This window comes from Cupressus sempervirens, chromosome 9, assembly GCF_028749045.1.
Source record: "Cupressus sempervirens isolate cs-2001-9-10 chromosome 9, ASM2874904v1, whole genome shotgun sequence".
Taxonomy (NCBI): Eukaryota; Viridiplantae; Streptophyta; class Pinopsida; order Cupressales; family Cupressaceae; genus Cupressus; species Cupressus sempervirens.
In genome coordinates, this window is record NC_143126.1 from 694,078,663 (window position 1) to 694,150,751 (window position 72,089).

The following is a 72,089-nucleotide window of genomic DNA, read 5'->3' on the forward strand; positions in this document are numbered from 1 at the left end:
TAGCACTTGATTTTGGTTTTATTTCTAAGTTGCAATTTGCACATATTTTTGTAAATTATTTTTTATTTTTTAAGTACATACCTTTCATGCTTACTACTAAGAATGAGCAAAGTTTTTTTTTTTTTTTAATGCTTATTACTAAGAATGATCAAAGATTGTTTTTTATTGAATACAACTATTTTTTATTATCATCTTTCAATTCATTTACTATCATTCTTAGATAAATTTTTATTATTTATAAAGTTTTTTTTTCTCATCTGTACTTTAATAATTGAAATCCTTTTTATAATACAAAATATAAGGGAATACAAGTCCTTAATATTTTACATCATCAAGAAAGAAACAATACTTAAATTATACCTACATCTCTCTCTCTCTCTCTCTCTCTCTCTCTCTCTCTCTCTATATATATATATATATATATATATATATATATATATATATCTTGAACCCAACAAAATTACCACTCTTAACTCTATTGTATACCCCTCTATTAATTAACACTTTTAGTTGAAAAATCTTAAATTTTGACATATTAAAATTAAAGACAAACTCCAAATTTTAGACCTATTTTAAAAATAAAACAAGTGCCACATTGTGGCTTGCATTTGTCGAAAATTGTAATAGTTTAAGATTAAAAATTTAATAGTTAGAAAATAGTGAGTTGAGGTAAGTTATAATAGTTTAAGAATAAATATTTAATAGTTTATTATAATTTAATAAAAAACTATCTTCATAAATATTTAAATATTTGAAAACTAACAATTTCTTAAAAAAATTTGATTAAAAAATTATCATATAAGTTAAGTTAATTATTACTCAAACTACATCTATCAAATAATAGTTTCTAATATAAAAATATTTTTGAATTTATAATATGTAACTATTATAGCTAAAAAATTATTTGATAAGTTTTATGAGTTTGTAAAATATTTTTTCATTATTTTAAAAATTAAGATTTGACATATAAACATTAGAAAAAATAAAAAAATCAACTTAATTATAAAAATTAATCACTCTTTACACACAAGTGATTGCAATATAGTATGTGCCTCCACAAATACAACAAGCTATTCTTTTTAACTAAATATAATGATTTGATAACTACTCGCTTTTATTTAAAAGCATTTAAAAAAATCACAAAATTAATATTTAAATTATTTAAAATTAAAATCCTGCATCATCTTGAAAGTTTATAAGCAAAAAATTTCACTTTTTATAATCTTCTTAAATCGCTATACTTAACCAAAGCATGTAACCAAAATGCCCTCGAATAAATGATGCATGGCTTCTGTTGTTTCCTGTTAAATGTTGAACAGCCGTTCATTCTTTTGATATTACGTCATGTTTTTACTTTGAAATTCTTAATCCAATTAAAAATAATAAGCCTTCATAATTTATCTAATGTATACAACAATATAACTACTAAATATTTTTTTAAACAATACCAATGCAGTATTCATCGTCTTCTCAAAGCTTTAGGAAATACATGACCTTATTATTGACCTCCAATATAGGGTTGCCAGTGATAATTAATGACTTCCAAGCCATAAAATGATAAGTTACGACCCAAAGGAAGTCTAACAATACTACCATGAACATGGAAGAAATGCCTACGTTCACCCCTCAACAATACTTCATAGACAAACCATTTGCTGGTTATACGCAGCAAGCATGGCCATTTTACATAAACAAGCATATATTATTATAATGCTAGAGCAGACACATAAATGTTTATTGTAGGTGGGATAATATCATGATCCCCATAATCCATTTAGTTACATAAGCTTGTGGGAGCAAATGAAAGAAGTACTCTTAGATGTCACGGTCTCTAGAACACTCAGGTGACATGTTTGGATATCTAACTCTGTCTCTGCAATAGTTGTAAATTGTATACTTTTCTCGCACCCATCTCAGCCTTCTCCACTGCAATCCATCCAAGTCATCGAATTCCTTCTGATCCCACCATCTCCTTCCCAATGTTGGGCACTGTGAATTTGCTACAGATGCCTCACACCCATCAACATGGAATCCCTTGTATGCTGCCACAAATGGTGCTTTGCTCCAGTCAGTCTTTTCAAGCCCTCCTCTTGTGGCCCAATCATCTGCATTCCAAAGGCTTGAGTAGATCTTCATTGGCTGATTGAATGGATACCTCACTCCTAAGTCCTTGCTGTTCTTGAACACTCTGATTGGAACATCATCCACAAAGAACCTGAAGTCAAAAAGTAGATGTTTTAGAGAATTGAAAATGAGCCATATTTTGAACATTTTGACACAAAGGCAATTGATTTGAGTGGGTAAAGGTGGAATCTTGATCAATCAAGGAACATGAGCTTACACAATCTGATGCATGTTCCAGAGAACAGAGTAAGAATGGTATTCTGTTGTGGGGTCAAACCAGAGGTAAATGCGTTGTTCTCTGTCTCCTTTGCCTCCACTGAACACATTGGTTTGAAGAATGTATGGCTGCCCAGATCTGTTTCCTAAGAACTCAAAGTCTATCTCATCATGCTCCGAGTTCTGAGATGACAGCTGCAACTCGCAAGAATACAAGTAAATTGTCATATTGTGGAGCTACCTTCATTAAGAAAGAAATAAGCTTAGAAAAAGTTAGTTAATTTTGACTATTTAACACTTTAATCTAGACATCAGTCGCTAATATGAGATGTTTATAAGCAAGATTATACATGTGATGTGAAAGAGAAGAAAGAAATGAGAAGAGTAGAATATGGTGTTATAGTTACATAGAAAGCAGTGACAGTGCCAGCAGAGTCACCAGGGACCATCTTTATCTGCATACTGAAGTGCCCAAACAAGTATGTTCCCTTTGATTGGAACCCAGTGCCTGCACCACCTCAAAAAAAAAATATTATACCAGAATTGGGTATCTGAATTCAAACACCAATTTAACACAAATCTGTAAATGATAATGGGCATGGAAATATCAAAGGGCATTACCTGTCCATTTGTCCAGAGAAAGTGTGACTTCCTTTCCGTCATTGATGTACTTTATATGATCAGCAGCCCAAGTAGGGACATAGTTGTTTTGAAATGGCACATCTATTGGCCTATGTGGTGAGGCAGCCATGGCAGCAGGCACCGCCACTGCTAAGAGAAGTAACCACATTTTGAGCAGCATCTTCAGCAGAGCCTCCTCACTCTATCAAGTGAACCTATAAAACAATTATTGCAATTCTTTTGTGAATGTAAAACCAACAAGTGAATGGCTGTTTTGTTTTCTTTCTCTTATTTTTCTAAAGCTTCTATACAAAATGATACTCTTCTGAACTGCATAACACATTCAGTAATATAAGGAAAATAAACAGTTATACAAAACATTGAATGCATAAATGCAATTTTCGTAAATCTAAAATGAGCAAAGAAATGCAATAAAACATAAACAAAGAACACCAAATACAAGAATACAATATTAATTTGGGTTTGAAAAACTTTCTTGAGTCCACACTCAAGCAGGGAATCAGTATATTGTTTAATAGATCCGATATGATCAGTGCATGAATTGTACGCCTATTTATAGTCATATATAACCATAAAAAAAAAAGATTGGTGAACTCTAACAGTCACATGGCGATTCGGCTTCACATTCCCAACGATTTAAATCTTCTCCTGAATTTTTCAATTAACTTGATATAATAAACTACTTGTCCCTAATATCTATTATCATTACTGATATTAGGACAGATTGAATATAACATCCTATTTGCTGAGCAATTCTTTTTGATAATATACTGTGGCTTTAGAACAGCTTTCTATTTGTTCAGAGTCAGGAAAGCTCAGAGGGCTATATATAATATAAGATCCTTAATCTTTCGAGCATTTCAGCCTCATTTGCCTCAAGCACCACATGATTTATTATTCGAACATCAATACATTCGTTCTCCCAAGCCCATCAAATTATCAGTCCTTACACAGTCAGAAAATATTGAATGAGTAGAGAAAAATGATCAACTTAGTGTTCCATTCATAGGTATTAAATCATAGACATGGATACCACCTGCACCAATTTTTTCTTTCTCTAAAGCCTTCATGCTCATAAAAATAAATAAAAAAGAGTTCTTGCACTGATAACATCACTAAATGTTATGAATCCTATTCATTAGTTCCAATGTGGCAACACTTGTTTCATGCTGAACATACCCTTTAACACGAAAACAAGCACTATCCACTTAGGCAGGCCTTGTGACAACAATTGATGAAAACTACAAAAGGAAAAAGGTCAGAGAATTGAATAAGTATTAAGAGTGAGTGGATAGGAACTCATGAAGCTCATAAACATTGGAGAAAGTGAAGAAAAATATCTTCAAATGGAGATAATGAAGGAGGTCAGAAAAACTGTTGGAGAGCAACTAAAATGAGGAAAGACTTGGGAATTCATGAAGAGTGAAAGGGCCCTTTTGTAATAGGTGATGAGGAATAAGACATTAAAAAGAAAAGGTTGGTGACATGCATTAAATACTAAGTATTAAATAAATGCATTAACCTAAGTAAGCTTAAGTAAATAGAATAAATAATTAATAATTAATTATTTACTCTAACACCCCCCCTTAAGTGCAACTTAGGGAAATACCTTAAGCTCACAAAACTAAGATGAATGCAGAATGGGTCCTGGCAATGAGGCCATTTTAGGTACCCAAGTACAATGCAATAAAATGCAACCTCTGTAAGTGGGGAAAGAGAGAAAACCACATGGGAAAAACCATCCCCCAAAAATAGGTAACCTAGTGAAGAACTGAAGAAGTCTCCAACTAGGGAAATTGTCCCTTAAAACAGGAACAAGAAGTGATCATGAAGAAGCATCATCACTGAAGCATGAAGAAGCTGCAAATCTGCCAAACTGCTGATCAGAAGAACCTCTATGGAAGAAGAAGGCATGAACCGAGCATGTCTATATGGTAGATGATCCATCTCACTGAAATGCATAGGTAGCCAACCACTGCAATCGCCTTGTACATAGGATCAACCATTGAATACATAGTTCACACTATCGAACCATCAAACCACGGATGCATTAGAACAACAGCATAACCCCCCCTTAATGCAAATGGGGTGTGATGACAGGCAACTAAGAAGGTGGGCCAAAGTCTCCTACAAACGAACCAAGAACGAGGAGAGATGAAAAGAGGTACAGACACCTATAAAGACATGGTCAAACTGACTCTACATGGGGCTAATGTCGTGGAAGGGACACTCACTTGACAAAGGGAGAATGCCTAAAATAGCAAACAAAGATCCCCCCCATGGTGCTTTATAAAAATAGTGCATGTACAATTGACTCAAAACAACGTTCATGATTCCCGTAATGCAAAAGGGGCACTTTATCTCAGTGCGATAAAAAAAGTGCTTCAAATTGATAGCTACAATGATCAAAACTAAAAACAAGCTGCAACAAAAGAAAGTACAGCAAAAAATAAGAGAATCCATGCCAGGAAAACGATCCTCGGGCCTAAAACACTCAAAATATCCACCATATAGCAAAAATTCCAAAACTATGATAGAAAGAGCAGAGGCCAAAAACTTAGAAAAAGGACTATATTTCTGAAAAGGTGAGAAAACCAACTTTCCAAAAATATAAAGTTTTCAAAAAACGGGCATGGGATGCAAAAGATATGTTTGCTAGAGTCAAAAAAAGAACTTTGGACTTCAACTAAAAAAATAGGCAATAAAAATGCATCAAAACCAAAAAATACCTACACAAATATCTCCATCTCGGAACCATCTTTTTGGCGCTTCTTTTGGATCGGAAAAATACCTCTATATGCAAAAGTTATGGCCAAAAAACCAAAGGTAGCTCCAAAAGAGAACTTGAAGGAGATGTGCAAGCAAGGTTGATGACATCATGCTGATGTCAGCAAACTATGGGAAAAAAATTGATGGCTAGACAATTGTTGTCGCAAAAAAAGAGCACCACATGGCATGTATGGATGATGATGTGGCAGGGACCACGTGGCATTGTGCCACGTGGCGCCCGTGCCACATGTCACGCACAGGATTGGTAGAAAATCTCTGACTGGGCACTGACTTAAATGCTAACGGCGGAAAAAAGCTGATGCAGACGACCCCTCCACGTGTCAGAAACTGGAGGGTGGTAGACCTGGAGAGGAGTATTTGGTCAAGCGGAGGTGGAGACTGTGAACCCTGGGTGGAGGCGGAGCGGCGGGTGCAGCGCAGCGTAAACCAGGGGCTGAGCTGTGGCAGCCATGGAGCAGCGGAAACTGACGGCTGGGACTGTGAGGTGCGGGCAGAGGTTGCTGGCGCCGGTGGAGCTGAACAGAAATATGCAGGAGGGTGGCAGGTTGGAGGTAGAGGAGCTGCGGTCGTCGGAGGAGCTGGAAGGGGGCGGCCCCGCGATGGCTGCTCGGCGGTGCCACGGTGGCGTGCAATTTTTTTTTTTGCAAAAAATCGTCCGTATGACTGTACGGTACCCTGCAACCAAATTTTTTTTTGCCTCTCGGAGCTCTGTCTCCAAAATCAAAAAGCTTTATATGAATCCTGACTACAAACGGCCTTCCAGATCCAATGGTGATGTCCGTTTGGTCCCAAAGTGCTCCGAAAATATGCTGATCCTCTGATTTGAAGAAAAAATGCACAAACAAACTAGGGTTTGTGACTTCAAATCATGGCTTCAAAATTATTCAACCAGGCAGTAGTAGGAAGGCTCTGATACCATTTTGGAGTTGAGGAAAGCCAACTCCGAAGATGCCCAAGATCACCTGCATGCGAGAACCTGTCAAAGAGAAGCCAAAGAGAGGAAGAGCATGGAGCAAGGGAAAAACCCTAAATGGACATGAGAGACCACAAGTATGCAAACACAATGAAAATGTATTTACAATATGCACAATGCTATGTGATGTTATATGATGAAAATACAAAGAGGGAGCCCGTTTATAAAGAGCTCATGGAAGCTCGTAGAACAAGCTGGAAGGTGGTAGAACATAAGGATGACAACCCAACACATATCCACAAAAGGTGGAACATGCTAGAAGGGAACAAACTCCCGTGTTGTCAACAACTAACCACAACATGCATTAAATGCTAAGTATTAAATAAATGCATTAACCTAAGTAAGCTTAAGTAAATAGAATAAATAATTAATAATTAATTATTTACTCTAACAGATAAAAGGTACTTTCCTTGGAATGAAGGTTGGTGATTCTACGTTAAAGATTGAATTATCCACGACTCTATATGAAAGTGGCAATTCAGAATCATGGTTTGGTACAAGGGAAAAGTTAAAAATGGCAGTGACAATGATAATGATGATGAATACTTTCTATATCCCAAGAAATAGATTTGTGATGAGCCTCTACAAGTTGAATTCCTAAAGAATTTCTATGGCAGCAGGAGGCTAGATCCTAGAATGGTTCATCCCTTCTTGCTGCAAATTTTTCTAAAGATCAAAGACGATGACATAAAAGATTATGGGATTCTTTCTCATGATCATGATTCTTTATTTGAAAAAGGTTCAACATATAAAGATAAAGGTCTTTTTGAAAAATGCCTTTCATCTAAATTAATAATGAAGAATAATGGGAATGTCTCGCATTCACCTATCTCCCAGCATAATCATATTTTCATCAATCCTAAGCACGATAGCTTCTTGAAGAGTTTCTATGGTGGATGAAAACTAGATCCAGAAAAGATTCATCCATATTTTCTTTAGACTTTGCAAATGATAGATGAAGAAGATGGTAAAGATAATCATTTTTTCTCTCACAGGCCCAAATCATTTTCAGAAAGAAGTTCAACATGTGATTATAATGAGGACTTTGATCAAAAAAATGATTCATGTGACTCAAGGATGGATAATGGTGGTAAAAAAAGTGTCCCAACACTTGCACCTATTTCTTATCAAAATCATACTTCTATTGATCCCAATTAGGTTGAGTTTTTAAAAAGCTTCTATGAAAATGCACGCTTGGATATTAACAAAGTACATCCTTCTTTACTTCAAACACTACAAGAACCTAAGAAAGAAGACCCATGCAAGAGTTATTTTTCTTGATAGTAGAACATCTCCCAATCCAAATGTTAGAAAGGACATATCTAAATCTTCATTCTTGAAAAAAGACGAGGATTGTATGTCTAATCAAGGAGATGGTCGAGAGATGGTGTCTATAGAAGATGAAGGGTCTAGTAATGTATCGAGGCATCATTAAAAAAATTTCCAAACCTAGAAGAAAGTACTCAATCATCTTGATCCTAATGAGAAAGAAAAAGAAAAATCAAAATCTCAAGAAACTACACAACATATGGTTCAAGATGAGGGAAATGTGGATCAAAGTGAATTTCATATTGCTTTTATTCCTACTTGGTGCCTCAATGTTTCAAATGATGACTTCCTATGTGGAGAAGATCTTCCTGGTCATCCTTCCATGATCATTCAAGGTGATGAATATATTGACAACATTAATACTTCAAATGTTATGACACAATTTGAAACCACTACCATTGACGAAGATAAAAACACTAATGAACCGCAACAAATATCTACTTTCCCTATAGAAATGGAGACCTTTATATTTGATAACATTGATGAACTTATGATTAAAAGATCGGTTGATGAAAAAGCTAAAAACCAGATTCAAGGAGAAGAAGATGAATCATCTAGCCTTCATTCTTTATCATGCATGCAACAAGAGTATCAACCTTTCACATTTCATGAAAGATGTCTTGTAGAAGAATCAATAATTCAAAAAGACATAGATATCATTGAACATATTGAAAATCAAAGCTATATGGATATGGTGACAAGTTTCTTTAATCCAATGGAAGTGCAATTAAAATCCTATGGATCATTCAAAGGTCAAAGAAATCATCTTTTTGAGCCTTCTCATCAAATAGGAAATCCTATGTCAAAGATCTTTTATGAGAAGAATAACCATGATAAAAGAGGTAATGATTTAGTAGGGAATCTTATGAAGGAATTTGATGAAGGAAGCTCTTATGATGTATTTACTCCAAGCTTGTGCTCAAAATCCTTGAATGGTAATTTCCTTTATGAAGAAAATGTTTACTTTAATCCTTTATTCTTAAAGGGAGGCATTTCTACTGATGATTCTCAAGTTAGTATTCAAAGATAAGGTTCAATGTCTATAACTCCACAAGTTGCTTCATGTCATAGATTATATAAAGGCAATCCAATATGAGGATCAATATCTTCTTGTCTTAACCATAAAAAGTCCCTTTAGATAGAGAATTTGATATTGATGGAAGGGAACTTGAATTTAAGACCAACAATGTTGAAGATAGTATCAATGTAATTCAGAAGGGCCTAAAGATTCAAGATGATCTTTTGGAAGAAAAAGAAGAAGAAATGGATCATGGGAAGATTCAATCTAACACAAATGTGCATCTAGGTTGGAATGATTTTATAGAAGATTCAACCACAATCTTGCCAATGAAAGAAAAATAGTACCTAGTGTCAGAAATCGGCTCAAGATTTCATGATGACCAATCTTTAGAAATTCAAGTAGAGGGTTTGCTAAGTACAGCAGAAGATATGAGATGCATTTAGAAACTTGAGAATCTTATACTCAATTCTTCGGAAATGAAGTCATCAATGACATGCTATAGGAAATAGAGTTGATTTTGAAGTCTGAGATTTTTTATGAAGCTTGGTTATTTGGATGTGTTCCTTTCTCTAGAGAGGTGGAGCATGCTAGGAACCTCAGAATTGGAATTCTAGGAGCCATCTTATATTTGATTCCACATGAATCTAAAAATTTCCACATGAATCTGAAAATTTCCACATGTTAGCATGCCATGGTATTTATTTTCCCCAACCAGTGAATGGATTTGTCTGATTATACCTTGAGTCACTAGAGCTAGGGATACCTGCCTTGTACATAGTCTAGTTATGAGTTTTTGTTGTGTCTTTCCCTCCCTTCTATTTGGCTTGTGTTCCCAACTTCGGCCTAGTTAGTCCCTTTTCATGTATTTACCCCCTTTTCGAGTGATTCTATAGCCCTTGTGATAAAGAACTACTTTTTGTTAACTCTGGGTTCATTTAGCATCCTACACAGTCCTTGTCCCTAGATAGAGCTAGTTGTTACCCATATATTTTACTACGAGAGTTAATTAAATTAATTCTGGAGAGACAGAGAGGTTAATTCCAAACTATTCAAAACTACCTCTCTCTATGTACTTTTCTCTCTCCCTGTACTAAAACCTTCTCTCTCCTCATACTAAAACTTTCTCTCTCCCCATACTAAAACCTTCTCTCTCTATGTACTAAAATTTTTCTCTTACCATGTACTCAAACCATCTCTCTCTACATACTAATTTTTTTCTCTATACATACTATAATTTACTCTCTTTCTATCAACATTAACTTTTTGAGAGTTACGATTAGAAAGAGTTTGAGAGTTACAGTTAGAAAGCTAGAGTTGATTAGTTTATGTTGTTCAAGAAAGTTATGAAGGCGTGTGGTGCATTCGTCATCAATAGCTTTCTCTCTACCTTTCAAAGTTTTAATTCATTTATGTTTAAAAAGTCAAATACACCCATCATACAAGGGAGTTGCCCCTCTCAAACGTAGAGGAAGATTGTAATCTGGTAATGATCAATTTCAATCTCTTCAACTATTGGCATAGTTGTCACTGTTCATAGGGTGAACATGGTCAGTTTTAGAAGTAACTATCACAGTGACAGATTTGTTTACCAACAGATTTTTAGCAACTCTACTGGGGATTTGAACAAGGAAGATTATTCAGTCACTTGTAATGAAGCAAGATAGTATTGCCGCATAAGAATGTGTTTCCAGTTCTACAACTGAATCTTGGCTTCCCGGACACACAAGAAGATATTATAAATTATTGGTAATTTCTAAATAATACATTACTTTCAAGAAACTCTCCCTTCAAGGTTAGTGAACTAACTTTCAAAGTGGGCATTATCTTTATTGATTGGAGAGTACATAAACTTTTAAATGTGTAATATATATTTGGTTTTGAAAGAGACCTATTCCTCATGTCGAAATATCTAGCCCATTACTTTGTGTAACTTTTGATAATTTATCTCCAATTTTAAAAAATATATATTCATAATCTATACATGGAATCTCAAAATCAGTAGTTTACATCTTATCAATTTTTTTTAACAATTTAGTTTCTATAGGTGGCTGTTGACTTGATGCCTCATATGGAATCACTCGTTGATCTTGTAAGCATCATCACTCTAGAATAATTATTTTGATTTTGTTATCAATAGTTCTAGCACTTGATTTTGGTTTTATTTCTAAGTTGCAATTTGTACATATTTTTGTAAATTATTTTTTATTTTTTAAGTACATACCTTTCATGCTTACTACTAAGAATGAGCAAAGATTTTTTATTTATTTTTATGCTTATTACTAAGAATGATCAAAGATTGTTTTTTTATTGAGTAGTAAAATTATACAACTATTTTTTATTATCATCTTTCAATTCATTTACTATCATTCTTAGATAAATTTTCATTATTTATAAAGTTTTTTTTTCTCATTTGTACTTTAATAATTGAAATCCTTTTTATAATACAAAATGTAAGGGAATACAAGTCCTTAATATTTTACATCATCAAGAAATAAACAATACTTAAATTAGTGATACACACTATACCTGCATATATTGCTTAGCTCAATATATATATATATATCTTGGACCCAACAAAATTACCACTCTTAACTCTATTGTATACCCCTCTATTAATTAACACTTTTAGTTGAAAAATCTTAAATTTTGACATATTAAAATTAAAGACAAATTCCAAATTTTAGAGCTATTTTAAAAATAAAATAAGTGCCACGTTGTGGCTTGTATTTGTTGAAAATTGTAATAGTTTAAGATTAAAAATTTAATAGTTAGAAAATAGTGAGTTGAGGTAAGTTATAATAGTTTAAGAATAAAAATTTAATAGTTTAATATAATTTAATAAAAAACTATCTTCATACATATTTAAATATTTGAAGACGAACAATTTCTAAAAAAAAATTGTGATTAAAAAAATTATCATATAAGTTAAATTAATTATTACTCAAACTACATCTATCAAATAATAGTTTCTAACATAAAAATATTTTTGAATTTATAATATGTAACTACTATAGCTAAAAAATTTGATAAGTTTTATGAGTTTGTAAAATATTTTTTCATTATTTTAAAAATTAAGATTTGACATATAAACATTAGAAAAAATTAAAAAATCAACTTAATTATAAAAATTAATCTCTTTATACACAAGTGATTGCAATAGTATGTGTCTCCACAAATACAAGAAGCTATTCTTTTTAACTAAATATAATGATTTGATAACTACTCGCTTTTATTTAAAAGCATTTAAAAAAATCACAAAATTAATATTTAAATTATTTAAAATTAAAATCCTGTATCATCTTGAAAGTTTCTAAGCAAAAAATTTCACTTTTTATAATCTTCTTAAATCGCTATACTTAACCAAAGCAAGTAACCAAAATGCCCTCGAATAAATGATGCATGGCTTCTGTTGTTTCCTGTTAAATGTTGAACAGCCGTTCATTCTTTTGATATTACGTCATGTTTTTACTTTGAAATTCTTAATCCAATTAAAAATAATAAGCCTTCATAATTTATCTAATGTATACAACAATATAACTACTAAATATTTTTTTAAACAATACCAATGCAGTATTCATCGTCTTCTCAAAGCTTTAGGAAATACATGACCTTATTATTGACCTCCAATATAGGGTTACCAGTGATAATTAATGACTTCCAAGCCATAAAATGATAAGTTACGACCCAAAGGAAGTCTAACAATACTACCATGAACATGGAAGAAATGCCTACGTTCACCCTTCAACAATACTTCATAGACAAACCATTTGCTGGTTATACGCAGCAAGCATGGCCATTTTACATAAACAAGCATATATTATTATAATGCTAGAGTAGACACATAAATGTTTATTGTAGGTGGGATAATATCATGATCCCCATAATCCATTTAGTTATATAAGCTCGTGGGAGCAAATAAAAGAAGTACTCTTAGATGTCACGGTCTCTAGAACACTCAGGTGACATGTTTGGATATCTAACTCTGTCTCTGCAATAGTTGTAAATTGTATACTTTTCTCTCACCCATCTCAGCCTTCTCCACTGCAATCTATCCAAGTCATCGAATTCCTTCTGATCCCACCATCTCCTTCCCAATGTTGGGCACTGTGAATTTGCTACAGATGCCTCACACCCATCAACATGGAATCCCTTGTATGCTGCCACAAATGGTGCTTTGCTCCAGTCAGTCTTCTCAAGCCCTCCTCTTGTGGCCCAATCATCTGCATTCCAAAGGCTTGAGTAGATCTTCATTGGCTGATTGAATGGATACCTCACTCCCAAGTCCTTGCTGTTCTTGAACACTCTGATTGGAACATCATCCACAAAGAACCTGAATTCAAAAATTAGATGTTTTAGAGAATTGAAAATGAGCCATATTTTGAACATTTTGACACAAGGCCAATTGATTTGAGTGGGTAAAGGTGGAATCTTGATCAATCAAGGAACATGAACTTACACAATCTGATGCATGTTCCAGAGAACAGAGTAAGAATGGTATTCTGTTGTGGGGTCAAACCAGAGGTAAATGCGTTGTTCTCTGTCTCCTTTGCCTCCACTGAACACATTGGTTTGAAGAATGTATGGCTGCCCAGATCTGTTTCCTAAGAACTCAAAGTCTATCTCATCGTGCTCCGAGTTCTGAGATGACAGCTGCAACTCTCAAGAATACAAGTAAATTGTCATATTGTGGAGCTACCTTCATTAAGAAAGAAATAAGCTTAGAAAAAGTTAGTTAATTTTGACTATTTAACACTTTAATCTAGACATCAGTCGCTAATATGAGATGTTTATAAGCAAGATTATACATATGATGTGAAAGAGAAGAAAGAAATGAGAAGAGTAGAATATGGTGTTATAGTTACATAGAAAGCAGTGACAGTGCCAGCAGAGTCACCAGGGACCATCTTTATCTGCATACTGAAGTGCCCAAACAAGTATGTTCCCTTTGATTGGAACCCAGTGCCTGCACCACCTCAAAAAAAAAAATATTATACCAGAATTGGGTATCTGAATTCAAACACCAATTTAACACAAATCTGTAAATGATAATGGGCATGGAAATATCAAAGGGCATTACCTGTCCATTTGTCCAGAGAAAGTGTGACTTCCTTTCCGCCATTGATGTACTTTATATGATCAGCAGCCCAAGTAGGGACATAGTTGTTTTGAAATGGCACATCTATTGGCCTATGTGGTGACGCAGCCATGGCAGCAGGCACCGCCACTGCTAAGAGAAGTAACCACATTTTGAGCAGCATCTTCAGCAGAGCCTCCTCACTCTATCAAGTGAACCTATAAAACAATTATTGTAATTCTTTTGTGAATGTAAAACCAACAAGTGAATGGCTGTTTTGTTTTCTTTCACTTATTTTTCTAAAGCTTCTATACAAAATGATACTCTTCTGAACTGCATAACACATTCAGTAATATAAGGAAAATAAACAGGTATACACTGCTCCTAACATCTAGTATCACCGATGGGTTTTATAGGCTCTCTAACAATGACAGTGAAACAAAACATTGAATGCATAAATGCAATTTTCGTAAATCTAAAATGAGCAAAGAAATGCAATAAAACATAGACAAAGAACACCAAATACAAGAATACAATATTAATTCGGGTTTGAAAAACTTTCTTGAGTCCACACTCAAGCAGGGAATCAGTATATTATTTAATAGATCCGATATGATCAGTGCATGAATTGTACGCCTATTTATAGTCATATATAACCATAAAAAAGAAAAGATTGGTGAACTCTAACAGTCACATGGCGATTCGGCTTCACATTCCCAACAATTTAAATCTTCTCCTGAATTTTTCAATTAACTTGATATAATAAACTACTTGTCCCTAACATCTATTATCATTACTGATATTAGGACAGATTGAATATAACATCCTACTTGCTGAGCAATTCTTTTTGATAATCTACTGTGGCTTTAGAACAGCTTCCTATTTGTTCAGAGTCAGGAAAGCTCAGAGGGCTATATATAATATAAGATCCTTAATCTTTCGAACATTTCAGCCTCATTTGCCTCAAGCACCACATGATTTATCATTCGAACATCACTACATTCGTTCTCCCAAGCCCATCAAATCATCAGTCCTTACACAGTCAGAAAATATTGAATGAGTAGAGAAAAATGATCAACATAGTGTTCCATTCATAGGTATTAAATCATAGACATGGATACCACCTGCACCAATTTTCTCTTTCTCTAAAGCCTTCATGCTCATAAAAAAAGAAAAAAAAAGAGTTCTTGCACTGATAACATCACTAAATGTTATGAATCCTATTCATTAGTTCCAATGTGGCAACACTTGTTTCATGCTGAACATACCCTTTAACACGAAAACAAGCACTATCCACTTAGGCAGGCCTTGTGACAACAATTGATGAAAACTACAAAAGAAAAAAGGTCAGAGAAGTGAATAGGTATTAAGAGTGAGTGGATAGGAACTCAGGAAGCTCATAAATATTGGAGAAAGTGAAGAAAAATACCTTCAAATGGAGATAATGAAGGAGGTCAGAAAAACTGTTGGAGAGCAACTGAAATGAGGAAAGACTTGGGAATTCATGAAGAGTGAAAGGGCCCTTTTGTAATAGATGATGAGGAATAAGACATTAAAAAGAAAAGGTTGGTGACATGGGCAAATCAGCACCAGCTCATGCATTCTTGGAATAGTCTTTTCACTCCTGCTATCCTACAGCTAAAGTCTAATATAAAAGACTATCTTTGTCAATGTAAGAATAAGTCATTGTGATTTGTATTGTTTGTCAAATGTTTCTTTGGCAAACATGAATGATACTGGAATATCTATTTGTCCTTGATAAGTAAATCCCAATTATGTACTGTTTGTTAAGTTAATTTACTGTGTTACAAACATGATGATTGTCCTTTTAGCAAACAGTGGCTTGCATAATTGAGGGAAGGTCGGTGGTAGACAGCCCATCTTGCATGGTCTGCTGTTAAAATTGGTATTTTCTTGTATCAGAAAAATCTTGCCAACCGAAGATTTCTTCTCTTATGATAGCATTACCACACATTGTTTGTTTGTTTTATATAAAGACCCAAAGATATGATTACTATCTAGTTCATTATTTTGATTAAAAAATCACTTAAAAGTTATTTAATGTGCTACGTGCTTATTTATTATTTGGGCCCCAAATTTAGCAACAAATATTATCAAGATACAGGGAAGTCATTGAAGTGGAAAGGTTGCATGGTTATCATCATGCCCCACTTCCCATCTATCCAATTGCTTTTAAATAAATGTGTATTCACATAGTGCTAGTATCTGCATGGAGTGTATTGTGATTGCATTTAATATTTTTCAATTTCAAAATGCTTGTATCTTTTTAACGAACCACAAGTGTGTAGTAAGTTTTAGATCATTCTGATATGTTTTCTTCATTGACAAATGTTCTCTAAAATATTGAACCCTTTTTTTTAATGAAGTTATATTTTTTGCTTTTAGAATTTCATTTTTTTTATTTTAGCTTTTCTTCTATTTATGATATTATATCTAATATTATATATAGGTAAGTTAAATTGTAGTTAAAAATAATAAATAAAATTGTTTAATTTGTGTTTTTATGTCGAAGAAATAATTAATTACATGTATTGAAAATGTCAATTGTAGGAGTTAATATTATTTTAGTTAAGGATGAACTTTGTGTCTTGGATTTATCTTAAGAGAGCTTTTAAATATTTGTAAAGGAAATCACAATAATATTTATTTTACCACAACATTGATGGTGTGAGTTAGACATTATACATGCAATGCTTTGTGGATGCAAATAGGATATGTGACTTGAAGAGTTAAAGACCCACTAGTGATATTTTCTCTTTTTGGAAGTCTAGAAGTTGAATGAGTAAGAGGCAGCCCATGGCTTATTTTTTCACCATCAAGATATATAGCTACTATGCATTTCTTCAATAGATAATATGGCTATAGAAATCTCGTGTATGTATTATTTTATTGTAAAGTGGTTGTACAGTCGGTTGTGATGCAATCATGGCACTACTGTTTTAGCCAAAAAAATCTCATTTATCATGCTCATAGTAGGCATGCTAATTCTTAACACTTTGTGCATGATGGTAGAGAATATAGTAAGCTATTATAAAAATTTGACATTATAGATAATGTTGCAAATCCCTCAAAAAGCTAATGAAGATGGATATGCTATCTTGGTATTGGAAAGGAGAGACTTAATTCTTATATTTTATATACTATCTAGTATTTTCTAAGATGCCATTATAACATATAATATCAACTAGGAGAATGTTAAATTAGTGTGATATTTAATTACAGTCCTAATGTTAATGTTATATGCATTTCCAACAATCTTAGAATGAATACTTGAAGACTCAAGTCGCTAAAATATATAATAATATTATTGCTATTCCTTATTTATAATATTATTTGCAATGATGTAGATGAAGGAGGTGGGGTTTCTAGTGGCAATTATAATGTTATTCTTAGCATATTCTCAATTTTTTGCATGAGAATGAGTAGTGGAGCATTTCAAGTGCATGTTGTTGGATGGTCCTATATGAGTTGGGTAGTGATTTTGGAAGCTACCTTTGGATATGGACCACTACAAAGGAGGTACAAATCAAAGATACCTTTTTAATATATAAAAACCTAGTTTTTCTATTGTCATTCATTAAGAGTGACTTTTTTTATTCTTAGATATTCTCTTCATTTTAGATAAGACACATTTCTCTTCTATTATAGATTGATGATACATTGTTTTCAAAAATCATTTGTAGTTTTCCTCTCAAAATTCTCTATAAATCAAAGGGATGGCATGAACTTTTCATTGTGTTATTTTAGAAGTACATAAGTGCTACTAGAACACTATCACAATAAGGAAGTTAGACTATTGTATATGCATGAACTACTATCTAAGATAATTAATTTATTGAGTTTCACTCTTTGATGGTGATGTTTTCTCTCTCTCTTAAAAAATGGTTCTCTACATGCATCTAGTATTATGTATCAAGCAACATTATAGTTTTGTGATTTTCTTATTGCTAATTAAAAATAATCATGTAATTATTTATGTTTAATCCATTAATGTATATTTAAAACTTAAATTTACATATAAAGTATTTATTGTAAACGTTCTTCACAAATTAAATAGTGATGTAAACCTTTTATAAGCTAAATTAACACAAGATCCTAACTTTAATATGAATTAATACCATTTAATGCAAATAAGAATACAAGGTCCAATTAAGAATTATCCATACTTGCAACCAACCTAACTTCCTCACTAAAAACTATTAAACTTTAATAATAATAAAATAAATTTAACTTGTGTCACAAATTAATATGTTTTGATAATTAAGAAATTTATTACAAATTCTAGGTATTAGAAAAGTTGAATTATTAATTGACCACAATGATCTCACTAAGTGTATCTCTACCTCAACTCTTCTAAAATGTAATTTTTCACATATCTAGTCTATATTGGTATACCCTCATATAATATCAAACTTCTCTAATGTACAAGAAGATCATATGACCCGTAATTATAGAATATGTTGATAAGGATGATTAGACCCCAAATTTAATATTTTTATGTAATATATTGTATTATGAACCGATAAACCACCATGGCATGACATGTAGGCTCATATGGGCTCATATGTAATATCAATTACTATCCCCAATGAACTATAGGTATCTATATTAATCGTAATAGAATTGTATATCAACACTAAAGTCTACCTTAACACCCCCCCTCGCCTCCAAGTCCCCAACCTCTCTCCCACCTAACCTCCCTCCCACTATATTCCTTTCTGTCCCTCTCTCTCTTTGCATTACTCATCCTAAGTTATCTCTATCTCACCTATCTCTTTATCACTCCACTCTACTCCTCTCCTCTCTCCCTCTCCCTTTCAGCTTATCTTCTCATCTCTCTCTCTTTGCATTACTCATCCTAAGTTATCTCTATCTCACCTATCTCTTTATCACTCCACTCTACTCCTCTCCTCTCTCCCTCTCCCTTTCAGCTTATCTTCTCATCTCTCTCTCCCACTCTCTCCCTCTCTCTTCCTATCATTATTTATTTGTATATCCTTCCCTCTCTAATTATCTCTATATGCAAATGAGAAATATAGATAATTAGAGAGTAAACATGTGTGTGTGTGTGTGTGTGTGTGTGTGTGTGTGTGTGTGCACGAGAGAGAGAGCATTATTATGCATTTTGTATGGTTATCATTTTTGTGCACATGATTCCTAACATACATCCTCAACTATTCTCAAAGCAATATATTGTAAGAAATATACATCTTGGGAGACATGACTAGCACGATCCATATTTATTGAAAAGTGGGAAGCTTCCTTTGTAAATAATTTGACAAAATATCGTTGAACTATTAAAATGATAAATTATAATGCTTTTAATTAAAATGTTATTTTAAGAAAATTCTATAACATGTTCCTCTATATAGAACTCATATGTAATCTTAATGATATGTATCTCAATCAGTATTTAAATATAATAAAACACATCACAACTACAAAAATACTCTAATCTAAGATAATATTAAATAATAAATAAAAAGAAGAAAAGATAGTGAAATCAACTTCCTACATTAAACTTTGAGAAAAATCAGTACAAGAACTTTTAAAGACTAAACAATTATAAAAAAATATTGAAACATGTATATACAAAAATATAAACAATGCAAACCATTAAAACCATAACTTCTCTAAAAAGAAAAAGAAAAATTCTATTAAAAAATTGAAAAATATTAATGTCATGACACAATCTAAAGGAGATCCTAATAATACACCAATACACATTTATTTAAAATCAAAATAGATAGATGAGAAGTGGGAGATGATGATAATCATGTAACCTTTCCACTTCAATGTCTTATGGTTCCCTTTATGATATTAAGTTCCCCTAAATTAGGGGCCCAAATAATAAATGAGCACGTTGCAGAGTACCTAACTTAAAAAGTGATTTAAATGTTTGGCTCCCTATATAAAACAAAGTATGTGTGGCTATGATATATCATAAGATAATTATAAAACTTAGTTTGGAACCATGAAAAGACTAATTTGAACAGCTGGTCATGCAAATGGGTTGTCTACCACCGACGTTCACATGTTATGGTAGGTGCTCGGTTTGCAGATGATTTCTTCTCTCAATTATGCATCCTACTGTTTGCTAAATGGCCCATCATCATCTTTTTTAACACTACAAAACAGTAGATAATTGGTACTTAATCCTTCAAAGACAAATGGGAATTCATTGTCATCTTCATGTTTTCCAAAGAACATTTGACACATTTCAAAAGGTGAAGGGAAGGTCAGCATCACAAAGACTTATGCTTGGCCACTAAGTCCAACAATAGGAAAGAGAGTCTTTTAAATTAGACTTTAGCTGTATGTTTGGAGGACTGAAAAGACCGTTTCAAGAATGCATGAGCTGGTGCTGATTTGCCCATTTCACCAACCCTTTCTTTTAGATGTCTTATTCCTCATCACCTATTACAAAAAGGCCTTTCAGCCTTCATGGATTCCCCAAGTCTTTCCTTCTTTCAGTTGCTCTCCAACTGTTTTTCTCACCTCCTTCACTATCTCCATCTGAAGGTCTTTTTCTTCACATTCTCCAATGTTTATGAGCTTCCTGAGTTTCTATATTCACTATCATGACCATTTTTCTTTTGTGGTTTTCATCAATTGTTGTCATAAGTGTGTAGTTGGTTTGCCTTAGTGGATAGGACTTTGTTTTTCAAGGTAGGGTATGTTCAGAATGAGACAAGTGTTAACACATTGGAGTTAATGGATAGAGTTCATAGAGATTACTGATATTATCGGTGCAAAAGTGGTTTTAATGTTTGGGAGCACGAAGGGTTTAGTGAAGGAGAGAAAACTCGTGCAGGTGGCATTGATATCTATGATTTAATACTTATGAATGAAACCCTTAGTTGATCAAAATTCTGTACATGTTCAATATTTTTGGACTGTCCAAGGGCTGATGATTTATGGGCTTGGGAGAGAATGTTTTGGTGTTAGAAGTTTTATTGTGCTTACAAGAGATTGTTTATATATATATCAAGGCTGAAATGTTTGAAAAACTAAGTATCTGATATAGAGCCCTCTGAGCTTTCTTGACTCTAAACAAATAGGAAACCATTCTAAAGCCACTGTAGATTATCAGAAGGAATTGCTGAGCAAGTAGCTGGATGCTTTATTCAATCTGTCTTACTATCAAAAATGTTTATACATGGTAGAGACACGTAGTTTATTATAATAGAGTAATGAAAACTCCAGGAGAGGGACCTCAATTCTACTTATGCATTCAATGTTTTGTTTCTCTAGCATTGTAAGAGCGCTGATAAAATCCATTGATGACCGTAGATATTGGTAGGAGCAGTGAATACCTGTTTATTTTACTTATATTACTGCTGTGTGCTATGAATTTCAGAAGAATATCATTTTATGTTGAAGCTACAGAAAATTTAGTGAAAGAAATTAGTCAGTTTTTCTGTTGTTGGTTTTACATTCACCCTAGCAATGTGACTTTTGTTTTGTAGGTTCATTTAATACAGTAAGAAGATTTTGGTGAAGATGCTGCTCAAAATGTGGCTGCTTCTCTTAGCAGTGGTGGTGCACGCTGCCATGGCTGCCTCGCCACATAGGCCAATAGATGTGCCATTTCAAAACAACTATGTCCCTACTTGGGCTTCTGATCATATAAAGTACATCAATGGTGGAAAGGAAGTAACACTTTCTCTAGACAAATGGACAGGTAATGCCCTTTGATGGTGCCATGCCCATCATCATTTGCACATTTTTGTTATAATGGTGTTTGAATTCAGATGCCCAATTCTTTTACAATATCTTTTCCTGTGAGTTGGTGCAGGTACTGGATTCCAATCAAAGGGCACATACTTGTTTGGGCACTTCAGTATGCAGATAAAGATGGTTCCTGGTGACTCTGCAGGCACTGTCACCGCTTTCTATGTAATTACAACACCATATTCTACCCTTTTCAATTCTCTCATCTATTCAACAACACATATATAACTCCGGCACCACCAACTGATTCTTAGATTAAAAGTGTTAAATAGTTAAAGTTAACTTACTCTTTTTACCTTAATTTTTGGCTTAATGAAGGAAGCTTCCACAATAACTTACTTGTATTCTTGCGACTTTCAGTTGTCATCACAGAACTCAGAGCATGATGAGATAGACTTTGAGTTCCTAGGCAATAGGTCTGGGCAACCATACATTCTACAAACCAATGTGTTCAGTGGAGGCAAAGGAGACAGAGAACAGCGCATTTACCTCTGGTTTGATCCCACAACAGAGTACCATTCTTACTCTGTTCTCTGGAACATGCATCAAATTGTGTAAGTTTATCTTCCTTGATTGATCAAAAATCCAGCTTTATCAACTCATATCAATTGCCCTTGTGTCAAAATGTTCAACTATGGCTCATTTTTCCTTTCCTAAAACACCAACTTTTTAAATTCAGGTTCTTTGTAGATGATGTCCCAATAAGAGTGTTCAAGAACAGCAAGGACTTGGGAGTGAGGTATCCATTCAATCAGCCAATGAAGATCTACTCAAGCCTTTGGAATGCAGATGATTGGGCCACAAGAGGGGGGCTTGAGAAGACTGACTGGAGCAAAGCACCATTTGTGGCAGCATACAAGGGATTCCATGTTGATGGGTGTGAGGCATCTGTAGCAAATTCACAGTGCCCAACATTGGGAAGGAGATGGTGGGATCAGAAGGAATTCGATGACTTGGATGGATTGCAGTGGAGAAGGCTGAGATGGGTGAGAGAAAAGTATACAATTTACAACTATTGCAGAGACAGAGTTAGATATCCAAACATGTCACCTGAGTGTTCTAGAGACCGTGACATCTAAGAGTACTTCTTCATTTGCTCCCACAAGCTTATATAACTAAATGGATTATGGGGATCATGATATTATCCCACCTACAATAAACATTTAGATAGCTACGTGGACTATAGATGTTATGATATTATCCAAGCTACAATAAACATTTATATGTCTACTCTGGTGTTCTAGTATATGCTTATTTATGTAAAATGGCTATCCTTACTGCTGTTGAATACCAGAAAACCGTATAAGAGCTCATTTTAGGTTGAACTGGCTTTCCTGCCTAAAGGAGATCACATGTTAATTCAACATATAGCCAAATGTTTTCATCAAACTCAACTCTACTAGTTTTCAGCTTGTTGATAAGCAGTTTCGTATGTTACGACTTTGTTTCTTTCTCCATTTCAATGTGTTTTTACAAAATTCTTATTGAAGGAATGTAAATTATAATGTGGCTAGTATTTATTCTTGATGAGTAGTTTTTAAGTGTATTGTAGGAAAAAATTCTGAAGTAGTTTTAATTTGTAGTTTAAAATGTATGAGTAGTATATCTGGAATGTAATTTTCATTTTAAAATATTAAATTATATTATTGTATTATATATAGATATTATAATAATATAATTTATATATTTAAATTTGTAATAGTTAGTTGTAGCATGTATATATTAAAATTTAATTAATAAATTATTTTAGAATATATAACTATAATATATTATAATAGTGTTTACAATATAAAATAATATATAATAAAAATTTATAAATAATACATAATAAATGTGGTGATATATGAATTGTAATAGATTTATTTATATCAATATATAGTTTTACTTTTTTATATTAAAGATCGAGAGTTCAAAGAGTCGATACAACAATACAAGGGAGGCTATGCCTCAACCTACCAACCACTAGAAACAACTAGAAAACTACTAAGTCATCAAAATTTTAATAAGTACAAACTTTAAACAAAGAGAAAGAGCATGTAACATAATGCATGATAAAAAAATTCCAAAAAGAACAGGGGAGGAGTCTCCTAATGAAGAAAATCATCAAGATTCTCAATCCAGGTGAGAGCCCTCCATCCAAACCACTTTCTTCTGCTCCATGCTCTAGGTAAACATCTCAAGTCTATCAAAGCTGGAGCCTTTGTTATCTCTGATGTCCTTAATCAGCTTCTCAAGCAACTCATCGAATGCAGTTTGGTTATCCACAATGCTGGCCCATTCAAGACCATCCTTCATCTCATAAATGAACATAGAGGCATGTCCATCTCTAAGAAACCTCAACAACTTCTCCCGTTCCAAATTCATCACGTAACAAACCTGTGAAGCAATTTTGAAACGAGTGAGTTTTCTAAGAAAACTAGTAAGAGACCTATCTGTGCCTTGAAACTTTGCCTCATTTCTTAATTTCCAAATAAACCAAAGGATGAAAGATGACAAAATTTTCCAAAACATGTTAGCATCTTTTCTAAGCCCATGAATATAACCAGTAATAATATCAAGAGTATAAACATGTTTAGTAATAGAAATTCCAATCATCAGCCAAATTTCCCTAGCAAAGCTACAATCAAAGAAAATGTGCCTCATAGTCTCAGGCATTCTACAAATAGGGTAGATATCAAGGGCGACCTAGTGATTCCTAATAGGCAACCTATCATGCAAGAGTTGCCACTTGAAGCATTTAGTTTTAGGTGGGATGGGAGGTTTCCACAACTTATCAAAGATTTTCTACCAATTAGTCGAGCTAGTGTTAACATACTAGATGGAGTTAATGTGATCATTCATAGAGGTATCATGATTAAGGAACTTATAGATATCTTTAGATTTGGTTTTGGTAAGGAGGAAACCATCTTTCTATCTAAAGGTGAAGTAGCAATGAGAATCAACATCAGTGTTTCTAGGAAGATTAAGGGGAGCACATGCAATCTTAATCAAGTTGTAAGTTCTTATGTGAGAATCTAGGAGACCAAACTCCCGGAAGAGAATCTCCCAACTAATAAGCCTATTATGCTCCAAGATGTCCATGATACAATTAATGCCTTTACTAGACCAAAACCTAGTGGAGCAACCTTTAGTTAGGGCAAGAGGCTTATTAATATGAAAAAGATTTCACCAAATAGATTGTTCCCCATGCATGATGTGGTTATAATCAAAATTAGAATTGTCTATAAAATCACACACATGTTCCCAAGCCTTCCAAATGGACCTAAAGACCCAAGTGCCATGTACAATCACGGGGAACTGACCAACAACCAGGCCACATAATGGGAGGGCTTTCTAGGATTTGGCAGATTTAGGAACACCATTTTGGATGTTATTTTTGATAAGAACCTTCCAAGGCTTATTTCCTTCAAGAGCATGGAAGACCCATTTGGCAACAAGGGACATTCCTTGCAGTTTGAGATCCTTCAAACCAAGCCCACCAAGCTTTTTAATTGCATTGCACCAACTACACTTAATTGCATGAGTTTTCCTATTACCTTTATCATCAGGCCATAGGAAACATCGGATAGTCTTTTGAATTTAAAAAAAAATGATAATTTCTAAGTATCCAAGCATAGGAGTAATATATGCTATAGGAAGAAAGGATTTTCTGGAAAACTTGAACCTTTCTTGCAAGGGAGAGAACCCTATTGTTCCATTTGCTGAGCTTTTGGTCAATCTTATCCTTAACCCAAAGCCACATATCTTTAAGGAAAGGGGCAACAAAGAAAGGTATACCAAGATATCTAATAATCTTATTGCCCCCCCCCCCCCCCCCAAGAATAGCGAAAGTGTTCAAGCTAGTCTGGGGGTTTTTCTTTCCAACCAAGCATAGTAGATTTGGAACTAGAAATATGAGCCCCTAAAGCTTTACCAAAGATTTCTAATTTTTGATTGAGGCACTAAATGTTATGTCTTGAGAACTCCAAGAAAAGGGAGGTATCATCAACAAACTGGATGTTAAGCAGTTTAGATTCATTAGGCAGAGTAATACCATGGACTCTAGGGGAAAGGGTATCATCTCTAAGGAGGTAAAATAAAGCATTCGAGCTAATAACAATAGGTCAAGAGCAAGGGGGTAGCCCTGTCTAATGGAATGAGAAAGTAGGATGGCTTGGGAAAAGGTACCATTGACCTCAATCAGATTAGAAGCATCCTTGAGAAGGATTTGGACATACTTGTAGAAAATACTAGGGAAGCCAAAAGCACTAAGCATCATGAGGATGAAATCCCATTCTCCCTATCATGCACTTTCTCAAAGTCGACAAGAAATATAGCAACATCTTGCTTAGAGTTCTTGGCCCATTCCATAGCTTGCCAACTAGTAACAAGGTTTTCAAGTACATACCTACCCTTGATGAATCCCATTTGGGTAGAACAAATGAATTTGGGAAGAATTTTTTCAAGACGAGAGGCCAAGACTTTGGAAAGGATCTTATAAGAGACGTTAAGAAGAGTAATAGGGATAAGTTTGACAATGCCCATGTTAATAGAATTCCCCAAGGTACCATTAAAAAAAGCTTCTGAGGATAGATCATGAAGGTCTTGGGTGATCCAGTCAATATTGGCTTTATAGAATTCACAGGGAGCCCATCCGGACTAGGGGGTTTCTTGTCCTGGAGATTTCCAATGGCGTCATAAATTTCTTGAAGAGAAACCTTAGCCTAAAAAAGGAGGGAGTCACTCCCAAACTAGGGATGAGATTTATGCATCTATTCTTGTTGTCTTTCGAGGCCTCATTATCTTGTGAGGTAAAAAGGATTCTATAGAACATCTCGAAAGTATCAATAATGTCAAGAGCTCCTTTATCCCACAACAATTCTATCAATTATTTCTTTGCTTTGCTTATGCTTAGGAAGGTTAAAGAAGAGTTTGTAACCTTTATCACCATATTGAATTCAATGGTTAAAAACACCTTTGATTTTAACTTGCTGATGTTTTCTAAGGAAATCCCTAGCCAAAGAGACTTGCTCGGCTAAAGCAAGGGAGGTGAGTTGAGATTGGATTCTAATTTCTAACAAGTGTAGTCGATTAGTAGGCATATTCTCCATATGTCTATAATCTTTGGCCTTCTTTTTTTCAAAGGTTTGGGATATCTTCTGCCAAGATGAGCTATTCAGATTCCTTGTTATGCAAGTTAAATAATCTTATTTTCTTTATAGCAATAAGGACATCCTAATCACCTAAAGGGAAGAATTGAGGATAAACTTCTGACTGACTAGAGAAGTGGCTGGAATGGAATTTCTAAAATTGATGTTGGCTAAGATGGGGTAGTGGTCAGAAAGAGTGGCAGGAAGGGTAGCAACCAAAATTCTATACTGATTAAGGGAGAAGGAAAAGAAAATAATGTTAACATAAAACTTGTCAAGTCTAGAGTAGATGCAGTTAGGTCCTTGTTGAAAATTACACCAAGTGTACCAATTAAGGGACAGATTTTTAGATTTAATGCCATCAAGTAGGTCAAACAATTGGAGATGTTGCTTAAACCTATCCCAATGAGTTCTTTAAGGCCTTTCCATTTAAAAGGGGTGCCTCCAATCTTATCATCGAGATTCTCAATCATGTTAAAGTTGTCACCAACAATTCAAGGAATACTAGGCAAGGTGGCCATTCAATTCCAAAGGAAAATTCTTTCCTTATAGTCATTAGGAGCATATAGAGAGCACACACCAAAAGAGGAGCCGTTAACAGTTAATGTGACCCAAGCCACCCTATTACAAGGTGAGATACATGTCATAAAAGGGCAAGAAAAAGGGCAGCTCCACCTTTTCCTCTAGGATGGTTAGAAATGATCTTAAATGCATCTTTCCAGACATAACTAAAGGAAATATCAAGGGAGAATTCTATGACTTTAATCTCTTGAAGCATCAGAAAATCAATATTTTTATGACAGTTCATAAGTCTCTTAATGATAAACTTGTGATTAGGAGACTCAAAGCCTCCAATGTTCCAAGAGATGAACTTCATGAGGAAATATGGCTAAGAGGACTACTAGGGAGACCAAAAAGATCTCCATTCTTATGTTTGTTCTTAGAGCCAATAGGTCTACCTTTCTTCTTGGTAGCAGAAGGATTTTTCATAATCTCATCATCATCCTCACTTATTCCAACTTGGTCTATTTTAGACTCCATCTTGTCTCTGATGTAATATTCATGGAATTGGGATCTAGAGGGAGCAGGGATAAAAGAGTTAGTTTTCAAGTTAGACTTAGCACAAATAACTTCAATAAAAAAATTATCCTTGATTTTGTTAAGCGAGGAAGATGGGGGGTTGGTAATGATATCCCCAGGAGAATCCCTTGAAGAAGGAATAGAACCAAGGCACATAGTCGACTCAAGTATACACATATTATTATTAGGGTTATCTTTCATGGTTGTATCAGTATCCTTGTTAATATCCACTCTGTCTGAGTTATCTTACATAGAATTATGAGGGGCATCTTCAATCATGAGCATAGGGCTACTATTGAGAATCACAAACTGGTTAGACCTGGGATTGTCAGTACAAATTTTCTGCAACACAAGTTGTTGAGCATTTTTCTATCTACACTTCCTACTCCATATTGTTTGACAGTCATCGAGAATTGGTGGCTTAGGAAAGGATAAATCCTTAGGATTAGATGTTTCAAGGATCTTAGGTGGGTTATTATCCACACATTGTGCCTCATTCCTTAACATTGAGCTAGAGATTGAGGCTGAAGTAGTAGGATTATTATGGTTATCATTAGGAGCAATTGAAGTCGATGATAATTTAGGGTTATCATTAGAGGCAACTATCTTTAGATTATGTGTGTTACTCAATGAATTTTCACCATTATTAGGGTTTCTTGATATCTCAGTCGGGCTGACCATAGGTTTCCTATGGTTGATAATAATAGGGAAATTCTTTCTAAGATGCCCTTCTCTTTTACAAAGAAAGTACGTGTCTAACCCACCAAGAATATCCATAGGTAAAATGAACATGTCCCCACTAATGTTAAGTTTTAGGCTAGGAGGGATATCAATTCCAAGCTTAATTAAAATTAGAACCCTAGCATCAAGGTTAGGGACCAGATAGGTGGTTTCATCTATTCAAATTATTTTCCCATACTCTTTCAAAAGTTGAGGTAAAAATTTCTAAAGGAAAGGAGAGACATCCTTTAGAATGACCCACCTAGGGTAAGAAAGCGCAAGGACCTCTTCATTGACTGCCTCCTGAGACTAGGCTAGAGCACAAAAGGAGGTTTTCCCAACCGTCTAGTAGTGTCTCTTAAGGGCTTCAAGCTAAGACTCATGATTGCTAAAGAAAATAATGTAAAGCCCCCGCTGAATTTTCCTACAAAATGAAATCTTCAATCCTAGTTTCAGGTTCCAAAGGCTATGAAACTAGTCATCAAGGAATTTCTTTGGCGAGTATCTTTCTACATCAACACAAGCTATATTGCTTAACCTAGTTTTTTCCAAAGCAATTTCATTCAATATTTCATCGTTTGGGGAAATAAATAAATCATCCAAAGCACTAATAGGGCTCTTACCTTCTTTATTGGGTTACTCACCCCTATTAGCTGGAATAAATCTCACAATAGAGGAGACACCATTACTAGCAGGAGCGACCATCTTGGCAAAGGTTTTTTTAGGCAGAGAGTGGGCTAAAACATCAAGGCCAGGGGTATTGAATGGTGTGGTGACTGACTCAGGCTCCATTAGGAGCCAAGGGCAGACCACATAAGTAGCTGGGCAGGGGGGAAAAAAGAACAAGCAACCACAAAATAAAAGGAAAACACAGGAAAAAAACTAAAAAAAGAAAAACAAATCACGTCATCACATAAGCATCCAAATTCACATCAAAATTTTGCTCCCAACTTCCTCAAGAGGAACATTTGAAAAAAAAATCCCTACCATATATAGTTTTAGTGAATATATTAATATATTTTGTAGTTTAATAGGAAAAAGATATTAATATTAACAATTCATTTGTAATGGCGAGTAAAAATTTAGCTTAAAAAAATTGAATATAGAGAAGCTTTAGAGAAAAGGGTACCTATAGCATAAAACTAATTGAGCCAATAGTAATTGAAATAAATAATTTGTATCATATAAAAAATTAATAAATAAATATAAAACTTTAGAAATATTGAATTTATGAAAAGATAATTATTTGTGATTGATGCAAAAGAATACAATTATTGTGCTAAACGTGGAAAAGTGAATGCAACTATATAAAATACAATAAGACATTAGTTTTATGTTATTTACTCAAGCTCTGATTTGAGGTCAACATTTAACGAGATACTTGAGTATGTTAATTAATAAGAGTTATTCATAGTCAAAATTGCAATTCTTTAAGGGCATTTTTTGTTGGTGGAATACAATTGGAATAGGAAGAGAAAATTAGAATATATTTTGTATTATTTGTTTGGTACATCAAATCAGAATTAAGAATGTGAATACATTTTCCCATTTTGCCCCTAAAATGAGCATATGTCCATGCAAAAAAAAAATTTGTTATTGGAATAGGCTATTCCTATTCTTAATCTAATTTTTCCAAATTATATAGTTTTTTCGAGTTGGTGGTTATTGTGGAATCTACTCATATTATAATGGTTTAGATATTTTTAAGCCACAAGCAAATGCATCATCATTTGTTGTAATGAAAAAGGATCTTGTGCATAGCCATTCTCTTAAGGCCACTGCATCTGTTATCTCTCCCATGGTGTCAGCTTTGGTTGCAATTTGCATATGCATACAAATCAAGAAAAATATTTTATTTTGGAGTACAAAGTTCTTGCCTTTAAATCAAATTTTGAGTCTCTGTAGACATTAAAAACCTTCTAATCTATCATGATTATGAAAATTATGCTCTAAATTCCCTAACTTCAAAAATCTCTGAATGCTTCCTATTCAAAGCTATACAAATTGTACTAATTTTAAAGATGTGGTCTCACACTCATAGCTACAGGAAGCCTTGAAAACTCCATTTAAAACTATACAAATTTTACTTATACTAACACTTGCACCTTTGACGGGTGTAAGGGTTACGCCAATAGTCTTATATATTCTTGAGAATTTTCTTGAGTATATTTGTGTTTTTAATCATTCTAATTTAATTATGTAGTTTGAGAAAGTTGATTTATTTAACATTATCATTTTTATTTCTTTTCACACTCAAAATATAAATATTTTGTTTGAAGAGTCATCTGATCTAGGCAATCCTCTTCCTTTTTCTGTATAATGGTTCATTTTTCTGTATAATATTATATGGATTACTTTTTATTTTGGAGTATCTTGCAAAAGTAAAAGAAGATTGAATGTGAAACCTATCTATTGATTTCATTCTGGATATAGCTGTAAAAGTGAGTCCTTGTCTCTAAACTGCACCGATATCCACCATTTTTTTATAACATGAGTCCTTGAGATTTGTGTATCATGATAGCTGATGACTTGGTGATTGATAGTTATCTTTGGTTACCTATTATGATAGGCACTATTGACATGCACATTTGGAATCCTCTTAGCTCCATTGTGGTCCATTATAATTTTCACAGATATGAAAACATACATAGGCACATCTGGTCGCTTACCACCTAGTCTTTAGATGATATCAATAATCTCTCCAATAGCTCCATTAACACATCATGCTTCTATTCAAATGTTTATTGTAAGAATTACATGTTGTCCTATATAGAGCAGTACATATTTCTCTAATTGTTCATCATACACCTCACTCATATCTTTTCTTGTACAATTTATTCTTGTACTTATTGTGACTGGGTGGTTTATTGATTTTGACATATTTTTATGGTGTAGTTTTACCGTGTCATTTGTAGAAAATAAATGTATAGACATATCAAATTCTTTGTTTCCATATATGCTTAAGTGAATGTATGTACAACTCATTAGAAGCTTCCAATCACGTTGTGTAGGGTTTGCATCTTGTATATTGTACAAAAGTTGCCAAAATTATGCTTGCGTGCGAGTCTCACCTTGTTGCCGAAAAATTATTTGTAATGTAACAATTGTAGTAAATTTCTCTCAAAGTAACTTAGTATTCAAATGTGATGTATAAATTGGTCTTTCCATAACATGGGGTAGTTGTGTGAGGTTACCCAAAAAATTAATTGATACTCCACTAAAGTATATGTGTTGTCAATTATGAAAGGGTTATCGTAGTCATCTATCAATTTTAAGGAGAAGCTTTGAACCTACAAAGCTCATCTCATCAATAAGAATATATTTGATATATTTTAATTATTCTTGAAATGCTCTTAATGCTTGGCCTTGTAATGGTTGCATGTCCTTGATAGGGATTCTAAGCTTTGAATATGTTGTTGTTGCACATATGTTGAATATAAAAATACCCATGGAGGCTAGTAGTAGTAATTGTCCCTTTTGTTGATGTCCTTTATCATTGAACACCTCTTATATGGACACAATTAAATAGGATTTTCCTATTCTCAATGTACATCATAGAATCATGTGTAATGGTTCATGTGACTGATATTGGTCATTCTCCATAATTATTCAAAGTGCTAGCTTTTGCTCAGAAGATAATGTGCCATGGGGAAGATTGAAAGGCATAGGTATGTTGTTAATACAACTGCTAGTTTTGTTGTCATATATAAATTGTGTAGAATGCACTAAAACATTTGGGGTCAAATTGCGATGGTGATTCGTGACAACAGTGTAATTTGTGGTGATTTTCATGGTTTTTTTGTAATTGTCTCTGACATCGTCGCAGTACTGACATTGGCATCATAATTGCAGTGCATGCGTGAGTATAAACAAAAAAGAAAAGAAAACATGGCATAAATAATTCCCAATTTGTTTTGATTGTGGAGAGTTGCATGCGAAAGAGGGTAGAGAGCTTTGAATGAGGGTCAGGAGCTTTGAACATTGTTGTGCCCTTGTGATCAGTGTATTTCATTTTTGTGTACTTGTGATCTCTGCATTTCATTGTCATGCCCTTGCTCTGTGATTTTTTTTGTAGTGGCATGCCCTTGAGATCTTCATGCCCTTGCTCTACAATTTTCTTCAAGGGGAGAAGAGGTACCTATGTAAATGTTCTTTTCTTTTCCTTCTAAACATGTATCTCTTTTTATTTCCTTCCAAACATGTATCTCTTTATATTTATAAAGAGATATTTTAAAGGTGTTTATTAAATATTAGCACAATAGAAAAATTGTTCTAGTTGCATACATATTCCAAAATTCAAATAATAAAATAATAAAACTCACGCAACCCATGCTAAGTGAATTACTTCAAGATCCTGCACAAAGATAATGCAAACCAAGAAAAATGGGCAGAGTTCGCAAGAAATTTTACAAAAATATATCATAGAATTTTTTATAGAAAGACACAAGTCATAACCCAGTTAAATTGGTCTAGTTTTTTATTGGTTGGGTTGATTACAAATTCTTGTAGAACAATCATCATATTAGTTACAATAAAATGAACAATCAACTATTCTTAGCTAGCAAGATCAAATACAATTTTTCAAGGTTATAAAATTGCATATGAAAAGACATCACTTGCATGTCAGGCATGAAGAAAATTCCCCAACCTATAATGAATGCTTGGACATGAAGGCTCCATATGCTGGCCCAACAATGGAAGCCAAGGATGTAACCATGCATGTATTGGTACGGACTCCCTACGAGAATCCCAAGTATCTACTGTTGTTAATTTGGGCATCACTATATGATCTAGAATGTTATGAAGTACCGAAGACTATAGTAACTTCTCCCATGTCTCTAGAAAATGTAGCATAAGTTTAGGGTCCCTTGGCTCCCAAGAATTTGTAGCAGTTATTCTCACTGGTAGAAGAATAATTTCAGTGAAGAGTTGAGTGTAAGGAATTGAAGAAGTAAGTTTTGCTTTTGTGTAAATGTCATAATCATGAGGCTCATTCCCTTGCAGAAGCCTCTGCCACAATGACATTTCCTCTAAGCCATGCAAAGGATGTTTAAGGGGTTCCCAACCTTGAAACACTCTTGTAAGCAACATCAAAGAAAATGCAGATGCAATACATGACCAATTGCACAACTTGATAGGCCAGTCATAATGGAAGTAGCAAGACAGTTGGGGTGTCTTTCCCTTCTCATATTGGAAATTTAGCAATATCTACCCATTAGTCCTAGCGTAGGGGTAGATGAGAAATAATTTTACACTAGGCCTATACAACTCTTGCCCTAACTTCAATCCACACCATTAAATTCGGAGGGCATATGAAGTCAAGTATAAACATATATAGCTCACATTGAAGATCAGTGGATTAACACAATTTTTTACTATATGGTAAAGACCTGTAAAGATTAGTGGATTTGATAGTAAATAGGTTATAACTTATTCTAGAGTTGTTTGAGGAGGATGGAAGCTATTTCCAAGGTGATCATGATACAACAAGAAAGAATGTAACTCCTACTATAGATTGGTCAAACAAAAATGAAGTTTTGACACAATAATGATTCATGTTTAACACCATTCACTTGCACATGGATAAACCAATAGATGGCTAAGTTAAAGGAAAAAATAATTCCATTGAAATATGAACTAATGAAAGATGTAGAAGAACCAAATGAGGAATCATGTGAAGAACTCCCTAAATGTTCAAGAAAAAAAGAAGGCCAAAGCAAGAAGAAGAATGGAGGGAATGACAAGGAGTAACAAAATAGGGGAATGAAGAGGAAGGGGATAAAGGACAAAGGGCCACCTCAAAAGAAGAAAAGGTCAAAAGGCAAGATGGCTTCACAAGTTGTGACTGAATTAGAGACAATAAGAAGTTCAAGTTCAAGGTACTCACCCTTATCTCCAAGTAAGAAAGAGATGGATTCCCCCTCTAATGAAAGTAAAGAACAACATATTGAGAGACATTTTGTGGTTGACATTGAGGCCCTTTCAAATGATGATCAAATAGGGCCCTAAGGCACAAATGTCTTGGACAATAATTTGAGCACCCAAGATCGTAATTAAGGAATTCAGAGTCATGAGGATGAACTAGGTCAAATCACCTCAAGTTAATGTGATGGGGACAAATAATAATAGCCCAACCCATTAGGAGTTAGCAAGGTAGATCTAATATTTAACTTTGGATTTGGTTTTCTTCAAGCAATCTCATTTCATTTTTGAGGTTGATTCCTAGATATGGGTTCCATTCCCTCATATTTTCCATATTTTATGTGTTGGTGTAAATGTCATAACAAATTCATAAAGGTTAGACTTGTGGGATTGTAACTAGTCAAATTTTTGGGCAAATTCCCCAAGGAACAAAATGCCTAGCCCATTTTTTTGCCTAAAATAGAATGTGTAAGGTATTTTTTGACACTTAGAAAAAATTCAAATTTAGTATAAAGGTTAATATTTTCCAGCTTTTCATTTATAGTGATTACATGTTTTTTTAAATTTTTGTTAGTGTGTATTTTCCAAAATTACTTAGCTTGCATTATTTTATTTTTATTTTTATTTTTAGATTGCAGGAATCGGGTGCAACACGGTCCCCCCTATAAACTGTAGTGCATCGGGTAAAATTTTTAATGTGACCGGTAGCGCTGACGCGACATGCCCACCGGTACCACGGGGACGGGGGAGACTAGAAGTTGTGACCAACCTCCTGCAATAGGGAAGATTTTGCCAATCGAGCTAGGGTCCCTGCCCCTTAGCTTGCATTATTATTTTAAATGCCCCCAATCTATTTCATCCCTAATCATAAAATTGTCACATTTAGCACTTGAGTTTAACTTGAGTCTTCTAAGGCATATTTCTTTCATTTTTTTAAAAGGGGTGGAAACATCTCTTTCATACCAAATAGACATCCCCACCTATATTTCTCTAATGTACATTTTCATTCTCACTAAAATTATTTAAATATTTGCATTCTCATTGGAAGAATAACTTCAATGAAGAGTTGAGTGTTAAGAGTTGAAGAAGCAAGTTCTACTTCTATGAAAATGCCATAATCATGAGGCTTAGTCCCTTACAAAAGTCTCTGCCAATATGACATTACCTCTAAACCATGCAAAGGATGTTGAAGTGGTTTCCAACCTCGAAACACTCTTATAAGCAATGACAAAGCAAATGCAGATGCAATACATGACAAATTGCACAACTTGTAGTCCTCCCAATATTTGGATGTAAATTCTCAAAGACACTTGCAAGTGATTCCAATGTCATAGTACCTACTACAACACTTTCCTAAATTCTATCTAGTGCTCCCATAATATCCTCTATGTTGTCTAGTTGTTGTTTCTATCATGCAATCTCTTTCTAAAGTTGGTCCTTCTCCTTTTGGTATATTGCCACAGACTCTTTCTTGTGTCTTATATTTCAATTAAACTTTTGAATATCTGCCTCCACCATATCTAAAATCAACTTTGCACTGTGTTGTAACTCTGACATAATGTTTGATCCTCAATAACTTTTATTTCACAATTCAAGTTTTTAAGATTGGTCAACACCCTCACTTGCAGACCTCTCATATCAAGCACTTTATGTACGATTTCAACATCGTGTTCTTGCTTCTAAGCTAACAGTTCTTCAGGTGCATTTTCTTATAAAACATTAATTTTGTTGAACAATTGTAAACTCTTAGGAAATGCATTGTTGTTTTCTATTACCATTGATGGGCTTCCCTTGAATAAAATAAAAATGAAGAGGCATAAATATACCAAAATTTTCTTTTAAAGCCATATGTGCAGATATAAACATTAAGTACAACATGCCCAATATTTTTGTAGATATACACATTAATTACACATATTTTTCCTTTCAAAACCATATGTGTAGATATAAACATTCAGTACAACATGTCCAATATTTTTGCAGATATCCACAAATTTCCTTCAAAACCACATGTGTAGAAATAAACACTACGTACAACATGTCCAATATTTTTGTAGATATACACATTAATTACACTAAATTTTTCTTTCAAAACCATGTGTAGATATAAACATTAAGTACAACATGTCCAATATTTTTGTAGATATACACATTAATTACACCAAATTTTTCTTTCAAAACCATATGTGTAGATATAAAAATTAAGTACAACTGACTCAATAAGGGTACAAGAATGAATTATTCATGTGAATGAGGATCATGTCAAATAATATAGGGGAATTTTATCAAAATAAGGAGACAATTGCTAGATTTTTGTCTAACTTTCAAAGAGAAGGCGATGACAAATGTTATTGTCCTTGCAAGATTTGTAACGACTTAAAAACAAGAAGAATCAAAATCAAAACAAATAAGAGACGTTGTAGGGAAAATATACATATGAAGCATAAAATGGGGGTCTAATTATCATATGAACCATAGAATGGGGGTTTGATTATAATTATTATTATATAGGTTGATCTCCCAAGGGTAGTACATGATATGGACCACCACATCTCGGAGGAATATGGAGGTGTGAATATGGAGGAACATGGAGGTGTGAGTATTGGAGGTGAAGATCATGATCCCATGGAAGATGATGATCATGCACTAGAAAACACATTTGAAGATGATGGTACGAATGTATTGATCCATGACACATTTGGTATTGGTGTTGCTACTACTGCTGATGATGATGATGATGATTGTGATGAGGATGACATTGAGGCCATCCATGATATACCTCTACTTGAGAAGGTAAACACATCCCTTTATGAAGGATCCCAATCAACTCTTCTCATCATTGTATTGTTGTTGGTGAATTTGAAGGTTATGAATGGTTTATCCAACATAACAATGCCACATATGCTAAGGTTTGTGATATACGTCATTATAGTCTACAAAAGGTGAAATATATACCATTAAGATTGTTTATACTAATGACTTATATTTTTTGTTGTAAATTGATAGGTGACTATTTCTTACCACCATCAAATGTTCTCCCTCGCTCATACTGAGAATTATGTGCCACTATGAAACACATTGGAAAGGAGTATCAAACAATAGATGCTTGTCTTAAAGATCATGTTATTTATCATACAGAACACAAAAATGCAATTGAATTCCCTAAATGTTATATGAGAAAATATCGAGATGATCAAGTGACAAAAAAGGTGCCTCGAAAGGTTCTTTGTAACATCCCCATTATTCCATGTCTTAAACGATTATTAATGTGTAGTAGCTTGGCACAATTTATGGATTACCATGCATGCAATAGAAGTCAAGATGACATTATTTGAATGCCTATGGATGGTTCAGCATTTATGGACATAGAGGAAAAGTGGCCACACTTTAAAGAAGAACCTCAAAATTTCAGGCTTTCTCTAGCAAGTGATGGTGTCAATCCATTTGGAGAGATGAGATTTTTTTACTCGGTGTGGCTTGATTTCATTATAAAAAATAACCTTCCTCCATGTATGTCAATAAAGAGGGAGCACATTATGTTGGCAATGATTGTTCTAGGTATTTAATTATTTTATTATTATCTATATGTAATTATAAGTCTTAGAGTGAAATGAACACAATAGTTATCTGATATTGTTCATTCAACTAGGTAAATACCAAGTGAAAGATATGAATGTATATATTGTGCCTCTTATCAATTAGTTGTTGGTGTTATGGAATTATTTTACTATGTATGATATCTCTAGACTAGTTGGACAAAAATAATTTCAATTCCATGCAATGCTTGTGAGGACAATTCATGATGCCTCAGGGTTGACACATTTCTATGGTATGTTATGTTGAAATCTAGTTGTACATGATAATAAAAATTCCAAAAATAAACATATTTGATCTAATTGTATTGTTATCTTGTAGGTCTTCAAACAAAGGGAAAATTTGCATGTCCAATGTGTGGTCCAAAAAAAAATTTTCGTCATTCCAAAAGTTTAAGAAAGAAGGTGTTTGACAAGAATAGGCACTTCCTCCATAGAAATCATAAGTATCAAAGTGTCAAAAACATCTTTTCAATGGAAAGAAAAGACTACATTAAAGCCACAAAGAATGACACCTCACCTATGGTAGTTGGAATATAATAGAATTTGAGGTATTATTGCTCCACCTAATGGTTTATGTTTGGAAATTATATATTTTGATTGTGTTTTGTTGGCTAATTATGTAATTGATGATTTTGAAAGTCATCAAGGCATAATTGACCACCTTCCAAAGGGACTAAAATGTTATCCCAAAGAATTTAGTAGGCTTCCCTACTATGAGAAGCTACAAATTGTGCATTTGTTTGATACTATGCATATTGGAAAGAATGTAATAGAGACACTATGAAAATATTGGATGGAAGGCGTGACAAAGAAAAACTTGCCAAAATTTGTAGTGATATTCATGATTCCAATCATGCACTGAAAAATATCATTGAATCAAATAGAAATGGAGACCAAATTAATGCAAGTGCCCTTCCTTGGTTATTATTAGAGCAGCAAAGTAATGCCATAAAATAAGTCATATGGAAAAATTGATTTCCTAAAAGATTTGCTGTGAATATAAGAAATCTCATATCAAAGAAAAGTGAATTTGGACCAGGGCTGAAAATGCATGATTGACACACCTTCATCAAGGTAAGTCATGATCTTTTGTATCTACAATATATTTGTGAAACTACAGTCAATTTTTATTGCATTACATTAGAAAAGAATGAAATGATCAGTTGACAATTGTTGCATTATGTGCTACCCTATCACTCCAAAAAACTTTGACAATAATATCAAACAAGTGATATATGATCTTAGAAAATACATGAGGTAACTACAGATATTTGTTCAATATATCAAACAAGTAATATATTGTAAAGTCTCGTATTTATATCTTTTTGTATCTTGAGTCCCTTGTAGGTGGTTGTCATCTAAAGAAATTCATAAAGAAGATATAAAATATTGGAAGAAAATAATTCATCTACTAATGTGTGAAATGAAAAAGTGTTTACCTTCAACTTTTTTCAATGTACAAGAACACTACCTCATACACCAAGTTGAGGAGATTGAATTATGTGGACCTATACAACCTAGGTCAATGTGGATGGTTGAGAGACACTTGAAATTTTTGAAGGGTTTGGTTTGAAAAAGAGCACGTCACGAGGGTTATATGATTGAGGGATATATGGTATACCAGATGATGGTGTACATTACTCAATATCTTCCTAATCTTGCAGCAAAAACCCATATTGATTGCATTTGGGATCTCGACTCCATTAAAAAATTTGAAGGTGAGTATTTGGTGGGGAAAGGTAGATTTAGGAAAGTGAAAGGTAATAAATTATGAGATGTTATTTTAGTTAATTAATTCTTAATCTTCAAAATAAATTTCTTGTAAGCCATCTATTTATTTTTGTTCAGCTTCTAAAGATTGAGATGCAATACATTTTTTTATTGCAAACAATCAAAGATTGGATGATGGTATGGATTGAACAATGTCAACATTCTAATCATAGATTAAAATGAGAATCTGTGTCTTCATTGGTTAAACAAGATCATTGTAATGGACATGCCAATGTTACACAAAAGGAAATAGATTTAGCATATGGTTTAAGAGATCTCCACGTACTTATAAGTTTGTTAATCAACTATATGTTTTTGAACTTGTGATGAAATAATTTATACATGTTTGACATTATTGTAGATGACACACCACATGGCTATGTTATGCAATGGTTCTAAATTTTGCATCAAATATTTTGATGACACAAAGAGAACTTTTGATTCTGGGATAAGTGGTGTCTTCTAGGTGATCAATATTTCATCTAGAAATGACTTACATCCTCGAGAATCTCAAAATTGATACTATGGCATTTTGGTTGATATACTTGATTGTGGCTTTAATTCTTTCAAATTAGTTCTCTTCATTGTTAAATGGTATAGACTACAAATCAATCAAAATGATCTTGATAGAATAGTTATTGAGCATGAGAATGCATTTCCAAAGATTAATACAAGGTTGTTTGAGCCAGTTGGGGATGAGCCCTATGTTCTTCCAAGTCAATGTGAGCATATGTTTTACTCAGAGGTTCCACATAAATTGGTTTGGTCATTTTTTGTTGACACGATCCAAGAGGAAGGTTGATAAAGTATAATGCAATGGAAGAAGATGATACCAAGGAAGAGGAAGAAGTGGATCATGACCAAGAGTTAGTCAATGATGCTTCTGTTTCAAATGATGATGCTACTGATCATGTTGGAAATATATATGATAGATTGAGTTACTAAGAGGGGAGGGGTGAATCAGTAACTGATAAAACTTAATCTTTATTTACCAATTAATCCTTCATGTGAATTATGATCATGCATAAGAAACTGAAAGCAATAAAACATTCATTACACTTTGACAAACAATATGGTGACCCAGAAACCTTCCAAATAGAAAGTTAAATTGGGGTGGAGATGATACCCACAAGCTTTAGTACTATAGTATAAATTTGGCCTGTTAAGGCTTACAATGATCACTTCTAATGATTTTCCCTGTTAGGAGAAATAAGGACTGCATCCACCTTGCAAAAGGATTTACAAACATACAATGAAGTATGCACTTGATAAAGAGATTTATAAAAGACTATTAAGTCTACCTTGTGAAAGGATTTAACTGATCCACCTGTTAGGATGAAACAGTGGCTGATCTCTGATCTACAACTTGGTTTGTTGAATGAGATTCCTTTGAGTGTAATGATCACCTTACTGTGATAGATAAATCTTCATTGCTTCTTATATTGTTATAACCTTTGTAATTTTCTATTCTTCTCTTCTCTGCTAGTTAAATTACTTCCATACTATATATTGGATGTGATACAATACATTACATATATACCAATCAAAATTGTAATTCAACAAAGTTAGCTACAATACAAGTTTACACAAAACACACAAAGTCAGCCTAACTGCAAAAACTTGGGTTATGAAGACTAGCTTGATGAGGTTCTAATACTTGACATCCATTGTTAATGATTGGAATCATCATGCATTTAGTAGACATAGGAGCTTGATCCATACTGCTCACTTCCAAGAAGTCTAAACTTAGTCTGCACTGGTAACTCGGTGAATACTATGAAACTCAGCATATAAATTGAATCACTTGATTCACGTTACATAGCTCGGTCAATGCTATCACAATGAGCTTAGTATAAACTAAATTTCTTGGTTAATACTTAGTGTTAGTTTGTGGTGACTAATCAGGAAAGTATTGTACATACTTCATAAATTCTTTGGGGTTCAGGCTGACGTATGGTCGACATGTTGTAACCCTAAAGCAACATAAAATACTTGTACAAAAGGGCTTAGGGTTAGGGATTGTTTTCATTATGGTGATGCAAAATTGGTTCTTGTGGTGGTATTGAGTTGTAAGGGATTACATATTGAAATCAGGTTGTAATCACTGGAGTGTAATAATATCAGACTTGCTATTTGGTGGATGTAGCCTAGGGATTGGGTGAGCCACGTTAAATCTTGGTGCCTTGTTTCCTTTTCTATGTGATCTGTTATTTTTTGTTATTGGTTACATTTAAATGTAATTGTAATTTCTATCCATGATTTAATCCTAACACTTAGTGGCTTGGTCAACACTGGATTCAAATCACTGTAACTATGAACTCGATAAGCACTTCACAACTCACTTTGCACTGAGGAATTCGATAAACCTTATGAAGCTTAGTTTACACTACTGGTCACCATTATGATAGAAACTTCTCGGTGTAAGCTGAATATTTTTCCTTGAACTCGGTAGCAACTGTAGAACTTGGTAAAGCCTAAAATGCTTGGTTAACACTATTAACTATACAATAATCTCAGTAGATACATTCTGTCTAAATAAGTGTATGTCATTAATAACAAACATGGCTATAAAGTTAATAGTATTTTACTCAGAGGTTCCACATAAACCAAGTTGGTCATTTTTTGTTGACACAATCCAAGAGGAAGGTTGATAAAGTATAATGCAATGGAAGAAGGTGTTACCAAGGAAGAGGAAGAAGTGGATCACGATCAAGAGTTAGTCAATGATACTCCTACTGTAAATGATGTTGCTACTAATCATCATGATGATGCTTCTACTGATCACAATATTGATGATGATGATGATGATGATGTTGATGATGACAATGACAATGACCATGACAATGGTGGTGATGATGTCAATGATGACGAACATGATAGTGGTGGTGACATTGTCGATGATGATGACCATGATAGTGGTGCTGATGTTGTCGATGGTGATGACCACAATAGTGGTGGTGATGATGTCGATGACAATGATGATCCTGATGATGAAATGGATGAAGAATAATATCAGTGATGGGGGGTTGATTAGATAACATTGGAGGGGGGTTTGATTATCAATGAGAAGAATAAAATGCATAATTATGTAATCAATACCTATGCTATTCAATATTCAGTTCTTGATAGATCAATGATTAATTTGATTAACTTGTCATGTACCTTTTACTATTTATAATTCATATGTAATGCTAATATTCAATCTAATTTTGAGAATATGTATCATGGATTTTTAGCTAACATAAGACAATTGATTTACATATGCAGAAACCTAAAGCCCTTTCATGAGCATCCCACACAATCTTGTGGATCATCAGGTATAAGTCAGTACACTCCATAGAGATTAATATCTTTTGCCATTTGTAAAATATCTCTCTTATTGCTACATGTCTCTCTTATTTCATGGATTGTAGGTACTGAAAAATAGGTATTTGTTATATTTGTCTTCCTCGAGCAAGGAAAATGTAGGAATGCAAGAAGAAAGTGAGATATTTAGTATGTAGAAATCAAGGAGATTGACTCGAGGTCAAAATATCAAAAAGAAATGCAATAAGTGCATGAAAATTTTCCTTGCTCAAGGGGGGTCATGTTCTTATAATGATGAGAGTGAAGGTAACTTTCATGTGCCCTATAGGTACAAACATTTGTAGAAACAATGGGTCCCTGATGAACTTACTCCAACAAACACTGATTTTTGTGTTGGAGAGAGGATATATCGCATAACACCATCCTCATTACATGGTTTGGGCCTATTTTCCATGGATTGCATAAAGATCTCTTACAATAAGGTTGTTTAATTGATCTTGTATATCAAACCTTGCTATGATTACAATACTTGGATGTAGATTGTTAGATATAAAAAAGGTATCTATAGATATGTACTCGCAATAGATTATATAAAACTAAAAGTTAGCGAAAAAGGTAAAAAAGTAGCTATATACATTAACGAAAGGCCAAAATCATTAGAGAATATTGAAGGTTTTATAAATAGTACATGACCTGTGTCAATTAAGAAGCAACCCAATTACATATTTGAGGTGCATGAGGGAAATCACGTATTTGTATGTGTGATAAAATCAATGAGCATGACTTTTTCCTTGTTTCTCTTTTCCTGATCAACCCTCATTTGTGAGAACAATATTATTAGCACTATGCTTAAAATCAATCCAAAATAGTATTGAATATTAAAACATAATAAAAAATATGCATTGACATATTTCTTGTATTTAATTTGTACAACAACGACGAGTTTTACCTGTCGGGAAGAAGAAGTCTCATGAGAACCATCGTTGCCTTGCGTATCCTATGGTTGTTGATCCATAGTGTAGCCTTGCATTTAAAAAAATCATTGAGACATGTTAAAACACATGTTATTATTCTAAGTCAGCAAAATATATATAAAAATTTGATAGTGTGTTGGATTCATTGATTGGAGTTGATTTTAAATGTGCATAGTATGTACCACCTCACCTATGATAGTGGATTTGTTTGTATCAATGAAATTCAAATTGCAATCAATAATAAGCTCTTTGCCTCCACATATTGATTTTATTGCACATACAAATACACAATTTCCCTCACGTGCCTTAAATATGCAATTGTGTCACTTCTTTCTTGATGCAAGTTGTGTACTATTTATAAAACCTGCAATGTTCATTGACGCTTTTGGCCTTCCATCAATGTATATAGATTTTTTTTTACTTTATTTACTTAATTTTTTTTGTATATAATTTTTTGCGAGTGCATACCTACACATACCTTTTTTATATCTAACAAATTGCATCCAACTACCATAATTATTGCAAGGTCTGACATACTCCATCAATTCAACTACCATGTTGTAAGAGACCTTTATGTCATCCATGGAAAATAGGCCCAAACCATGTAATGAGGATGGTTTTATGTGATATACCCTCTCTCCAACACAAAGATTAGTGTTTATTGGAGGAAGTTCATCAAGGACCCATTGTTTCTATAGATGTTTGTACCATAGGATGAATTCATTATTGATTTTGCAATAGCCACTGATCATTTGGCTTCAGTGCAAAAGGTTATTTATAATTTATGAATAAAGTTAAATCAATTGGCATCAACTCGACCTCATACTCTTGAAATGCAACAAAGGGAGGATGAGTTGATGCATCTAGTTGAGACATATACAATAAGTATTAATGTAGTTTTTAATTATGACAAAAGTTCAATAACGGTTTTTATAGTATACTTTTTGATTTATGTCATTAAATAAAATGCATGTGTTATTTTTACAGAGGATGTTGAGGAGGTACAAGGGTGATGCCCCAGAGGATGATGCTTTAGGTGGTTTAAGTACATTGCATGCTCTATCCTACACTTTTTTTTTTGCTCGAACAATATTTTTTTAATAGCTCTAACAATCTTGTTTTATTGTGCTCTAAAAATCTCATTTTTTACCTCCTACAATTGATCATATGTTCACTACATCACCTGCTACAAGGAATAGAACCAAAGAGGTAATGTCAACTACAAATTTGGCAACACGTAGCATAGCAACAGATGCAGTGGTAGCACCTATTGGTAAGTAGATTCCTCTTTTTCTCTCTCATTTTTCATGTGTTTATTTGACTTGAACTATTATTTATTAGGGGGCATTTTGTAATATTGGATTCATTTTATGCAGGAGGAAATGAGGACATTCCTAGGTGTACCCGTGTTAGATGTACGAGAATGCTAAAGAATTGTGATCAATTGCTCATTGGCAATGAAGATGGTCTTCCCCTAAGAGTAGCCCAACTTCTAGGTACTTTAAAGATTGATCCTTTCTTTTACTATACAATCTTATACTCATAATCAAATTCACTAACCTCCCGTGTAGTCCCTTACAATAACTACTAATCCCATTATTATTTTGTAGGGAATAATCTATTTTATGAAAAACTTAATGATGAATGTTTGTGTATATTTGTGCTGACCATGTGCACAGGGTATCATATTTTGATTTCATTGCTAGATCATGTTTCCTATGATCAATTTCTTCAATAAATTAAAAGGTAGCTTTAATTAATTTATGAATCTAACAATTTTTTTCTTTTCTTAAAATGTGGAATTTACAAATTAAAGAGTTAAAGGATAAACGCATTGATGCAATGACAACACTTTTTGGACCCAACATCTTTCAAAGACTTAGGCTCCTTGAGAAAGCGGGCCAAGCTTTGAAGTATATTAGGTACAACTATAGGACCCAAATGAAAAAAAAACCCTTTTTATTAGCAGCCCTCCTATATTCCTATTATTGAGTGGGAGAATCTCACAAATGATGCCACTAAGAAAAAAGAAAGAGATGGTGGACAAATGGTACCACCCAAGGAAAGAAGGTATGTCATAATACTAAGAATGAAATTATGTAATAATTACTCTTAATATTTATGTGATCTAACATATTTAAAACTTCATATAGGTTTCTTAACACATTAAAGAAAATCGAAGCAAGAAAACAGAAGCACAAATAGCACAAGCTCGGCTCAAGTGGATATTGAAAACTTGTTGCACGAATTGTAAGTATAAGTAAACGAAAAATTATATGCAAATATTTATAAATTGTAAACAATTTGGTCTTGATGAAACTGATTACAAAACAAATTTATGATACCAAGCAAAATTGTAGGCCATGGAGTTTTAAAAAATGACTTCTAAGGAGGACAAGAAATTAGCCTACAAACAAGGCTATACAGCCATGGTTGAACAACTTCGAGCAATGAGTGCACAAGGTTCTTCTGTTGGATCTATCAATGAGGTGAATAAGTAAATTGAATTTTATTCCAAATTGAATACTTTAGGAAATACTATATTTGATAGTAAGTTTCAAAAATATAAGTCATTACATTTGTTTTAAGTAAGGAAACAAGGATTATATATTTGTTTAAAACTTTAAAGTGAATATATATGTATGTATGTATGTATTATAATAATTGATTAACATTTCTCGATATGTGTCTTGTATTTATATGTATATATTGTTGATGAATGCACTAATTATTTACATTGGATTACAACCTACTAATTTTGATACATCAACTGAGTACTGTGGAGGCGCTGATTCAAATGTGGATCGTAGTACTAAAGGTACATATTTTCTATTCAACTTTTTATTTCTGAATTATTAATACAAGTAAACATTTTAAATTGAATTTTGTGTAGTAATACAAATTTAACTATAATATGTGTTGGGATTAAGAAAACATCTTGTATTGTAGTTGCAAGGGATGCACAGGTTGTTCCTCATGAGTGCATTGAGGTCCAAGCCGACAGGAAAGATGATGTGTTTGGACAAGGTAAAGATCACTACAATGCTCTTTAAAATATTTAAAGCCTCAAAATTTTTAAAATTTTAACCCTTTTATTTGTTATTGTAGAGGACCCACCTTTGCAAAGGTTAGTGAGATCATGTCCACATTGTTGAAATCTGATTGAAAACATCATCATTGAAGAAGGTATATTGTTGATAAAGAATGTTTTTAATCATTGTCTTGTCACTAATGTTAAACCTATTTTTTTTGGAATGACAATTGCTTATAAGATCCAATTACTATCACTTAGTTGATTGACGAAGAGGATTTAATCAATAAGATGTAACAAAATCACCTAAGGGAAAGGTTGAGTTATGATTTTGTAATGAAGTACAAGGATCAGTTAAGACAATGGTAATATGATGTTTGAAAATATACTTGAAGATACAGAGCTTGGCTACACTTAGAAACTCTAGAAGAATAAGTTATAACAAAGTTGTCTACAAAGCTTGACTAAATTCATTAGTGGGTGCTGAGCAAGTTAGTTCATGCCGAGCAGATTATCAGTAAGTGCTTAGCAAATGCAAAATCTGGTGTTTGTCGAGTGAAACAGAAGGTGCCAAGCAAGTTCAAGTTTCGAGCTAGACAAAATGTAATAGGTGTCAAGCATCAGTAGAAATTAGTTGATGCCAAGTGAATCCAAAGTAGGTATCAAGTAGCACAGTATGTGTTGAGCATCAGAAAGTCAATAGTGCCGAGCTGCTACATTATTTGAAGAGTCAAATATTTTCTAGATCTAAGCCAATAAGTTGGTTACCTTGAATTTTGGGAACCAGATGGAAGATAAGGATGTTGAGCTAGTGGTGCAAGATTCTAGGTTAATTATTTTTAGGTGAATACAGGTGGGTTTCACATGATTTTTCTAGAAGAAACAAGATACGGGGAAGATACATCATATCTTACCTAATCCATTCAAACCCAAAACAAGAGTGGAAAGATTAGAGCAGAAAAGTATTTCAAACTCCTACTTAAGGAGTTATAGGTCAAGAAGCAAAGAGAGATTGGGAGAGAGAGTGTGTGGTGTCAAGGAGAAGGCATTGAGAAGGAAGAATAGGGTACAAAGACTCTACTTCGATAGGTGACCACAAAGGTGATTACATTGGCACAACTAGCATGGAGACTCAAGGAGACAAAGCTTGAAAGGAGCACAAGCTATCAGAGCTATAGAGACTAAAAACTAGGAAAATTTGTTAACTTAATTGAGATCTGAAATCTACAAGTTATGTTGTGAGTTATATCAGATCAAAAGCCCTTATTGTTACTCTCTAGTAATTGTATCAATTAGGGAAAAATTCTATGGACTTAGGTTGGTTTAACAACCATTAAGAAATCCTTTAATAGGGTGACATTCCAAGTGAATGTTCTAAAGTCCTTCAACCAGGCTCACTCGTAACAAGTTGGTTGAAATCCCTTAATTGGGTCACATTTAACAATGTTTTTTGTAGCCTTTAATAGGGCAGGCCTTTCACAGGGCATCACTTCAAAAGAGTGAGAAACAAGGTAGCATGTTACTGGTGATTTTTTCCATTTTTTTATGTCCTATTCTTGCATGTTATTTTATTAGTAACTTGCTAAGAAGAATTTTTAGTTTGGATGCATGGTTAGTTTAAATGGGCTCACTATACTTAGTGAAAATGTTTTATTAGGACATTTGGATCTTGAATAACCGATTCACCCCCCTCTCAGTTATTCCAAAACATTTCTAACACACATGTGAGAAGAAATATTGATGATGACATGGATATGCCTCTGTAAAAATATAGGGAAGGACAAAAAAGAAAAAAGAAATGATTGATGTGAGCTTAAGTAACTTATCTGACAATGACTAATGTTTATGTCTAGATGTTTTATTTATGTTCTATTGAATGTTCTAATGAATCTTATGTTTTAATGTTAATGTGAATGTTCTAATGAAACTTATGTGTTAATGAATGTTATCATGTGATAATTCATGAATGTTACATTTTATTAATAGGATGAATGGATTTTAGATGTTAATGGGGAATTTAGGTGTTGGTGGGGGGGGGAGGGGGGAGGGGTGGTGCCAAATGAGCTTCCACCTTCACATGCTTGGCCTTGATTAGTACAGAATGTTAAAATATTCTCAAAACTAAGTGAAGCTCAACATTAACCTATGATTGCATGACAACTAACTATGTTAATCTCTTGGTTTCAGGTAGTATAGAAGGACGTTATAGTTCAATATACAATCTCAATTCATATGCATATGACATCAGGTGGAGCTAAAAAAATTGAACAAGTTTGAATTTTTTTTAGAAGTCTTTAATTAAGTATTTTAAGTTATAGACCATCACAAACATTGTAACTTTGACTAGTATAGGCAAGGGTAATGTCCTCAACATGCAAGAAAATCAAGACTTTCTATGTGTTGACTTGTTGAGGATAATCTCTATTCCATAGAAGCTAGACTTCTAACATTCATGATGGTCTATAATTTCAAAAACTTAATAGACCTATTAAATAAATGTAAATGTGGTAGGTTTTATCAACTCCACCTATTGTCCATGCATATAGAATGCAATTTCACGTGCATTCTTGTTTCAGATTGGCAATCACAAGTTTATCAAATCAATAGTATGATGTCAATCACATCTACAATTTTGCATTAGCAAGTTTAGTTAATTATAAGGTATTTTGTAGAGTTTTAATTGATAGATTCATGATAAGTAGGCGATATTCTTTGAATTGTGTCAAATTGTGATATTGCTATTAGAATTCATGTGTACTTTTAAAAGTCAAACTCATTGATTTATTAATTTTGTTGCAGTTATGAAGTATTCAAAAGAATGGATTTCTATGGGATTTCCTCAAATTTAGTGATCTATTTGACAAGTAAACTGCATGAGGGTAGAGTTGAATCTACTAAGGTAGCTCATGAATATTACATTTTATTAATGGAATGAATGAGTTTTAGATGTTAACGAGGAATTTAGATGTTGGGGAGTGGGGGGGGGATGAACTTCCACCTTCACATGGTTGGCCTTGATTAGTAGATAATATTAAACTATTCTCAAAACCAAGTGAAGCTCATCATTAACCTATGATTACATGACAACTAACTATGTCAATCTCCTAGTTTCAGAAAACACATAAGGATGTCATAGTTCAATATGCAATCTCAATTCATATGCATACAACATCAAGTGGAGCTGAAAAATCCCAAAAAAATTGCATTTTTGTTAGAGGTCTTTAATTAGGTATTTAAAATTATAGACCATCATGGAAATTGTAACTTTGACTCTTATAAGCAAGAGTAATGTCCTCAACATGCAAGAAAATCAAGACTTTCTATGTGCTAGTTTGCTGAGGACATTCTTTAGTCGATAGCAGCTAGAGTTCTAATGTTCGTGATGGTCTATAATTTTAAAGTCTTAATAGACCTATTAAATAAATATAAACGTTTTGGGTTTTTTCAGCTCCACCTATTGTCCATGCATATAGAACACACCTGCATGTGCGTTCTCGACTCAAAGTGGTGTTCACAAGTTTTTCAAATCAATGGTATGATGTCATTCACATCTACAATTTTGCATTATCAAGTTTAGTTAATTGTAAGGTGTTTTGTAGAGTTTTAATTGATAGATTCATGATAAGTAGGCAATATTCTTTGAATTGCCTCAAATTATGATATTGCTATTAGAATTCATGTGTAATTTTTAAAGTCAAACTCATTGATTTATGAAATTTTGTTGTTGTTTATGAAGTATTCAAAAGAATAGCTTTCTATGGGATTGCCTCAAATTTAGTGATCTACTTGACAAGTAAACTACATGAGGGTAGAGTTGAATCTACTAAGGAAACTCACGAATGTTACATTTTGTTAACAGAATGAATGAATTTTAGATGTTACCTTGATTTAAACTGTAGTTGCAAAGTTATCATTGAGGCAAGTTAGGATGCTAAAGAAACTATTATTCAAAGTTGACTAAGTTCACTTCATTGGTTCAATGTTGATTATCACATGCTCTTTGGAAATATCCCATAGTCCACTTTTCAAAAATAAGATCAATCTCAATTTGACACTACATCAAAATGTTATGGGTCCTCTTTAATACAAATCATTTTTCCTTTGTGTATTGTCACTGAAGTAGAATGACTACAACTACACAAAATTAATAAATGTGTGCTCCTCTGTACACTAGAATTGTATTGTAATCACCCTTTCAAGTCTCCACGAGAGGAAAAATTTTCTCACTATAAGATGTAATAGAGACATAAAATTATGTAAAATGAAAATGGTTTCTTAACTAGAAGAATTAACCTTTGTATCAAATGTAATAGCTTCTCACACAAACCACCTACATAACTACATCATTATATTCAATGTGTAGCATTTTTCACAAGTCGCATTTACATAGAAACATTGTAAATTTGCAAGTGAACCTACATGAAGTAAAATTAGTAATTGATACCACTACTTACCATCTTTTATATAAATTAAGTATCTCATTTATATTACATAGAAAATTATCATCTTGAGGAACACTATATATTTTTCAAAAAGATTTTGATTGCAACAAATAGAATTTCAAAAATTTACAATATTAATAACTATTTTGAGAATCTTGTGCATATGTGTGTTCTTTTGTTGCATAATCAATCCTTGGGTTAGTTTCCTCAGTGTGTTACCTCAACATTGAGAGCCTTTTAGGTCTTTCTTATTACAATTAATAATTTCCACAATGTTTTTAAAATCAAGTAATCTATTGTTTAAGGAAAAATGTTCTTGAATCATAAACAAGAATTCTTATTCTTATTTCAAAATTATGTTGCTTCTATATATCAAAATTGTTTGTAAATTTTCTTCTTTTTTAATATTGTTTCCTCACTGAGCTTCATTTAGATTGCTTGGAAGGACTTTTTTCTGACATGATTTATTGTGTAGGTAAAGTTGTGCCTAAGTTTTGTGCCAAGTTTCTACATCAAATTATGAAAGCCGAGAATCATAAAAAGGGCAATATGTGTGAAAGCCTTCAAGCAAATTTTTTTCAGGTTCTTTACTTTTCATCATTTTGCAATGAATTGATAATACAATGTAGATTAGAATTGGAGAGAGATTTTTCATTTCTTGATATGCTTTTAATTAGATCTGAACTTCTTAATCTTATGATGGTTTGATCATCCAAATTCAACTTTTCTACAGTGAAAAGTGTATAAACTAAATTTCATTGATAGTATCTTTTAATTATCATTTGGATTGTGGTGTGGAGATTCCTAGGTTAAAAACTCTTTCATCTTAGAGCAAATTGCAATTCAACCAACCTCCTATTTCCCAATCTACTCTAGTGGTGTTTTCCAAACCAAAAGATATATTTTTTTTTAGGGAGATCTTATGCATTTTTCTATTTGGAGCTTCTATATACAATGAATTTAAAAATATTAAGAAGCAAAAATTTCAATGTGGTGAACCTAGAAGCTCCTGATTAAAAAATATTGTGAGCCACAAATAATGGAAAATGCTAAATGATGTAGATAAGATTGGGGTATCTTATCAAACTACCCAATCTTGCAGCCTTAACATATCATTCAACCCAGTATATGAAAAAAGAACTAAAATGCTTTCATTTGTACATTTATACAACACAGTACCTGAAGAACAATTGCACACATTAAGGATTTACATAAGAAACAAAATATATAATTTTTAGAAAGGTTTCTAGACATCTCATGCCTAGATGTCTTCAAATCCTCATGTCTTCAAACCTTCTTGACTTCAATCATCTTTTCAAATTTGATTTTTTTTTCTTTATCCTATAGCTCTCATGGTTGTCTTGAATATCTACAACACACCTTCAAAATATTTTTTCTTCTTCTATTTCTCTTCTCCTCACAAGTTGATTTCCTACACTATTCCTTATGAATCTCACTAGATAAATCTGCAATTTTGCTCTCCAACCTTGCTGCCATTGGTTGTTTCTTCTTAACACCACGAAAGGCTACATTTTATAGAAGCTAAAAATTTTGTGAGACAAAGAGAGATGACAATCTACTGTTTCATTTCCCATAATATGACCTTTGAAATTCCTTCAAAATAAATGAAATAAAAATATAGTCTTCTTCCAAAATGTGTGTTATGTTGCTTCATATCAAATGCCTTTATGATGTAGATACTTTTAGAAAATGAACAAAATACTAGACCAAGTTGTGCTACTTTGGTAATGGAAGAATCATTAATTATTTTTCCTAAAGTCACTATCTTTTCCTTTCTTTTTAATAATCCAAATTGAATGAATGAGACAAGAATGGAATACCAAAAGTCACTTGTCTCATGAACATTTTTAGATGCATCAAAATTGATAGAATCATAAAAATAAATATTAAGTCTTCTTTACAAGTTTCCTCTATCTTGCCAATGGACCCCTTAAACCTTTCAAATCTTGAAATTGTGTAATATAATCACATTAAACAACCTAGTTGCCTTTGATTTTTGAGATGGAAGCCAAGTTTTGTCAAAAAGAAGATATTGTCCTTACAACACTCTACAAGATGCTCTTGAAATCACAACCTATACAAAAGATGCAAAACATGAACATGAGAAGAAATTATTTTTTGGTGATGCAAGATTGCTTGTCAGCCCAAACTCTCTTGCATCACTAAACAATATAAACATATTTCATGTATTGCTATGAACTGCACAAAGTTAAGGAAAGTGGGTGAAAATGAGTTGGGTTAGTTTTGGTTAAGTTATTTTTGTTTTTAATATTTAGTAGTTGACTCTTTGCTGTAGATTCATGCTTACAATGGCAAATTCTACCTAGGAACAACATCAATAACATGGGATTGAATTAAAGTTTCCATTGATGCCACCCATGAATCATAATTCAACTAATTGGGTTCAAATGTACTTCCAAATCTGCTTCTTATCAACAACATTTTACCATGATACTTGTCTCATCACATTCTCAGTAGGTCCACTTATGGATATGGAAACTTGAATGATAGGAGTTAGTCCTTGTGTGCACATTGTTAATGGATAGCAATTGTTTAGCAATGTTATGATATGTAAGTTGGGTGAGCTTGAAATCATCCATGACATACAATAAGTGCTACCATGTCAACCAATAAACATAACAAATGTGAGGCAAAGTTGACAGGTGATCTGCCAAATGCTTCTCTTCCTATCGATTGCCATGTGACAAGACCCATTAAGGATGCATAACAATTGAAACTATCCCCTTCTTTAATTATATCCATGGTGAGAAGGAAAAGTAAATGAGTAGGGAAGCTAGTCATCCACTTTAAATTTGAGCACCCAAATATTAATATCTTTTAACATTAAGAAATACAACTAATGTCTCGGTAGATTAAATGAGTTGAAAAAATGGATATAGTAGATATGCTAAAATTGTTATAATAACAAACGGTAATAAAAATTTCAAAGAGCATGTTTTTCAGATGCAAAACTCTTTCTAGAAGTTGTATATGGTTGTAAAGTACATGAGAAATTTGTCTGAGTTACAAGAAAAAGACATGCTCAAGGAATAAGTAAAATAGGTTTAGAGCTACAAAGTAAATGTAAAGTTTGTCTGAGTTACAAGGAAAATGATGAAGAAAATCTTACTAGTGTTCCATCCTATCAACCTAGAAAATGATGCCAACTCATGGTAGAAAACATGTTTAGATTTTATAAGGAGCCATTCAATCTTCACTACTATAAAAAAGAACTGATAATCTTCTCAAATCTACCTTTCCTGTTCCTTTCTCTTTTTGCAACATGGGCTCTGCTTTTCCATCTATTGTGCTACTAACATTATCAAATACTCCCATGCATCCCAACCCTATACTCATTGTTTACCTTTTCTAAGGAATCTTATCTTTTACTATCAATCTCAAATCAAGGTTGCTATTAGTTTGAGATCATTAATGATAATGTGAAAATCATAAGTCTTTATACATGAGACTTATGGCATACAATCCTCTATCCTCAACCAACCCATTACCACACCATGTTGACTAGAAAAGTTGGAAACCCCTTCCAGGAAAGAAACTAGACCATATCTATTGCATTGGGCAACATAACAAAGACAATTTATAGGCTGCTAGCATCAATGGACTCTACATAAGCAAAGACAGAACTTTTGCAAAAAAATGAGTCAATCTCCTGGTGTTTTAGATTCAATACCAGTAAAAGGCCTAGCATATCCTTTAGAACTAACAAAGAAACCAAAACCAGTAAAAGGACCTCATTGGACAAGTAGTAATTTTAAAAAAATAATCTGGCTACCTGTCAGAATTGCGATGATATGTTATGAAAAATACTCATAGCTCCTACAACACAACTATTGCAAACCCATTACCATTTTGATGGATTGTTCTGACGCATAGCCATTGCTCCCATAACACAACTATCATAAACTTGTCTCCATTGTGATGACTTATTTTGAAGGATAGTCATTTCTCCCACAACATAGCTATCACAAAACCATCTCAATTACGATGATAGACTGGAAGATTAAGATGTTGTAATTGTGGCAGTCTACAGTCTACTATCGCAATTAGGATAACATCAAGATGAACATTTGACCCTTGCTTCTTCCAATTTATAACAGTTTTATCCATCACAATTGTGATGGAACCCCTTGTCATTGTAATTTATGATAGCAAAATTTTGATGACCGTCTGACAAGAGCCAATTCATAGTCCTGTTGCTTGGGCAACGGGTGGCCATTGCAATTCAGACCTAAATGTAGTAGTGATTTACATGCAAATGTGGTGGAACAATTGTATAGTCCCACTTGTTGTTTGTGTCAAATTCATGCCTTCCAAGAATATATAACTCATTTAGTATTGAAGTACATAACGACCTCATTTGTGAGAAGAGTTGTTATTCACATGCACCTAGCATGTCATAGTTATCTTGATTCATTGTATTTTATTCTTCATTTTCAACTTCTTCCTCAAAGTTGTTTTTGATGCAGGAGCATCCTGGGTTTCCATGCCATCCTACTCATCTTTGTTTATTTTTCTAGTTAATGTCAAGTTCTAATGGTTTTCAAGTTGTAGTCATTGCCAAGTTCATGTATGTGCCGAGCTATCCAATGTTGGTTGAGCATTTATAAATGTGTTGAGTTGTCCAGTAGACTTTATCCTGTAGAATTTATAATTGATAGGCTTTCATTTCTTTGATTGACTTTTTGAAACAACTCCCAGGTAGCATGTATAATTTCCACATTTAAAAAAAAAGAATTGATTCTAATAAGATGCTTGGAGCCTCCCATTATATTTGCAATTTTATTTCATTCACACTTTTTTGTGAGGCACTCTGACAAGCAGTTAGTAGGTTCCTTGTATGTCATTCCATATTTCTTTCAACATATTTGATCTCACAAGTTTTCTGTAAAGACTACATCCATCTTCTTATTTTGGGTGGTTATAACCATTTCTTGAGTGAGTGAGGAATGTTTAGAATTTGATAATTTCTAATCAATATAATTATATCTGTTCACTTTTTGAATATTAATAATTTATTGATTTTGGGTGTTCAATTTTTTAATACTTAAAATTAAATTTTTTTTTTGATTTCTTGAATTTTGAGCATATTGAACTGATTTGGTTGTGAGTGTTCAACTCTATAGCATTTTTTACTCTTTTAGTTATGCAATGTAATTTTTTGAACATTTTAAACAACATGGCATAAGGAAAATTTCATGACTTTTCTAGGGAGTGGGCTCATTTAAAAGGTAAAAACAAGGAGAGTCAATCAAATAATTAAATTACTTTTAAAATAACATTAATTATTTTAAATATCAATTAGAAATAAATTGAGCCATGCTACGCCCTTAATATTGGCGTACATAGGGTTGTGTATAGTTGGCTTGTGGCTATCTTAACCCTTAATTAAGTCATGTTATCATTATTATATTATTATTTAGTTAAGTAGGTCGACCTAAGTGTTATATAGGGGTGTGTCATTTCATCCTAAGCATAATTAGGTATATATATAGGAGGATGTGAGTCTTATTTAAGTATCATATTGTAAAGTGTATTCGTATTGGAGATTTTTAGAGGTTTCCTCCTCAAAGTGGCCTATTATTCTTAGTTATTATCAAGTATTTGTAGAATATTTCATATTATCCACTTTCATTGTGCAAGTTATTTCATTACAAGTGGTATGAGAGCATGATACTGGCACCTTGTAGGCAATATTTTTTCTCAACGTCAGAGGCAATTTTGGGAAGAGCATAACTTTCAAATTTTAGTATTTTTTAAAAGAATTTTAAAGGGTTTTTGAAGACCACAGTAAAGATGTTACAATCCAAATTTTAGAGGAATTGGAGCAAATTTGAGAAAATTTTGTAGAATTATGATTTCTACACAATTTATTGAGATCTACATATCCCTCACATCCCACCGAATTGGATTATAATTTGTATTGGGGTTTTGAATACATAGTAGAGGAGCCTACATTCCAAAGCTTCAAAAAATTGAAATAAAATAAGTGAGTTATTGCACAATTAGAAAAAATTTCTCTCAACACAGCAAATTTGCTAATTTTCTAGATTCTTTTTGTATCTTGGCCCTAGTAGTTATAGTATAAATTTAAGAGAATTTACATTTCATTTTGTGTGATTTATTTTAAAAATATTGGTTTCCATCATGACAGGCCTGCAACAAGAGGCAAAAAGAATGCTACCACACTAGGGAGCAGGGTAAACTTTAAGAAAGCTACCTCCAAAAAAAGATATAAAATATTGGTGAATCTTTTATTATTTTGAAAAAACAAAGTTATTTCTATTGGCGAATCTCTCAAATTTGTATTCTAAATATGAGTAATATTGGCAATTATTTTTGAATCATAATATTTTTGTATAAAATGTTGACGAATCTCAATAATAATAGGAAGTTCATTAATCACCATGGAATATTGCAAATCAGAATTGAACATTTTTTTACCTTGTGGAGTAATATAAGGATTGTTACATATACTTTAAATCAATAGTGAAAACTAAATATTGGTGATATAGCCCTAAAGTAACTAATAATTATGATAATTATCAGTCAGTTCAATTTAAATTTCTCCAATAATATATTATATTTTGTTGACTCAAATCTAATCATTTAATGAATATTTGAGTTTAAATTTTTCAATTAAATAAATTATTGAGCGATTTTAATTATTCTAGAACTAAATTTTATAAAACTATGGCAATTTAGGTTGTGTCAGATATTAAATTATTAGCCAAATTACTAGCCAAAAAATTCTAAAATTAGCCAATTTACGAATATTAGCCACTAAAAAATACCTTGCTAAGGAGATCCACTAATATAGATTGAGAAATAATAGAGGATAGTAATATCAATTAGGAAATAAATAAGTTCAAGGAAGAGCTTAAGAGGGATATGTGTGACCTATGAGGAGATATATCAAATATACGAAGCATGTTAAGCACCTATATGAATGAACCAAGGAAGGAGTTCTCAAGCAACCAAAGTGAAACCTTCAAGTTGGCTAATAATGACACAAATTTTAATACTCCTATGGGATCTAGGATTTTTTTCCAAAGGTGGATAAGTGCAAGTTTGATGGTAAGGACCCTCTAACATGGATAAACCAAATGGAGATTTTTTTTGAAGTACATCAAATCCCATATGGATAAAAGGTCATGTTTGCTTCCTTATATCTAGAACTAGATCAATTCATTTGGTATCATTGGAATTGTACTCATCGCAGGAAAAAAGGTCTCACTATATCATGGTCAATTTTTATAGAACTCCAAGCACAATATAGTAATAATGTGATAGACAACTTCTTTAGCTAGGTTGTAAACTTCAACAAACAGGATTAGCTAAGGATTATATTAAAAAACCCCAAAATATATCCTTAAGAGTGGATATATTTACATAGGAGAACTTGAATGATTTATTCTTGGGTGGTCTCAAGGATCACATTCAACATGAGGTACGCATATTTAGTCCTAGTTCAGTAAATGAGTCTTTTATATTGGCACATAGGGTAGAGGAGGAGTATTTGATTCCTAGAAAGCAAGGGTCTAATGTGACAAGAGAGAAGAAAAAAGGTTGTGACAACAAATTGAGGAGAAAAGAGAAAAAAGGTTGTGTTTCAATTATGATATCAAATATAATCGACGACATAAATGTGGTGAAAAGAAATTATTCTATATTAAAGGGCCAAGTGAGGAAGAAGACGAGGAACCCATATTAATGGAGGATAGGGAGTCAAGTGAAGAATACTTGGTTCTCAACCAATCATTTCTTATCATGCACTTCCAGATTTCAGTACACCACAAACTCTCAAGGTAGTGGGTTTCTTAAAGAAGTAGAAAGTAATTGTGTTGGTTGAATCAGGTAGTACTCATAATCTTATCAACAAAAAGTTGGCAACTCTTCTAAATTACTTTATACATCTAGCCACATAGTTTCAGGTTTCGATTATGGATGGGGGTATAGTTGGTTGTTCAAGGAAGTGTCATAGCATTAAATTATTCATGAGATATTACCAACCTGATACTCCAATGTATGTGATATCCATGGATATAACATAAATTATTTTGGGATTACAATGGATTACTACATTGGGAACAATTAAGATGAACTTCCAAGAACTATTGATTAGATTTCAATTAGAAGGAAAGGTAGTGGAGTTAAGGGGGTTGAGGGAAAAACATCCATAGATGGTAAAATCTCATCAACTGAAAAAAGTTCTTAGGAAAGGAGAAAAATAGATATGTGACCTAGATATGTTCATTAGAAGTCTCTCAATCTAATACTCTTACTTATCTAGATTTACAAGCAATAATTGATCATTATTCAATGATTCTTGGTGATATGCCTAAAGGACTTCCTCCTAAATGGGATCATGACCATGCCATACAACTAGTTCCAGGGAGCCAACCACCAAACATTAGATCTTATAGGTACCCACACATACAAAAAAGTGAGATTGAATTTTTTTTTGAGGAAATGCTAGAGATAGAAATATCAGGCATAGCCAATGTGCTTACTCCTCACCTATGGTGATGGTGTGTAAGAAGGATGAAACTTGACACATGTGTCCAGATTATAGAGTTCTCAACAAGTACACCATTAAATATACGTTTCCTATTCAAGTCATCAATGATTTGCTAGATGAATTAAATGGAACTATGTATTTTACCAAGTTAGATCTTAGATCTGGTTATCACTAAATTCAAATTAAGGATGAAGATATTTTTAAAATAACATTTCAAACTCACGAGGGTCATTATGATTTTTTTGTGATGGCATCTAGTCTTACCAATGCGCCATCTACATTCCAAATTTTGATGAATTTCATTCTTAAGAAGTTCTTGAGAAAGTTTGTGTTAGTGTTCTTTGATAATATATTTATTTATAGGTCTTGGGAAGAATATTTGCAGCATGTACATCAAGCATTACAATTACTCAAAGATCATGAACTCTATGCTAAGCCATCCAAGTGTTCTTTTGGTCTTAAGGAGGTGGAGTATTTGAGACACATAGTTTTGCATGAAGGAGTAAAGGTGGACCCTAACAAAATTAAGGCTATCAGGGAATGGTCTATTCCTAAAACAAGTAAGAAGTTAAGGGGCTTCCTGGGATTGATAGGGTACTATAGAATATTTGTGAAGAATTATGGTCATATAGAAGCACCCCTCACCACTCTATTGAAGAAGGATTCTTTTCATTGGAATGAATCTGCTAATGTAGTGTTGGTCTGACTTTTTGAATGATAGAAATCCTTTGTCCAGTTGTAGAAAAGTCAGATTTTTCATTTAGTGGTGAATAGAGTTTTTAGGTAAGTCATCTGTTTGCTCCCCTTTTCTTAAATTTTATGAAAACCCTACTTTTCTTTCCATTCGTAAACTATCGGGCGTGAAGTGTTTAAATTTTAAATCAGGCAAATATTCTTTTCCTTTTATGTCTTTCATGCCCCAAGCTACTTTCCCTCTTAGTTTTCCCGACCATCCGATCTAAGTAAATCCACCATTGTCATTTCCTTGCTATGAAAACATGGGCACTCTTTATGTATAGCAAGGTAGTGAATGTCAGTAAATTTTGAGACCAGACCGCAAAATGAAGACACGACAATCAAAAAATTATCTTTTAACTGATCATTCAGTCACAGACACCTAGAAAATGCTGTCAGAGATGGAGGAAGGACCTAATTATAAAAGTCAGAGGTCGGTGCCAGAATGAGTATCTTTTTGACCCTTTGCTACCTTGCTATCAGAAATCTTGAGCATCTCACCATTAGCGAAGTAGCAAGGCATCATAAAATTGAAGAGCCGGTGGCCTTGAAATTTATCGGTACCATAATTAATCTAGGTGGCATGACCGGTAATAACTATTTTTGTCAGAAGTAGTTGATAGGAGCAATAATGATCTGATGGATCCTTGTAATTTATGGCACTGAGATTCATTAAAGTTGCTGGAGCTTGCTACATCGCTATCGAAAAATTCCAACATCTCGTCATTAGCGAAGTAGCGAGGTGCCATAAAATCAATAGCCAGTGGGACCTCTAATAACATGGGATGATGACTAGGATTAAAGTAAAATGTTACGGGGTGCCAACTGTGCAAAATTTCATACTTCATCAATGCTTTGGACCCATGCCCCATTGATCAAATGTGCAAGAGATCCTGAGCGTCAGATCAAGTTTCAATCAACAGTCCTCGCTATCTCGCATTGGAAAGTTGCATGTTGTTTAAGCTATGAGACATACCAAGTATAGGGCCCACCACTTTTCAAAAAACTTCATGTAGCTTCCCCACCTTTGATTCGATCACAAATCAATGGCCATCGTCTTCTCACCATGAAGAGTTGGTAGGGAGATACGTATAGCGACATAGTGAATAAGGGCCCACCGCCATCTTTCTAAGCAAGTACAGTAACATATCATCTGCTAGATTAAGATTAGATTGATGGCTATCACTGCTTCGCTATGGCAAGGTGCTCGTTCTTTATGCATAGCGAAGTAGTGACCTACTGACATGTGTCCTCAATTGCCAGTGGGTCCAAAAAGAAGTGCCATCAAGGAAAGAGTTGTGTACGTGGGAAATTTTCATTGGATCAATTGACCAACTTGTCAAGTGCAACACCTAGTTATTTTTCTCTGTATCCCATGATTGTAGGATTTTTGAAGATTGACGGTGCAACTTTAAATGCAAAATATGGTGCCACTCTGTGTATTAATTAGACATGAAAGCATTGCATGTGAGGAAAAATAGAGTATAACACAGAAGATTTCATTAGTTTCACCTTACGCCAGCACAGATTTTGAGCTATTCCTAAGCATAAGCAATTACTGAAGGAAATCATGCTGAAGTTTGGCAGAATTCGTGAAGTAGTCTATTCGCAAAAAGTTTGCAAAAAAAAAAAGGAAAAAAAAAAGATAGAATTCAAGTAAGTAGTACTACTATAGTCTCTGTAGGTTTTTCAGTTTTGTAAAATATAATCCAAGATGCCTCCGAAAAAGGGATTTTTAGGTCAAATAAATTATTTGGCTAGAAATGTGCATGATGACTTGCTTGAGTTGCTGCCAGGGTCTACTGTAGAGATAGTGCAAGTTAAAAGGTTAACCTCATTAAACCCTAGGTTGAGGATAGCTGATGGATTGTATGATAAGGGTGATTGGGTCCAGGATGCTCAAACCTCACAAAATGGTTTGAATTTGTTCAAGAAATGGTTTGCAGAAAGAAAATTGTATGCCCCACATGCCAATATATGGAATTTCGACCTAGGAAAGCTAGTTGTTCCTAGTGTATTCATGGATTATGACCTCTTTGAGGCCGTGGCAAAGAATTATGATCAATCCACAAGGGAAGTGAGAAGAGTATATGGTGAAATTTTAATCACCATCAGCCCAAAAGAGATTAGGGAAGTTTTTTGCTTGGGACCTCTTAAGGTATCATGTGCCCATTGATTTGACAGAATTAGAAAAAGAGTATATGTCAAAAAAGGATGTAGTTAGACAAGGTGCATTGAAGGCCTACATAGGTAAAATTGGAAACCTACCAGCAATAACATCATCCTCTAAAGAACCTTTCAAGAAATCATGTTTCAATGCTAGGGCAGTAGATATATACAGAACCCTATGCAGAGTTTTTGGAGAGGATGAAGAAGATTTTATCCCTGTGAGCTTCATGTATATGATCACTCAAATCTTCTCTTTTAGTGTAGAGATAATTTTTGATTTTGTTTCATACCCGATTAATGAAATTCACATTGGATTGGTGGGGATTGCAAAGGGAAAAGTGGAGAAGGTTTGGGGCCAATATTCCCTATTGATGCACATGTTTTTATTTAAAGGGTGTACATACTTTAGTAAGGAAATGGTTCTAAATAGAGAACAGGAGGGGGAAGCACTACCAATTCAATTATGGAGTGCAGATATGACTTGGGAGGCAGAAAATGCTAGTTTTGTTAGATTTGACAAACACTTTGCTTCCAAGTTAAGATTCCTCATATTGAGTGACAAACCTAGAATTCATAAGGCACTAATGCTTCTTGTTAGACCTATGGATGAACCCCACAATCTGAAAGTTTCACATAATTGGGGAGATATCATCCCATATCTAGTCTCAACTGTCATTAGAGTTTATGGATTCAAAGGGACACCCCATGTACTACCTTATCAGGTGCCTTTAAAGGTAGGAGTAGCTGAATTCTTGTGGCAATTGGGAGGAGTGGAGGAGACCTTTTTGTACAAAAGGGAACAGGATCAATTTTTCCTACTTGCACTGTAGCTCACCAATTTGTAATAACTAAGGAAGGGTGGGTCTTTCTCTACAAATTTTTGGATCAATATAAAATGGCGGTATCTCACCCTCATTTTTGTGATGTTGAAGGTTTCTTTAATTCAGCTCTTAGACATAGGATCAAGCTTCGTCCAGTTAAGCATGAATTTTATTTCCCTAAAGATGTAATAAGGAATGAATACTCTCTGCAGGAGCAAGAAACAAAGAAAGAAAAGTGGAGGGTTTTTTCAAAAGTTTTGGATTTTATTAATTGTTTTGACAAAGATTACAACCCTCTTGATAATGTTGTAACTACTACAGATATGATAAATAAACTTATGAATACATTCCCTAAAATAATGGAGGTAATGATTGAGAAGAAACAACATTTCATTGATTCTTTTCCAGAAAAAGCCAGGGAAGTAATGAGGAAATTGGGTTTCACTCCCAGCATAGGGGCAGGCCCACTGGTTGTGCAAAAGAGGATAGGATATACTGTCATTCAGGATCAGAGGCTCACTGTAAATAAAGGAAAGTAGATAATTGAATCTACTAGTGTTGCTTATGAAGAAAGCCTCCCTAAACCCTCTCCCAAGAGAAGAAAAATAATAAGGGAAGAGGAATCACATGATGACGGTTACTCACCTTCCCAAACTCCTATGAGAATTGAGGAGGAGCAGCTCACTAATGAGCAAATTGAACAAATTGGATCACAAGGAGGAGTTTTTCTTACCTGGGTAGAAATTGATGAAGGGAACCCCCATGAGCCTCTTGTGCCAAGTTTTGAATTAACTATAGTAGATTTTAGGGGAAGGGAATTAGACCCTATTTTGGAACAAGCTAGTCAGCAATTTTTGTTTGATAACAATTTTGTAAAATTTAGGGCTTTCCATCAGTTTGCATGGAGGGCAAACATGCACATTTTTGAGGAAAGATGTATGAATATGAAAGCAGAGCATCCAGAAATGGATGAAGCCTCCATCCAGAATCAAATAAAGGAAAAAATGATACAAGAGTTCCAGAATATAACCCCTGAAGAGGGGAGACAAATGGTAAAAGCTGCAAATATTTTATTATTTCCCAATTGGGACATTGTTGATGCCTTAATTTTTAATTCTATGTCAAATAATTTGGGATTACAAGACCCAGATAGAAAGGAATTCTTGGGAAAAACATTCAGTAATGACCAAGTTGCTCTTGTTATGTGGTCATTAAGAAGAGGATCCAGGACTACTCCATCACAACCTAATGATTTAGGACTAACATGGAGTATCATTGTGAGAAGAGTTGTTGATACTTCACGTGTATAGGCAGCCCACATGAATGTGGATTATTCTCAATTTGCCTTGGCCACTGCAGAAAAAGGAAGAAAAGGAAATGACTGAGCTACAGAGAAAGTATGAAATAGTGGTGGATGCTTACAATAAAGAAGTAAAAAAGAGAATTCAGCTTGAGAACAAGCTATTGGGAAGGACCACTAGGCCAAGAATAACATACCCTCGCCCCCAGTTGAACCTTTCAAATCCACCCCCCTCATAGAAATACCAGATACACCCCAAAAGCCACAATACTACACTGCTGAGGATTTTGAAGAAGAAAAAGGCAAACTGTGGGCCCTGTATATGCTACTTTAGTATGTTAGAAACACTAAATTAAAACAATCAAAAAGCATTTGAATTTAACAAAACTTCATGAGAGACAAAGTGAAGTCCTCAAATGAGAATATGAGCCATGGATAGGCTCTCTCAATGAGGATGATCACTTGATGTAGAGGTGTGTCTAATAGCTAAGATGGCTTGATTATGTATGTATACTCAAATTCTCAAATGGGCTTCAATGGAGGATTTTGGATAGATTTTGGTGAATGGATTTGATGTAAAAATGGCTTCTCAAAATGGCATTATGGCTTTACTTTCTAGATTGTGTTGTTTTTGCAAAGGGGAAGGATCCAATTTATAGGCAAGAGGCTTGAGGGATGGAGGGCCAAGATGGAAGGAAAGGAAAAAGCTTATGGAGGGCTCAAATTGAATGAGAGGAGAGCACATGGATTGTGCTTCCTTATAGCCAATCAGGGAGTGACACATGTCACAAGGTGAGAGGATGGAGGAAAGGGCAAGGATGAGTCAACAAAAGGAGGCTCAAGGGATAATATCTTCATAAAGACCCTTCATAAGTGCTTTGTAAGAGCATTGAAGGAGAGTGTAAGAGATATTTGAGGGTCATTTATGTTGGAGGGTGAGGAATTTCGACTTGGGTTGGATTAGGAAGGTTTTAAGCTTGCTTAGGATTGTGCAAATGATTAGAGGATGGATTAGGATGGTTTAGGATTAGCTTAGGGATAGGCAAGTGGATGGCAATAAATGAGGGTGGGTGAAAGAGGAGATATTTGTTAACTTTGGCTTGGGTTAGCAAGTCTTAACCCATGTTTAGGGAATGTGACAAGGTTAGGAGGGGATTAGGATTAGGATTAAAGATAAGGATTGACATCTTCTAGAAGAGTCTAGAACTTCCTAGGATGAGGATAAAAAAAGGTTTTTTAGAAAATAAATAAAGTTTTATTTATTTCAAGGGTTTGGGTTGAGGAGATATTTATTAAAACATTTTTAATAAACATGAGGATTAATATTTAATCTTAGTTAAATATTTTGAGTTGGGATTAGGGATAGGAAATGATGGGATTAGCCTTTAATCAAAATTAAAGAAGGATTAGAAGATTTTGGAAGAGGTTAGTGGTCTTAAGGAAATTGGCCAAGTTTTGGGAAAAAAATAAATTATTTATTTATTTTGGGATTTTTGGTCAATTTATTAATTAAATAATTAATAAATAAGGAAATAATGTTTAAATAAGATTTAAACATTTTTGAGAGGAATTCCTTAATTAAATATTTTTAATTAAGATAAAGGGATTTAATGGCATAAAAAATTAATTAATTAATTAATTAATGATGATGTCATCAGGGACTTTTTTCAAAAAATAAAAATATTTTATTTTCTAAAGGATTTTTAGGTGTCTACAAGCCCTACATGTAGAATTGGAATCCAAATATGAAGATAAACTAAGAAAAGCTCTCACATATTTGGGGGACAAAGTTGAATGGCTGCTAATTTATGATCAGTATCTGGGAGGATTTGAAAGCTAATGATGAGGCTCTAATGCCCATCATGAATAAATGGGTAAGAAGGGAGAAAGAAATAACATTTTTGTGTTTCTCTGTCATAGATGATTCTTTTGATCAAATTGAAAAAATATTTGATATTGTTTCTGATCTTGCTGACTTTGATAATAAAAGGATTCATTTACAAAAGGTTGTAGTAGGCTACTTGAAAAAGTACAAGAGCTAGAAATTCAATTTGTTTCCTCATGCCCTAGATAAAAAGAATAATTTGAAAAGCAAAGATGAATGGGCAAAGGAACTTGATGATTTATTCTATTTAAGAATGAATCAAGTCATTAATGAATCAGGGCATGCATGGTGGGCTACCTCAATAGAAGAAATGGTGAAGGCCCAAATATTCTTTGATTCTTTAAAACAAGAATTTGTTACCATTAATAAGGATGTTGAATATGTGCTGAAAAGAAAGAGGGATATTTTATAGTGCAACTAGCCAGATGACACATTATTTGACAAGTAGATGGAAGATATGGCTCCTGGTGAACAGTTTGATGAAGATGAAAATGATAGTGATGAAATACAAGGTGAGGAGATCCAAATCATTGACCCTGTCACTACTCATACCCAACTAGAAGAAGAAGATAAGGATAATCTGTTACCTTCAGTTGCAGACTCGGGACCACAAGATGTCAATACAACTAAAGAGAGAGAAAAGGTAGAAGTTACTCCCACCATATAGGATAAAGATGGTGAAAGCCCACAAGTGGAGGTTGACATGCCATCATCAGAACAAACTTCATCGTTGGTTAATTTGGTTGTTGTATATGAGGGAGGATCAGAATAGCAACCAACTCAGCTACATTAGAGCATGTGACAAAGGGGCCCACAAAAGGAATGTTTGATGAAAATTTTTTGCTATTACTCACATTTTTGTCATCTTGTGATAAGTGTATGTAAATGTTTTCTTGTAAAAGACACTTGTCACTTTCTCTTAGCCTGAAGCTTGTTGCATCTCACACTATTTAAGTGAGATTCCAAGGCTAAAGAATGGTCCGAATTCTATTTTTCTAAGTGATATGCTTAGTCTGTCTTTGGTCCAATGTTTTGAAAGCAAGTTTGTGATGTATTTTCTCTATCATTTCTCTAAGAATACATGAATACAGAATGATATGTCTTTCTTTTTGAAGGTCATTCTGAGTCTATTGTAAACTGTATACAATTTTCAAGGAAAATGAATACAAATTTTGAACTGTCCCCATATTAGTTCTTTCTGAACTTTGTCTCCTTTTGATTACTTGGTTATCTTGATGTTGTATAGGTAAAGGCCTGTGCAATTGAATGCAATCCAGTTAGGTTGTATATCTTTTTATCACTACTGTTAATTCAATGGATTAAGTAAAAGTTTTGGTGAATGTGATAAGGTTGCTATAGTAGTGAAAAGGGTTTGGAATGATAAAATTATGATAAGAATTGCTGATAAAAAATTTTGTGAGGCAACAAATCAGATCTAAGGATTTGTTGTAGACTCTCAACCCCAATGGATTAGGCACTGATCAAATTTGATCCAGTTGAAAGAGGAATATATCACAAATGGTTGTCAAAAATGCAGAATTAAATTAATTTTACTTTTGTTTCCTATAGATCTTAAAGTTGGCCTATACTTGTCTGCATGGAATGTTTTAGCTTCAGTTAGCCACTATTGTTGAGAACATTTGCAGATCTATAGAAGAATTTTTGGCCATATCTGTTATATGGGATGTGTTTATCAAGTTATCAAGAATTGTATATGTATTCAAGGATTTGAGATGAGAATCAAAATGAAACTAGAAATAATCCTCATACAATTTTCCCAATCTTGAATCATCCCTAGGTATACCCACCCTGGTTTTGCAGAGCCATAAGAGTAGAAAACCACCTTTGGTTTTGTTGAAGTTGGGCCCAAGCGCTTTGCACATGCAATTGTTAACAAGAATTGGCTAGTATTTAAATTGTATGAGTACTGTCATCCTGGTATTAAGCATCTTGCTGCTTAGTAGTTTTAGTCCTTTTTAAAACACCAACAAAATGGCAACTCTACTAGGGAGTTGTCCAATACATTTGTGAAAAGTACTGTTATTTCTTTGGTCCTGTTGTGTACGTGTGTGTCAAGTTATCTAAGTATTGCCCATGGATATAAGGGAATAGTTTAGTGACAAACCTTGAGAATTTAAAAAGGGTATAGCCCAAGTACCATAGCTATACATTGACATATCCAGCCTATCCAAGTGTCTTATCTAACAAGCAAGAGTTGCAGTCTTATGACATCAGTGATTGGTCTATCTGTGTCAAATATTTCTATTTCTACTTGTATGTTGTCTTCTTTGAGTCAGCAATAAGTGTCATTGTATTTTTCTCAAGAATAGGGTGGTAACTCAGTCAAGGTTTTGTCAGTGTATTTTTCTCGAGAATAGGGTGGTGACTCAGTCAAGGTTTTGAAGCTAGTGCTTATTTTAACAAAAGGTGAATATGGCTGACAAGAGAAAGAACACAAGAGCTTACATAAGAGCCAATCTTGATGTATCAATGTATATTGATCTAGCCCAAGTTGGTAGGAAGAACCAAAATAAGAAGAAGACAGATCCAAATTCCACCTGGAAACCTAGAGGCAATGCATCCATCGATTCCCAGTATCAACCAGTATTAGGAAGAGAGTCTTCTTCACTTAGTTCTGAATCGGAAACTACAAGACTCTTAGGAGGCATTTTCAGTACCCCATTACTAGATGAGAGAGTCTTTCAAGACAAAGATGTGTCCACAGTAGGAATTGCTTCATCAAGGCCAGATCCTGTAGCAGATATGAACTATAGGATAGGATTTAGGAGTTCATTTGATAATCCTTTTAATCCCAGAGCAACCCCATACATGGAGCCAAATCTTTTAGACCTAGACAATCTTGCTGATTCAGAAGCTACATCTGCAGATCCTAAAGAAGTGCACTCTAAGATAGGATTTTTGAAGAAATGGATTGCTGAGGAAGAAGCTAAATGCATTCATCTTAAAAAAGAGAAGGAGCAAGCCACCGTGGATGCCATAATAGAAAGGGATGCTTTGTTGAGAAGGATGGCTGCTTTGAAGGAGTAGAATAAAAAGTTAGAAGAAAATACCACAACTCTCCATACTAATGTATTTGGAGATGTAGACAATCTGAGAACTAAAGTTCAAGAACAAGAAAAATGCCTAAATCAAAGGCAAGAACCAGTTATTGCTCAAGTCCAAGCCTATAAACTTGTTCAAATGGACCCTGTAGAGCCCACCGTAAAAGCTCCAAATAAAGGGAAAGGCAGAGCTATAGGAATCAAAATAAATGAACCTCAAGCTCTACTGAGAAAACCCATACAACCCTCCATGTCAAAATTGGATTTAGATTTGGAGAAGGCTAGAAAAGAGAAGGAAGATCTTGCAAAAGAGCTTGAGAAGGTTGAGAATGAAGCTCAAGCTACAGAAACTAGGAGAAAAATCCAATTCATAAAATCCAATTCTGAATTGGCTTCATGGCCCAATTTGTCTATCCCACCTGCAATTCCTGCACCAGCTAGTCATCCAATAATCTCAACTTAGGGAATATCCCAATCTGCTCCTACCTCATCTTCCACTATTGGCACCCAAGTCCCATTGGTCCCACCTCAACAATCCCAAGTTGCTCCTCTGATTCAGGCTAACATAGCAAGTACCTCAAATGTTCCCAGTTTCCAGAAGAAACCTGTATACCTGGAAAAGTATAGACAAATATCATTTGCTTGTATTCCTGGTGCCCCACATCCCATATCATTTGATTTAAGAGACAAAGTGGTTAAGTTCTCTGGAAATAATTTTGTTACTGGTGAAGAACATTTGAGAATTTTCATTGATATGTTGAATGATTATGAAGTTGAACATGAAGATATGGTAATGAAATTGTTTGTGCATTCACTAAATAAGGATGCAAGGGATTGGTTTAGGAGGTTGCCTAATGATAGTATCACCTCGTGGAGTTACTTGGAGAAATTATTCAAGGATCAATATGGAGACAACACTAATGCAGGATTCATGTTAAATGAATTCAACAACATCAAGAAGAATCCAAATGAGTCCACATTTGATTTCAATGTAAGATTCTAGAAAGGTATGTATAGACTATTTCAAGTTATGAGGTTGAATGAAGATGTCTATCTCACAACATATTTCAATGCTTTTGATAGTAAAATGGCTTATCAATTGAGGGATAAGGATCCTAAGACTTTAAGGGATGCCTATAAAATTGTAGTAAATATAGAGAATAATAGGAAGGCATCTGGAAAACTGGGTAGGAGGGATGATCCAAAGCTTTTCAATCCTAAGAACAATAATAAAAGGGAGGCTGATAAAACTCCTATAGGAAAGAAGTTAGAAGAACCCACTATAGGCCAGGTTTTGGAATTGCTCAAGAAGATGAATCCCACTAATTTTAATAAGCCAAATGTTGCTAAGAGAACCCCTGTGAATAACAATAGTTTCAATAGATAGCCTAGAATAAAAAATTACCCTGACACCACTCAGTGGAAAGATGGTAAGCCAGTTCCCAACCAGACCCAAAATGTGAAGGATAAGGGTACTCTAGATCCCCTGAAAAGGAACACTATGAATATGAATGATGATGTACCATGGTGCATTATATGTCAATCACCTCATTCTATTGATTATTGTGTTGTTGCTCAGTCATTTGCCCAAGGTCAAGGTGTGCAACCTAAAGAAGAAAATGAAGAGAAAAGCCATGATGATATAAGTTGCAATATGGTAAGC

The 72,089-nt window shown here is 33.7% G+C and overlaps 3 protein-coding genes across 6 annotated transcripts; 1 reads left to right on the forward strand and 2 right to left on the reverse strand.

Annotated features, from left to right (window-relative positions):
- Positions 1-1,766: 1,766 nt before the first annotated feature.
- LOC149540617 (xyloglucan endotransglucosylase protein 2-like) lies at positions 1,767-3,177 on the reverse strand. Its single transcript, XM_089799662.1, has 4 exons — positions 2,962-3,177; positions 2,748-2,848; positions 2,342-2,535; positions 1,767-2,215 (listed from the first exon to the last, which is right to left on the reverse strand). The coding sequence occupies exons 1-4, from the start codon at positions 3,140-3,142 to the stop codon at positions 1,816-1,818; spliced, it is 876 nt and encodes a 291-aa protein (XP_089655788.1). The 5' UTR covers positions 3,143-3,177; the 3' UTR covers positions 1,767-1,815.
- Positions 3,178-12,687: 9,510 nt separating this feature from the next.
- Positions 12,688-15,741, reverse strand: LOC149540618 (xyloglucan endotransglucosylase protein 2-like). Of its 3 annotated transcripts, none has more exons than XM_089801708.1 (5): positions 15,599-15,741; positions 14,173-14,387; positions 13,958-14,058; positions 13,552-13,745; positions 12,688-13,425 (listed from the first exon to the last, which is right to left on the reverse strand). In XM_089801708.1, the coding sequence occupies exons 2-5, from the start codon at positions 14,351-14,353 to the stop codon at positions 13,026-13,028; spliced, it is 876 nt and encodes a 291-aa protein (XP_089657834.1). In that variant the 5' UTR covers positions 14,354-14,387; positions 15,599-15,741; the 3' UTR covers positions 12,688-13,025. The 3 variants fall into 3 exon arrangements, with proteins under 3 accessions (XP_089657834.1, XP_089657835.1, XP_089657836.1); XM_089801709.1 differs by lacking the exon at positions 15,599-15,741 and adding an exon at positions 15,438-15,570; XM_089801710.1 differs by lacking the exon at positions 15,599-15,741 and adding an exon at positions 15,000-15,233.
- Positions 15,742-20,597: 4,856 nt separating this feature from the next.
- On the forward strand, positions 20,598-23,313 carry LOC149540619 (xyloglucan endotransglucosylase protein 2-like). Of its 2 annotated transcripts, none has more exons than XM_089801706.1 (5): positions 20,598-20,712; positions 21,660-21,874; positions 21,989-22,089; positions 22,285-22,478; positions 22,604-23,313. In XM_089801706.1, the coding sequence occupies exons 2-5, from the start codon at positions 21,694-21,696 to the stop codon at positions 23,001-23,003; spliced, it is 876 nt and encodes a 291-aa protein (XP_089657832.1). In that variant the 5' UTR covers positions 20,598-20,712; positions 21,660-21,693; the 3' UTR covers positions 23,004-23,313. The 2 variants fall into 2 exon arrangements, with proteins under 2 accessions (XP_089657832.1, XP_089657833.1); XM_089801707.1 differs by lacking the exon at positions 20,598-20,712 and adding an exon at positions 20,775-21,004.
- Positions 23,314-72,089: the final 48,776 nt, after the last annotated feature.

Coding starts and splice junctions, on each gene's coding strand:
- LOC149540617 (XM_089799662.1), bottom strand. CDS start 3,142: ATGCTGCTCAAAATGTGGTTACTTCTCTTAGCAGTGGCGGTGCCTGCT. Junction 2,536..2,747: donor GCACTGTCACTGCTTTCTAT/GTAACTATAACA, acceptor TGCGAGTTGCAG/CTGTCATCTCAGAACTCGGA. Junction 2,216..2,341: donor TGGAACATGCATCAGATTGT/GTAAGCTCATGT, acceptor TTTTGACTTCAG/GTTCTTTGTGGATGATGTTC.
- LOC149540618 (XM_089801708.1), bottom strand. CDS start 14,353: ATGCTGCTCAAAATGTGGTTACTTCTCTTAGCAGTGGCGGTGCCTGCT. Junction 13,746..13,957: donor GCACTGTCACTGCTTTCTAT/GTAACTATAACA, acceptor TGAGAGTTGCAG/CTGTCATCTCAGAACTCGGA. Junction 13,426..13,551: donor TGGAACATGCATCAGATTGT/GTAAGTTCATGT, acceptor TTTTGAATTCAG/GTTCTTTGTGGATGATGTTC.
- LOC149540619 (XM_089801706.1), top strand. CDS start 21,694: ATGCTGCTCAAAATGTGGCTGCTTCTCTTAGCAGTGGTGGTGCACGCT. Junction 22,090..22,284: donor GCACTGTCACCGCTTTCTAT/GTAATTACAACA, acceptor TGCGACTTTCAG/TTGTCATCACAGAACTCAGA. Junction 22,479..22,603: donor TGGAACATGCATCAAATTGT/GTAAGTTTATCT, acceptor TTTTAAATTCAG/GTTCTTTGTAGATGATGTCC.